Source organism: Canis aureus, chromosome 16 (genome assembly GCF_053574225.1).
Source record: "Canis aureus isolate CA01 chromosome 16, VMU_Caureus_v.1.0, whole genome shotgun sequence".
Classification (NCBI taxonomy): domain Eukaryota; kingdom Metazoa; phylum Chordata; class Mammalia; order Carnivora; family Canidae; genus Canis; species Canis aureus.
The window spans coordinates 67,311,659-67,383,747 of record NC_135626.1 but is presented as its reverse complement, the minus strand read 5'-3'; positions in this window follow the sequence as shown (position 1 = coordinate 67,383,747).

The following is a 72,089-nucleotide window of genomic DNA, read 5'->3' as shown; positions in this document are numbered from 1 at the left end:
GCAGGCTTCAATGCTTGTGTCTCTAGGTGCAATAGAGCGGTATACATGGAAACTCCTGACTTACAAATTAGCTACATTCTCATGGCCATAAGAACGCAGCTAGTGGAAAGGTGCATTCGAGGCATGCTGCTGAGGATCAGAGTCACCAGTTCCAGGTGAGGGACAGGTGGGGCCAGAGTCACTGGTACAGAAGAGGCCAAAGTGAGGACCAGAGTTTTCAGGTCCAGGTGAGTCCCTGTGTGGAATAGAGGAACCATGTCCCGATGATGCCCAGGTAGGGACCAGAGTCACCAGGTCCAGATGAGGCCCAGGTGGGGAGCATATTCACTAGGTTCAGGTGAGGCCCAGTTGAGGACCACAGTCACCAGGTCTCGTTGAGGCCTAGAGGGATACCAGAATCACCTGGTCCAGGTGACATCCAGATGGGGACCAGAGTCACCAGGTCAGGGTGAGGCCCAGAGGGGTTCAAGAGTCATCATGTCAAGGCGAGGCTCAGGTGTGGAACAGAGTAACCAGGTCCCAATGATGCCAAGGTGAGGACCAGAGTCACCAGATCTGGGTGACGCCTAGATAGGATCAGAGTCACCAGTTCCAGGTGAGGTCAAGAAGGAGTCCACAGCAATCAGGTCCAGGTGCGGAACAAGGTCACCAGGACTGGGTGAGGCCCAGATGGGGACTAGATTCACCAGGTCCAGGTGAGGCCCAGGTGGTGACCAGAGTCACCGGGTCCGGGTGAGGACCAGGTAAGGACCAGATTCACCAGGTCCAAGAGGCCCACGTGGGGACCTGAATCACCAGGTATGGGTGAGGCCCAGGTGGCAACCCCACTCACCAGGTCCAGGTGAAGCCAACCTGCAGGCCATAGTCACCAGATCCAGGTGAGGCCCTGGTGGGGACCAGAGTCCCCAGATAAATGTGAGGCTAGAAGGACACCACAGTCACCAGGTCCAGGTGTGGTTCATGTGGGAACGAGAGTCACCAGGTCCAGGTGAAACCCAGGTGGGGACCACAGTCACCAGGTCCAGATTGAGGCCTAGGTGGGGGGCCCAGAGTCATCAGGGCCAGGTGAGGCCAAAGTGTGGAGCAAAGTTATCAGGTCCAGGTGAGTCCCAGGTGGGAACCAGTCACCTCGTCCAGGTGAGGCCCACAAGTGTAGTGCCTCCAAGCTCAATCCCTCGATTTCCTAGTAGTTCTTGTCTTAGACTGGTACTACATACTAAGTTCCATACTAGCTAATAGAACCCTGCATCCAACGGCAACTTACATTCGAGAGTTGGGCTCACACGCAGTCCTTCACAGTTCCACACTGCCTGCAGAATGTCTTTCCAACGTCTTCACCGGAGGTGCTTGTCAAAAGCTTGTGAGACGCAAGTGGAATAATGCAGGCCTGGAAGGTGTCTCCAGGTGGAGTAGAGTGGTATTCTTGGAACCTCCTGAGTTAGAATACTGCTGCGTTCTCAGGGCCAGAAGAATGCAGCTAGTTGAAAGCTGGCTTCTAGACATGCTTCCTTGTGAGAGTTGAGGTGAGGGCAGGACCCTCCCGCAACCTAACTGCCTGTAGACATAGGTCCTAACATCCTTATGTTAGGTGCTGGAAGAGGTTGTGAAAAGCATGTAGACGTTTCAGGCTTGTAGTCACGTGTAACTGAGTTCAATACAGCAATTTCCAACAGCCTTGTTCAATTAAAGTGTAGCTAGGTTCTAACTCCCATAAAAGAGTGGCTAGCAGACATCTGCCTGCAAAGCATACACGCTTCTGAGAGTTGAGCTTATGGGCTGTACCTCCCACAATCTGACGGCCTGTACGGATCGCTTCCACAGCATTCCCTTCTATGCGGGACAGTAGCGGAGTGAGAACCAAGTGTCTGCATTGTCAATTTCGCGACTACCGGACACCTGCCTCCAAGTGATGCACACTCCTTTGAATGAGCTTATGGCTTGTTCCTCCCACGTGCTGACCGCCTGTACCTTTCACTTCGAAAGGATGTCGTTCGATACGGGACACAAGTTTTGTGAGAGGCAAGTGTCTCCCAGCCCAATCCAACGACTTCTGAGTAATTCCTCCCTCAGAAGGTAGCTACATACTAATTCCAAACCTGAGTACCTAGTTGAAAGCTGTCTCTCTGGGGAACTTCCTTCTGCAAGATGAGCTGACACGCGGTCCTTCCCAGTTCCACACTGCCTACAGATGGAGTTACGAACATCCTCACTAGACATGTTTGTCAGAAGCTCATGGGACGCTAGGGGCAAGCTGCAGGCTTCAACGGTTGTGTCTCCAGGTGCAGTAGAGTTTTATTCATGGAACGACCTGACTTCCAATGCTGTAAAGTGTGGGTTAGGTTACGGGTTAGGGTTAGGGTTAGGGTCCTGTTTAAGCTTAGGGTTAGGGTTAGGGTTCAGGTTAGGTTAGGGGTAGGTTCAGGGTTAGGGGTAGGCTACGGGTTAGGGTTAGAGTTAGGTTATGGGTTAGGTTATGGGTTAGGGTACGGGTTAGGTTATGGATTAGGGTATGGGTTAGGGTTAGGGTTAGGGTACGGGTTAGGGTTAGGTTTAGGGTACGGCTTAGGGTTCGGTTTAGGTTTATGGTTAGGGTTAGGGTACGGGTTAGGGTTAAAGTTAGGGTACTGTTTAGGGTTAGGGTTAGGTTACGGGTTAGGGTTAGGGATAGGGTAAGGGTTAAGGTTAGGATTAGGTTAGGGTTAGGGTTAGGATTAGGGATTGGGTTTCATTAGGTTTAGGGTTGGGGTAAGGTTAGGGTTAGGGTACGGGTTAGAGTTTGGGTTAGGGTACGGGTGAGGGTTAGGGTAAGCGTTAGGGTAAGCGTTAGGGCACGGGTTAGGATTAGGGTACGGTTTAAGGTTAGGTTTAGGGTTAGGTTTAGGGTTAGGGTATGGGATAGGGTTAGGTTTAGGGTACTGTTTAGTGTTAGGGTTAGGGTTAGGGTTAGGTTACAGGTTAGGGTTACGGTTAGGGTTAGAGTACGGGTTAGGGTTAGAGTTAGAGTTCGGGTTATATTTAGGGTTAGGGTTAGGCTACGTGTTAGGGTTAGTGTTAGGTTTATGATTAGGGTTCGGTTTAGGCTTAGGTTTAGGGTGCAGATTAGGGTTAGAGTACGGGTTAGGGTTAGGGTTTGGGTACGGTTTAGAGATATGGTATGGATTATGGTATGGGTTAAGGTATGGGTTAGGGTACTGGTAACAGTTAGGGTTTGGGTTAGGTTTAGGGTACGGGTTAGGGTTAGGTTTAGGGTTAGGGTTAGGGTACAGGATAGGGTTAGGTTTAGGGTTAGTGTTAGGGTTTGGGTTAGGGTACGGGTTAGGGTTAGGTTTAGGGTACTGTTTAGGGTTAGGGTTAGGGTTAGGTTATGGTTTAGGGTTAGTGTAGGTTACGGGTTAGGGTTAGTGTTAGGGTTAGGTTTCGGTTAGGGTTAGGGGTAGGGTTAGGGTTTAGGGTTAGGGTTAGGGTACTGTTTAGGGTTAGGTATAGTGTTAGGTTTAGTTTATGGGTTAGGGTTAGGGTTAGGTTATGGGTTAGGGTTCGGGTTAGGATATGGGATACGTTTAGGGGTAGGGTTAGGGAATGGGTTAGGGTTAGGGTTGGGGTTAGGCTTAGGTTATGGGTTCAGGTTAGGGTTAGGGGTGGGGTATGGGTTTGTTTATGGGTTAGGGTACGGGTACGGTTATGGGTTAGTGTACAGGTTAGTGTTAGGGTTTGGGTTAGGGAACAGGATAGGTTTAGGGTTTGGGTATGGGTTAGGGTACAGGTTAGGTTACGGTTTAGGGTTAGGGTACGGGTTAGAGTTAGGGTTCAGGTTAGGGTTGGGGTTAGGGTTAGGTTTAGGGTAGGGTTAGGTTTAGGGTTACGGTACGGGTTAGCGTACGCATTAGGGTTAGGGTTAGGGTACGGGTTAGGATTAGGGTACGGGAGAGTTAGTGTTAGAGTTAGGGTACGGGTTTGGGTTAGAGTTAGGGTTAGGGTACGGCTTAGGGTTAGGTTTAGTGTTAGGGTTAGGTTAAGGTACACGTTAGGGTTAGGGTACTGTTTAGGGTTAGGTTTAGTTTACGGGTTAGGGTTAGGGTTAAGGTTAGTTTACGTGTTAGGGATAGGGTTTGGGTGAGGTTTAGGGTTAGGTTAGGGTTAGGGTTAGGTTTAGAGATAGGGTTAGGGTTATGATTAGTGCTAGGGTTAGGTTAGGGGTAGTTTTAGTGTGAGGGTACGGGTTATGGTTAGGGTTAGGGTAGGGTACGGTTTAGGGTTAGGGTACGGGTTAGAGTTAGTGTACAGGTTAGGGTTAGTGTTAGGGTTAGGGGTTAGGGTTAGGGTTATAGTTATGGTTAAGGATTAGGGTTTAGGATTAGGGTTAGGGGTTAGGGGTTCGGGTTCGGGTTAGGGTTAAGGGTTAGGGGTTAGGGTTAGGGGTTAGGGTTATGGTTAGGGTTAGGAGTTAGGGTTAGGTTTTGGGTTAGGGTTAGGGTTATGGTTAGGGTACGGCTTAGGGTTAGGTTTAGGGTTAGTGTTAGGGTTAAGGTACACGTTTGGGTTAGGGTTAGGGTACTTTTTAGGGTTAGGGTTAGGTTTAGTTTATGGGTTAGTGTTAGGATCAGGGTTAGGTTTAGTTTACGTGTCAGGGATACGGTTAGGGTGAGGGTTAGGTTTAGGTTAGGGTTAGGGTTAGGGTTTGGTTTAGAGATAGGGTTAGGGTTATGATTAGAGTTAGGGTTAGGTTTAGGGGTAGTTTTAGTGTTAGGGTACGGGTTATGGTTAGGGTTAGGGTAGGGTACGGTATAGGGTTAGGGTACGGGTTAGGGTTAGTTTTAGGGTTAGTATTAGGGTACGGGTTAGGGTTAGTGTTAGGGTACCATTTAGGGTTAGTGTACGGGTTAGCGTTAGGGTTGGGGTTAGCGTAAGGGTTAGGGCACGGGTTAGGATTAGGGTTAGGGTATTGTTTGGGTTAGGGTCAGGGTTAGATTTAGGTTATGTGTTAGGGTACGGGTTAGGGTTAGGATACGGGTTAGGGTTAATGTACGGGTTATGGTTGGGGTTAAGGTATGGTTTAGGGTTAGGGTATGGGTTAGGGTTAGAGTACGGGTTACGGTTAGGATTAGGTTACGGGTTAGGGTAAGGGTTAGGGTTAGGTTTAGGGTTAAGTGTTGAGGTTAAGGGTTACGGATAGCGTTAGGGGTCATGGTTAGGGGTTAGGGTTAGGGTACTGGTTAGGGTACGGGTTAGGGTTAGGGTTAGGTTACGGGTTAGTGTATGGGTTAGGTTTCAGGTTAGGTTTAGGGTTAAGGTTAGGGTTAGTGTTAGGGTTAGGTTTATGGTTAAGGTTAGGGTGAGGGGTTAGGGTTAGTGTTAGGGTTAGGGGTTAGGGTTAGGGTTAGGGTACGGGTTACGGTTAGAGTACGGGTTACGGTTAGGGTTAGGGTACGGGTTAGGGTTAGGGTATGGTTTAGGATTAGGGTACAGTTTAGGGTACGGGTTAGGGTTAGGGTACAGGTTATGGTTAGTGTAAGGGTTAGGGGTAGGATTACTGTACAGGATAGGGTTAGGGTACGGGTTAGGGTTAGGTTTAGGGTACGGGTTAGAGTTAGGGTATAGGTTAGGGTTAGGTTTAGGTTACGGGTGAGTGTTAGGGTTAGGGTACGGGTTAGTGTATGGGTTAGGTTTCAGGTTAGGTTTAGGGTTAGTTTTAGAGTTAGGGGTTAGGGTTAGTGTTAGGTTTAGGGTTAGGGTTAGGGTTAAGTGTTAGGTTTAAGGGTTAGGGATAGTGTTAGGGTTAGGGTTAGGGGTTAGGGGTACGGTTAGGGTTAAGGGTTAGTGTTAAGGGTTAGAGTTAGGGGTTAGGGTTAGTGTTAGTGTTAGGGTTAAGGTTAGGGCTTAATGTTAGGGTTAGGGTTAGGGTTTGGGTTAGTGTTAGGATTAGGGTTAGAGTTAGGGTTTAGGGTTAGGGTTAAGGCTTAGGGTTAGGTTTAGGGTTAGTGGTTAGGGGTTCAGTTTAGGGGTAGGGGTAGGGGTTAAGGTTTGGGTTAGGGGTTAGGGTTAGGTTTTGGTTTGGGGTTAGGGTTAGGTTTTGTTTTAGGGTTAGGTTTATGGGTTAGGGTTTAGGGTTAGGGTTAGGTGTTAGGGTTAGGGTTAGAGGTTAGAGGTTAGGGTTATGGTTATGGTTAGGTATGTGTTAGGGTTAGGGTTAGGATATGGCTTAGGGTACAGGTTAGGGTATGGGTTAGTGTTAGAGTACTGGTTAGGGTTAGGGTTAGGGGACAGGTTAGTGTACGGGTTAGGGTAAGTGTTAGGGTACGGGTTAGGGTTGGGGTACAGTTTAGTGTTAGGGTACCTGTTAGGGTTAGGGTACTGATTAGGGTTACGGTACAGCTTAAGTTAGGGTTAGTGTTCGGGTTAGGGTTAGGGTTTAGGGTTTAGGGTTAGGGTTAGTATTACGATTAGGGTTAAGGGTTTGGGTTAAGGGTTAGGGTTAGGATAGGTTTAGTGTTAGGGGTTAGGGGTTAGGGTTAGGGATTTGATTCGAATCAATTCTTTTTTTTTATTTTTTTAAAGATTTTTTTATTTATTTATGATAGACATAGAGAGAGGCAGAGACACAGGAGGAAGGAGAAGCAGGCTCCATGCAGAAGCCCGATGTGGGACTCGATCCCAGGTCTCCAGGATCATGCCCCGGGCTGCAGGCAGCGCTAAACCGCTGCGCCACCGGGGCTGCCCTCGATTGTTTTTGATTCGATTCGATTGGATTCATTTCTTTTCAATTCGATTCTTTTCGATTCGATTATTTTAGATTCGATTCGATTATTTTCGATTAAATTCGATTATATTCGATTCAAATCGATTAGATTATTTTCGATTCGATTGGATTATTTTAGATTTGATTAGATTATTTTTGATTCAATTCGATTGGATTATTTTTTATTCGATTTGATGCAAATCGATTCTTTTCGATTTAATTCGATTTGATGCAATTAATTTCAATTCGATTTGATTATTTTCGATTCGATTCGATTTGATTCGATTCAAATAATGTTTATTAATTTTTATTTATTATTTATGATAGTCACAGAGAGAGAGAGGCGCAGAGACACAGGCAGAGGGAGAGGCAGGCTCCATGCACCGGGAGCCCGATGTGGGATTTGATCCCGGGTCTCCAGGATCGCGCCCTGGGCCAAAGGCAGGCGCCAAACCGCTGTGCCACCCAGGGATCCCCGATTCGAATAATTTCAATTCGATTCAATAATTTTTGATTCATTTCAATTCAATTTGATTATTTTCGATTCAATTTGATTGGATTCGTTTTGATTATTTTCGATTCGATCCAATTATTTTTGATTCGATCGATTCTTTTCGATTCGATTCGATTATTTTCGATTCAATTCGATCGATTCGGTTTGATTATTTTCAACTCAATTCAATCAACTCGGCTCAATTATTTTCGATTTGATTCGATTATTTTCGATTCGATAAGATTACTTTTGATTCGATTATTTTCGATTCGATTTCATTATTTTCAATTCAATTCAATTAGATTATTTTCGATTCGATTCAATGCGAATCGATTATTTTCGATTAGATTCGATTCAATTATTTTCGATTTGATTTGATTCGATTATTTTCAATTCGATTCAATTTGATTATTTTCATTTTGATTCGGTTCAATTCAATTCTATTATTTTCGATTCGATTCGTTTCGTATTGATTCGAATCGTTTTGATTCAATTTGATTATTTTCGATTTGAATCGATTCTTTTCGATGCGATTCTTTTCGATTCGGTTTGATATTTTCGATTCGAATCAACTCGATTCTTTTTGATTCGAGTACGTAAGATTCGATTCGATTCTTTTCGATTCGATTCGATTCGATATGATTCTTTTCGGTTCTATTCGATTCGATTCTGTTCGATTCAATTCGATATGATTCGATTCTTTTCGATTCCATTCGATACGATTCGATTTTATTCTTTTCATTTTGATTCAATTCATTTCGATGCTATTCAATTCGATTCGTTTCGAATCGATTCGATTCTTTTCGATTCAATTCGATACTTTTCGATTCGATTTGATTCGTTTTGATTCGATTCGATTCTTTTCGATTCAATTCGATTAGATTCTTTTCGATTCGATTTGATTCGCTTTGATTCGATATGATTTGATTTGATTCTTTTCGATTTGATTCGATTCAATTCGATTCTTTTCAATTCGATACGATTCTTTTTGTTTCGATTCGATTCTTTTCGATTTGATTAGATTCTTTTCAATTTGATTCAATTTGATTCTTTTCGATTTGATTCTTTTCGCTTCGATTCGATTCTACTTGATTCATTTCGAATCGATTCGATTCTTTTTGATTCGATCTATTTGATTCTTTTCGATTCAGTTCGATTCGATTCGATTCTTTTCGATTTGAATCTTTTCCACTCTGATTCGATTCGTTTTGATTTTTTTCAATTCGTTTCAATTCGAATCTATTCGATTCTTTTCGATTCAATTCGATTCAATTCGATTCTTTTAGATTCAATTCGATTCGATTCAATTCCATTCAATTCAATTCTTTTTGATGCGAATCAATTCGATTCGATTCTATTTGATTCGATCTATTCGATTATTTTCGATTCGGTTAGATTCGATTCAATTCTTTTCGATTCGATTCGATTCTTTTCCATTCGATCTGATTAGATTCGTTTTGAATTTTTTCGATTCGATTTGATTCGAATCTATTCGATTCTTTTCGATTCAATTCAATTCTTTTCGATTCAATTCAATTTGATTCAATTGCATTCGATTCGATTCTTTTTGGTTCGATTCGATTCTTTTCAATTCAATTCTTTTCGATTCGATTCTTTTCGATGCTATTCGATTCTATTCTTTTCGATACGATTCGATTCTTTTCGATTCGATTCGATTCGATTTGATTTGATTCTTTTCAATTCAATTAGATATGATTTGATTCTTTTCAATTCAATTCAATACCATTCGATTCTTTTCGATTCAATTTGATTCTTTTCTATTCGATTCGATTTGATTGTTTACGATTTGATTCGATACAATTGGATTCTTTTCGTTTCGATTTGATTCTTTTGATTCGATTCTTTTTGATTTGATTCGATTCTTTGGATTCGATTCGATACTGTTCGATTCGATTCAATTCTTTTGGATTCTATTTGATTCATTTCGATTCTTGATGCGATTCGAATCTTTTCACTTTGCTTCAATTCGATTCTACTCTATTCATTTCAAATCGATTCGATTCTTTTTGATTTGATCTATTCAATTATTTTCTATTCGGTTCGATTCGATTCAATTCTTTTCAATTTGATTCGATTCTTTTCCATTCGATCTTATTAGATTCGTTTCGCAATTTTTCAATTCAATTCAATTCGAATCTATTTGATTCTTTTCGATTCAATTCGATTCAAATTCCTTTCTTTTCAAATTGATTTGATTCGATTCGATTCTTTTTGATTCCATTCGAATCGATTTTTTCGATTCAATTCTTTTAGATTCGACTCTTTTCGATTCAATTCATTTGGATTCGATTCTTTTCGATTCAATTAGATTCTTTTCGATTCGATTCAGTTCTTTTCGATTCAATTTGATTCGATTCGATTCTTTTCGATTCAATTTGAGTCGATTCTTTTTGATTCGAATCGATACTTTTCTACTCTTTTCGATTTGATACGATTCGATTATTTTCGATTCGATACCATTTGATTCGTTCTTTTTTTGAATCAATTCGATTCTTTTCGATTCGACTCTTCGATTCGATTCATTTGGATTCGATTCTTTTCGATTCGATTCAATTAGATTCTTTTCGATTCGATTCTTCTTGATTCGATTCGATTAGATTTTTTTCGTTTCGATTCGATAGTTTTCTATTCCTTTCTTTTCTATTCGATTCGATTAGATTCTTTTCGATTTGATTCAATTCGATTCGAATCTTTCTATTCGAGTCTTTTTGATTTGAATTCCTTTCTTTTCGAATCGATTCAATTCGATTCTTTTCGATTCGATTCAATTCTTTTTGATTTGATTCGATTTGATTCGATTATTTTCACTTCGATTCGATTCTTTTGATTCGGTGCGATTCGATTCGATTTTTTTCGATTCAATTCGATTAGATTCTTTTCGATTTGAGTCTTTTCGATTCGAATTTCTTTCTTTTCAAATCGATTTAATTCGATTCTTTTTGATTCGATTAGATTCTTTTTGATTCGATTCGATTCTTTTTGATTTGATTCTTTTCAGGTCGATTCGATTCGGTTTTTTTTGAATCAATTCGATTCTTTTCGATTCTACTCTTCGATTCAATTCTTTTGGATTCATACTTTTGGATTCGATTCGATTCTTTTCGATTCGATTCTTTCCGATTAGATTTGATTCTTTTCGATTCAATTCGATTCGATTCTTTACAATTCGATTCGATTCTTTTCAATTCGATTCTTTTCAATTCGATTCGATTCAATTCGATTCGTTTTTTTCTAAACGATTCGATTCTTTTTGATTCCATTCCTTTCAACTCGATTCATTTGGATTCGATTCTTTTCGATTCAATTCGATTCGATTCTTTTTGATTCGATTCGATTCGATTCTTTTTGATTCGTCTCTTTTCGATTCTATTCGAATCTTTTCGATTCGATTAGATTCTTTTCGATTCAATTTGATTCGATCCGAAACTCTTCAATTCTTTTCAATTCAATTCGATTGTTTTTGATTCGAATTGATTCAATTCTTTTCGATTCGATTTGATTGTTTTCGATTCGATTCGATTTTTTTCTATTCGATTCTTTTTTATTTGATTTGTTTCGATTATTTTCGATTCGATTTGATGCTTTTTGATTCGTTTTGGATCGATTCGATCCTTTTTGATTCGATTCGATTCGATACGATTCTTTTCGTTTTGATATGATAGTTTTCGATTCGTTTCTTTTTGATTCTATTCGATTCGATTCTTTTTGTTTTGATTCGATTTGATTCGAATCTTTTGATTCGAGTCTTTTCGATTCGAATTCCTTTCTTTTAGAATCGATTCGATTCAATTCTTTTCGATTCGATTGAATTCGATTCGATTCTTTTCACTTCCTTTCGATTTGATTCTTTTGATTCGGTGCAATTCGAGTCTATTCTTTTTGATTCGATTTGATTCGATTCTTTTTTATTCGATTCGATTCCTTTCAATTTGATTCGATTCTTTTTATTCTTTTCAATACAATTTGATTCGTTTTTTTCAAATTGATTGTTTTTGATCGACTCTTTTCGATTCGATTCATTTGGATTCGATTTGTTTCGTTTGGATTCGATTCGATTCCTTTCGATTCGATTCTTTTCGATTTGATTCGATTCTTTTAAAATCGATTCAATTCAATTCGATTCTTTTCGATTCGTCGATTCGATCCTTTTCGATTCGATTCTTTTCGATCCGATTCCATTCTTTTCGATTCAATTCGATTCTTTTCGATTTGATTCTTTTCGACTCAATTCGATTATTTTCTTTCGATTCGATTCAATTCGAATCTATTCGATTCAATTCTTTTCGATTCGATTATTTTCGATTCGATTAGATTATTTTTTATTCATTTTGAATTGATTCGATCCTTTTTGTTTCGATTCGATTTGATTTTTTTCATTCGATACGATTTTTTTCGTTTCGATATGATAGTTTTCAATTCGTTTCTTTTCGATTCTATTCGATTCGATTCTTTTAGTTTCGATTCAATTTGATTCGAATCTTTCGATTCGAGCCTTTTCGATTCAAATTCCTTTCTTTTAGAATCGATTCGATTCAATTCTTTTCAGTTCCATTCCATTCAATTCTTTTTTTTGAAACAATTTGATTCTTTTTGATGCCACTCTTTTCGATTAGATTCATTTGGATTCGATTCTTTTCGATTCGATTAGATTTGATTCTTTTCGATTCAAGTCGAGTCAATTCTTTTTGATTCCATTCGAATCTTTTCGGTTCGATTAGATTCTTTTTGATTTAATTCGATTCGATTCGAAACTCTTCGATTGAATTCTTCTCGATTCAATTCTTTTTGATTCGATTCTTTTCGATTCGATTCATTTCTTTTCAATTTCATTTTTTTCTATTCGATTCTTTTTTATTTGATTTAATTATTTTCGATTCGATTCGATTTTTTTGGTTTCAAAACGATAGTTTTCGAATCGTTCTTTTCGATTCTATTCAATGCGATTCTTTTTGTTTCGATTCGATTTGATTCAAATCTTTCAATTCGAGTCTTTTCGATTCAATTTCCTTTCTTTTAGTATCGATTCGATTCGATTCGATTCTTTTCGATTCAATTCGATTTGATTCGATTCGATTCTTTTCACTTCCATTCAATTCGATTCTTTGGATTCGGTGTGATTCGATTCGATTTTTTTGGATCTGATTCGATTCGATTCGATTCAATTCGATTCTTTTCGATTCGATTCGATTCAGTTCGATTCTTTTCGATTCGATTTGATTCTTTTCGATTCAATTCAATTCGTTTCTTTAGATTTGATTTGATTTGATTTTTTTCGATTCGATTCTTTTCGATTCTATTCTATTCTTTCGATTTGATTCTTTTTGATTCGAATAGATTCTTTTCAATTCGATTTGATTCGATTCGATTCAATTCTTTTTGATTCGATTCAGTTTGATTTGAATCTATTCTATTCGATTATTTTCAATTCGATTCTTTTCGATTTGGTTCGATTCAGTTCTTTTCGATTCATTTTGATTTGATTATTTTTGATTCGATTCTTTTCGATTCGATTTGAATCTATTCTATTCGATTCTTTTCAATTCGATTCTTTTCGATTTGATTCGATTCAGTTCTCTTCGATTTGATTCGATTTGACTCTTTTCGATTCAATTCTTTCTGATTCAATTCGATTCTTTTTGATTCAATTCGATTTGATTCTTTTCGATTCAATTCAAATCGATTCGATTCATTTGGATTCAATTATTTTTGATTCGATTTGATTTCTTTTCGATTCAATTCGATTCGATTCTTTTCAATTCGATTCATTTCTATTCAATTTGATTCGATTCGATCCTTTTCGATTCGATTCAATTCTTTTCGATTCGATTCTTTTCCATTCAATTCTTTCCGATTCGATTCTTTTCCATTCGATTCGATATTTTCGATTCGATTCAATTCTTTTTTATTAGATTTTTTACGATTCTTTTCGATTCGATTCAATTCTTTTCTATTTGATTTGATTCTTTCCATTCGATATGATTCGATTCGATCCTTTTCGATTTGATTCGATTCTTTTCGATTCAATTCGATTTGATCTTTTCCGATTCGATTCGATTCTCTTAGATTTGATTCGATTCGATTCAATTATTTTCGATTCAATTCAATTCCATTATTTTCGATTGTAGTCTATTCGAATCGATTATTTTCAATTAGATTCGATTATTTTCTATTCGATTCGTTTCGATTCGAATATTTTTGATTCGATTCGTTTCGATTCGATTCGATTCGATTATATTCGAGTTGATTCGATTCGATTATTTTTGGTTCTATTCGTTTCGATTCGAATCGTTTCAATTCGATTCGACTCGATTATTTTTTATTCGATTCGAGTCTATTATTTTCGATTCGACTCGTTTCGATTCGTTTATTTTCGACTTGATTCGTATCGATTCGATTCGATTCGAGTATTTTCGATTAAATTCGTTTCGATTTGAATCGATTCAATTATTTTTGATTCGATTCATTTCGATTCGTTTTGATTCGATTATTTTCTATTCGATTCGTTTCAATTCGATTCGATTCGATTATTTTCAATTCGAATCGATTATTTTCGATTTGATTCGATTCGATTATTTTTTTAAAGATATATGTTTTTTTAATTTATTTATGATAGTCACAGAGAGAGAGAGAGAGAGGCAGAGACATAGGCAGAGGGAGAAGCAGGCTCCATGCACCAGGAGCCCGATGTGGGACTCAATACGGGTCTCCAGGATCGCGCCCTGGGCCAAAGGCAGGCGTCAAACCGCTGCGCCACCCAGGGATCCCTGATTCGATTATTTTTGATTCGATCATTTCGATTCTATTCGTTTTGATTCAATTCAATTCGATTATTTTAGATTTGTTTTGATTCGATTCGATTTGATTTTTTATTCAATTCATTTCGATTCGATTATTTTCGATTCGAATCATTTCGATTCGATTTGATTATTTTTTATTCGTTTCGATTCCATTCGATTATTTTTTATTCAAATTGTTTCGATTCTATTCAATTCGATTATTTTCGATTCAATTCCTTTCGATTTGGTTATTTTCGATTCGATTCGATTCCATTCGATTACTTTTGATTCAATTCGTTTCGAGTCGATTCGATTCGATTATTTTCCGTTCTATTCATTTCGATTAGATTCGATTAGATTATTTTCGATTCAATTCGTTTCGATTCGATTATTTTTGATTCGATTCGTTTTGATTCGATTTGATTCGATTATTTTCGAGTTGATTCGATTCGATTATTTTCAGTTCTATTCGTTTCGATTAGATTTGATTCGATTATTTTCGATTCAATTCATTTCAATTCGTTTATTTTCGATTCGAATCGTTTCGATGTGATTCGATTCGAGTATTTTCGATTCAATTCGTGTCGATTCAATTTGATTCAATTATTTTTGATTCGATTCATTTCGATTCGATTCAATTTTTTTCGATTCGATTCTGTTCGATTTGATTAGATTCTTTTCGATCGACACGTTTTGATTCATTTCGATCAATTCATTTCGATTGATTCGATTCGATCCTTTTCGATTCGATCCTTTTCAATCCGATGCTTTTCGATTCGATTCGATTCTTTTCGATTCGATTCTTTTCCATTCAATTCGATTCTTTTCAATTCGATTGGATTTGATTCTTTTCAATATGATTCGATTTTTTCGATTCGATTCTTCTTTATTTGATTTGTATCGATTCTTTTCGAATAGATTTGATTCGATTCTTTTCGATTCGATTCGATTCTTTTCAATTCGATTCAATTCGATTCGATCTTTTCTGATTCAATTCGATTCTTTTCGATTCGATTCGATTCTTTTTTTATTCGATTCGATTCGATTCTTTTCGAGTCGATTCGAATCAATTCGGTTTTTTTTCGAATCGATTCGATTCTTTCGATTCGACTCTTCGATTCGATTATTTTGGATTCAATTCTTTTTGATTCGATCCTTTTTGATTCGATTCGATTCTTTTTGATTCGATTCGATTTCATTTTTTTGTTTCAATTCGTCTTTTTTGATTCGTTTCTTTTTGATTCGATTCAATTCGATTTTTTTCAAATCGGTACGATTTTTTCGTTTTGATATGATAGTTTTCAATTCGTTTCTTTTCGATTCTATTCAATTCGATTCTTTTTGTTTCAATTCGATTTGATTTGAATCTTTCAATTCGAGTCTTTTCGATTCGAGTTCCTTTCTTTTAGAATCGATACTTTTCTATTCTTTTCAATTCGATTCGATTATGTTTGATTCGATTCCATTTGATTCGTTCGTTTTTCGAATCTATTCTTTTTGATTCGACTCTTTTTGATTCGATTCATTTGGATTCAATTCTTTTCAATTCGATTCGATTCTTTTTTTTCGAATCGATTCGATTTTTTCGATTTGACAATTTTCTTTTTTTAATTTTTTTTTAATTTTTATTTATTTATGATAGTCACAGAGAGAGAGAGAGGCGCAGAGACACAGGCAGAGGGAGAAGCAGGCTCCATGCACCGGGAGCCCAATGTGGGATTCGATCCCGGGTCTCCAGGATCGCGCCCTGGGCCAAAGGCAGGCGCCAAACCGCTGCGCCACCCAGGGATCCCCTGACTCTTTTCGATTCGATTCATTTGGATTGGATTATTTTCGATTCGATCCTTTTCGATTTGATTCGATTCTTTTTTTTAAATTTTTTTAAATTTTATTTATTTATGATATGCACACAGTGAGAGAGAGAGAGAGGCAGAGACATAGGCAGAGGGAGAAGCAGGCTCCATGCACCTGGAGCCCGACGTGGGATTTGATCCCTGGTCTCCAGAATCGCGCCCTGAGCCAAAGGCAGGCACTAAACCGCTGCGCCACCCAGGGATCCCAATTCGATTTGATTCTTTTCGATTCAATTCGATTCAATTCTTTTCGATTCGATCCGATTCTTTTCTATTCGATTTGATTCGATTCGATCCTTTTCGATTCGATTCGATTCTTTTCGATTTGATTTGATTTTTTCCTATTCAATACAATTCGATTCGATCCTTTTCGATTTGATTCGATTCTTTTCAATTCGATTCGATTCGATTCTTTTTTTTAATTTTTTTATTCGATTCTTACATTCAATTTGATTAGATCTTTTTGATTCGATTTGATTCTCTTTGATTCGATTCGATTTGATTTTTTTCGTTTCCATTCGATAGTTTTCTATTCATTTCTTTTCTATTCGATTCGATTTGATTTGATTCTTTTCGATTCAATTCGATTCGATTCGAATCTTTCCATTCGAGTGTTTTTTATTTGAATTCCTTTCTTTTCGAATCGATTCAATTCGATTCTTTTGATTCGATTCAATTATTTTCACTTCCATTCGATTAGATTCTTTTGATTCGGTGCGATTCGATTCGATTTTTTTCGATTCAATTCGATTCTTTTCGATTCAAGTCTCTTCGATTCGAATTTCTTTCTTTTTGAATCAATTTGATTCTATTCTTTTCGATTTGATTTGATTCGATTCTTTTTGATTCGATTCGATTCTTTTCGATTTGATCTGATTCTTTTCAATTCAATTCGATTTGATTCTTTTCAATTCCAGTCTCTTCGATTCGAATTTCTTTCTTTTCGAATCGATTTGATTCCATTCTTTTCAATTTGATTCGATTCAATTTGATTCTTTTCGATTCGATTCGATTCTTTTTGAGTCGATTCGATTCGAATCAATTCGGTTTTTTTCAAATCGATTCGATTTTTTCGATTTGACTCTTCGATTCGATTCTTTTTGATTTGATTCAATTCTTTTGATTCGATCCTTTTCGATTCAGTTCGATACTTTTTGGTTCGATTCGATTCTTTTCTATTCTTTTCAATTCAATTCGATTCGATTATTTTCGATTCGATTCAGTTCGATTCGTTTTTTTGAATCGATTCATTCTTTTTGATTCCACTCCTTTCGACTCGATTTGATTCGATTCTTTTTGATTCGATTAGATTCTATTCTTTTCGATTCAATTCAATTCTTTTTGATTCGTTTCTTTTCGATTCTATTCGAATCTTTTCGATTCGATTAGATTCTTTTCGATTCAATTCGATTCGATTCAAAACTCTTCGATTCAATTTTTTTGATTCGATTCGATTCGATTGTTTTCAATTCGATTCAATTCAATTCTTTTCAATTCGATTCAATTCTTTTCGATTCCTTTTGTTTTTTTCAATTCGATTTTTTATTTGATTTGTTTCGATTCTTTTCTATTCGATTCGATTCTTTTCAATTCGATTCGATTCTATTTGATTCATTTCGAATCGATTCGATCCTTTTCGATTCTATTCGATTCGATTTTTTTCGATTCGATTCGATTTTTTTCATTTCGATATGATAGTTTTTGATTCGTTTCTTTTCGATTCTATTCGATCTGATTCTTTTTGTTTCGGTTCGATTTGATTCGAATCTTTTGATTCGAGTCTTTTCAATTCGAATTCCTTTCTTTTAGAATTGATTCGATTCGATTCTTTTCGATTTGATTTGATTCGATTCTTTTCACGTCCATTTGATTTAATTCTTTAGATACGGTGCGTTTTGATTCTATTTTTTTGATTCGATTCGATTCTTTTCGATTAGATTCGATTCAGTTTTTTCGATTCGATTTGATTCTTTTCGATTCGATTCGATTCTTTCCGATTCGATTCGATTCTTTTCAATTCAATTTGATTCGATTCTTTTCAATTTGATTTGATACGATTCTTTTCGAATCGATTCTTTTCAATTCTTTTCTCTTCCATTCAATTCGATTCTTTGGATTCGGTGCGATTCGATTCAATTTTTTTCTTTTTTTAAAAAATATTTATTTATTTATTTATTTATTTATTTATTTATTATGATAGTCACAGAGAGAGAGAGAGAGGCAGAGACACAGGCAGAAGGAGAAGCAGGCCCCACGCACCGGGAGCCCGATGTGGGATTCGATCCCGAGTCTCCAGGATCACGCCCTGGGCCAAAGGCAGGCGCCAAACCACTGTGCCACCCCGATTCAATTTTTTTCGATTAGATTCGATTCTTTTCGATTCGAGTCTTTTCGATTCGAATTGCTTTCTTTTCGAATCGATTTGATTCGATTCTTTTTGATTCCATTCGAGTCAATTTTTTTCAATTCAATTCTTTTAGATTCTTTTTAATTCGATTTTTTCGATTTGATTTGATTCTTTTTGATTTGATTCGATTCTTTTTATTCATTTCGAATCAATTCGATCCTTTTCCTTTTTTTTTTAATACACTTTTTTTTAAATTTTTATTTATTTATGATAGTCATACAGAGAGAGAGAGAGAGAGGCAGAGACACAGGCAGAGGGAGAAGCAGGCTCCATGCACCGGGAGCCCGATGTGGGATTCGATCCCGGGTCTCCAGGATCGCGCCCTGGGCCAAAGGCAGGCGCTAAACCGCTGCGCCACCCAGGGATCCCGATTCGATCCTTTTCGATTCGATTCGATACGATCGTTTTCGTTTCGATGATAGTTTTCGATTCCTTTCTTTTCGATTCTATTCGATTCGATTCTTTTTGTATCGATTCAATTCTTTACACTTCCTGTTGATTCGATTCTTTTGATTTGGTGCGATTCGATTTTTTCGATTAGAGTCGATTCGATTCTTTTTGATTCAAGGTTCTTCGATTCGAATTTCTTTCTTTTCGAATCGATTTGTTTCAATTCGATTCTTTTCGATTCGATTCGATTCTTTTCGATTTGATTTGATTCTTTTCGATTCAATTCGATTCGATTCTTTTCGATTCGATTCAATTCTTTTCGATTTTATTTGATTCTTTTCTATTCGATACAATTCGATTAGATCCTTTTTGATTGGATTCGATTCTTTTCGATTCGATTCGATTCTTATATTCGATTTGATTCGATCTTTTTCAATTCGATTCGATTCTCTTCGATTTTATTCGATTCAATTTTTTTCATTTCCATTCGATAGTTTTCTATTCGTTTCTTCTCTATTCGATTCTATTCTTTTTGATTCGATTCAATTCGATTCGAATCTTTCTATTCGAATGTTTTTGATTTGAATTCCTTTCTTTTCGAATCAATTCGATTCGATTCTTTTTGATTCGATTCGATTCGATTCTTTTTGATTCGATTCGATTTGATTTGATTATTTTCACTTCCATTCGATTAGATTCTTTTGATTCGGTGCAATTCGATTCGATTTTTATCGATTCGATTCGATTCGAGTCTTTTCTATTCGAATGTCTTTTCAAATCGATTCGATTCGATTCTTTTCGATTCTTTTTTTTTTTTTAAAGATTTTATTTATTTATTCATGATAGTCACAGAGAGAGAGAGAGAGGCAGAGACACAGGCAGAGGGAGAAGCAGGCTCCATGCACCGGGAGCCCGACGTGGGATTCGATCCCGGGTCTCCAGGATCGCGCCCTGGGCCAAAGGCAGGCGCCAAACCGCTGCGCCACCCAGGGATCCCCTTTTTCGATTCTTTTTGATTCAATTCGATTATTTTCGAGTCTCTTCGATTCGGTTTTTTCGAATCGATTCGATTCTTTTTGATTAGACTCTTCGATTCGGTTATTTTGGATTCGATTCTTTTCGATTCGATTCGATTCTATTCGCTTTAATTCGATCCGATTCTTTTCGATTCGATTTGATTCTTTACGATTCGATTCGATTCGGTTCTTTTCTATTTTTTTCTATTATTTTCTATTCGATTCGATTATTTTCTATTCGATTCGATTCAATTCGATTCGTTTTTTTTCTAAATGATTTGGTTCTTTTCGATTCCACTCCTTTCGACTTGATTCATTTGGATTCGATTCTTTTCGATTTGATTAGATTCGATTCTTTTTTATTTGATTCGATTTGATTCTTTTTAATTCGTTAATTTTTTATTCCATTCAAATCTTTTCGGTTCGATCAGATTCTTTTCGTTTCAATTTGATTCGATTCGAAACTCTTCGATTCAATTCTTTTTGATTCGATTCGATTGGATTCGATTTGATTGTTTTAGATTTGATTCGATTCAATTCTTTTCGATTCGATTCGATTCTTTTCAATTCGATTTTTTTTCTATTCGATATGTTTCAATTATTTTCAATTTGATTCGATTCGATTCTTTTCGATTCGATTCGATTCTTTTTGATTCATTTCGAATTGATTCGATCCATTTCGATTCGATTCGTTCGATTTTTTTGATTCGATACGATTTTTTTCTTTTCGATATATTTTTCGATTACTTTCTTTTCGATTCTATTTGATTCGATTCTTTTTTTTCAATACGATTTGATTCGAATCTTTCGATTCGAGTCATTTCGATTTGAATTCCTTTCTTTTAGAATCGATTCAATTCTTTTTGATTCGATTCAATTCGATTCGTTTTTTTGAAAAAATTCGATTCTTTTCGATTCCACTCTTTTCGATTAGATTCATTTGGATCCGATTCTTTTCGATTCGATTAGATTCGACTCTTTTCGATTCAATTAGATTCAATTCTTTTTGATTTGTTTCTTTTTGATTCCATTCGAATCTTTTCGGTTCAATTATATTCTTTTCGATTCAATTCGATTCGATTCGAAACCCTTCGATTGAATTCTTTTCGATTCGATTCTTTTTGATTCAATTCGATTCGATTAGATTCTTTTCGATTTGATTCAATTCAGTTCTTTTCGATTCGATTGTTTTCTATTGGATTCCTTTTTGTTTGATTTGATTCAATTATTTTCGATTCGATTCTATTCGATTCTTTTCAATTCGATGTTATTCGATACATTTCGATTCGATTTGATTTGATTTTTTTCTTTTCGATACAATAGTTTCGGTTTTGTTCCTTTCGATTCTATTCGATGCGATTATTTTGTTTCGATTCGATTTGCATGTGGAAGTGTCAGGCCTGTACTCACGATTATCTGAGTTGAATACAGCGATTTCAAATGGCCTTCTTCAAAGAGTGTAGCTAGTTTCTAACTCCCATGTACGAGTGGGTAGCAGACATCTGCCTCCCATGCATACACACTTTTGAGACTTGAGCTTATGGCCTGTACTTCCCACATCCTGCCTGCAGGTACACTTCGCTGCTAACAGGCCTAGGCTCGATGCATGACGGAAGTGTTGTGAGAGGTAAGTGGAAAGTCCCGGCACGCAAGACTAGTGCCTCCAAGCTCAATCCAGCGATTTCCTAGTAATTTCTGTCTTAGGTGCTACATACTAAGTTCCATACGTGAGAAGCTAGCTGAAACCCATGTCCAAAAGCATCTCTCTTCCGAGAGTTGAGCTCACACCCAGTCCCTCACAGTTCTACACTGCCTGCAGAATGAGTTTTGAACATCTTCACCAGAGACGTTTGTCAGAAGCTTGTGAGACGCAAGTGGAATAATGCAGGCCTGGAAGGTGTCTCCAGGTGCAGTAGAGTGGTATTCTTCGAACCTCCTGAGTTAGAAAACTGCTATGTTCTGATGGCCATTAGAACGCAGCTAGTTGAAAGCTGGCTTCTAGGCATGCTCTCTTGTGAGAGCTGAGCTCAAGGCAGGACCCTCCCGCATCCTGCCTGCCCATCGGCATAGCTGCTAACATCCTTACGTGAAGTGCTGGAAGAGATTGGATAAATGCGAGTGGAAGTGTCACGACTGTACTCACGTGTATCTGAGTTCAATACAGCGATTGCCAACGTCCTTGTTCAATTAGAGTGTAGCTCGTGTATATCTCGCCTCGATAAGTGTCTAGCAGACATCGGCTTGCAAAGCATACACACTTCTGAGAGTTGGGCTTATGGCCTGTACCTCCCCCATCCTGACTGCGTGTACGAACAGCTTCCACAGCATTTCGTTGTATGGGGGAGAGTAGCGAAGTGAGAAACAAGTGTCTGCCTTGTCAATTCCGTGACTAGCAGACAGCTGCCTCCAAGGCATGGACTCTCCTTTGGATTGATCTTAGGACTTGAACCTCCCACATGCTGACCACCTGTACGCTTCACTTCCAAAGGATATCGTTCGATGCGGGACGGAAGTTTTGCAAGAGGCAAATGTGTCTTAGTTCAATCCAGCAACTTCTGAGGAATTCCTCCCTCAGATGGGAGCTACATACTAACTTCCAAACCTGAGTACCTAGCTGAAAGCTCTCTCTCTGGGGAACTTCCCTCTCGGAGATGAGTTGAAACGTGGTCCTTCCCAGTTCCACACTGCCTACAGATACAGTTACAAACATCTTCACTAGACATGTTTGTCAGAAGCTAATGGGATACAAAGGGAAGCTGCAGATTTCAAGGTTGTGTCTCCAGGTGCAGTAAAGCGGTATTCATGGAACATCCTGAATTCAATGCTGCCACGTTCTCATGGCCATCAGAACGCAGTTAGTAGAAAGCTGGCTTCGAGGCATGCCTCCTTTTGAAAGCTGAGCTCAAGGCAGGACCCTCCCGCATTCTGACTGCCTGTAGTTGAAGCTGCTAACATTCTTATTTTATGTTGGGAGAGGTTGGAGAAATGCAAGTGGAAGTGTCAGGACTGTACTCACGTGTATCTGAGTTCAATACAGTGATTGCCAACGTCCTTGTATAATTAGAGTGTAGCTCGTGTATATCTCGCCTCGATAAGTGTCTAGCAGACATCGGCCTGCAAAGCATACACACTTCTGAGAGTTGAATTTATGCCTTGTACCTCGCACATGCTGACTGCAGGTACACTTTGCTCCTATCAGGCTCCTGTCAGATTCATGACAGAAGTTTGTCAGAGGTTAGTGGAAGGTGCCGGCCCACACAACTAGTGTCTCCAAGCCCAATCCAGAGATATGTGAGGAACTGCTCTCTTAGATTGGTGCTACTTACTAAGTTCCATACATGAGAAGCTAGTTGAACACAGTGTCCAAAGGGTACTCTCTTCTGAGACTTGAGCTCACCTCCAATCCCTCACAGTTCCACTCGGCCTTCAGATGGAATTTCGAACATCCTCACTAGACATGTTTGTCAGAAGCTCATAGAACACAAGGAGCTATCTGCAGGCTTCAATGCTTGTCTCTCAAGGTGAAGTAGAGCGGTATACATGGAACATCCTGACTTACAGTGGTGCTACGTTCTCAAGGCCATAACAATGCAGCTAGTAGAAAGCTGGCTTCGAGGCATGCTTCCTTTTGAGAGCTGAGCTCAGGGAAGGACCCTCCCTCATCCTGCCTGACTGTAGACGTAGCTGCTAACATCCTTGTGTTAGGTGCTGGGAGAGGTTGTGACAAAAGCATGTGGAAGCGTCAGGCCTGAACTCACGTGTATCTGAGTTGAATATAGCAATATCCAACGGTCTTCTTCGATCAGAGTATAGCTATGTTCTAAATCCCATGTATGAGGGGTTAGCAGAAATCTGCCTCCCAGGCATACACACTACTGAGAGTTGAGCTTATGATCTGTACCTCGACATCCTGCCTTCAGGTACACTTCACTTCTAAAAGGCCTAGTCTCGATGCGTTATGGAAGTGTTGTGAGAGGTAAGTGGAATGTCCCAGCACACTAGACTAGTGACACCAAGGTCAATCCAGGGATTTCGTAGTAATTCCTGTGTTAGACTGGTGCTACATGTTAAGTTCCATAGGTGAGAAGGTAGCTGAACGCCTTGTCCAAAAGCAAATTAGTTTTGAGAGTTGAGCTCACCCTCCTTCCTTCACGGTCTGATACTGCCTGCAGAATGAGTATCAAACATCTTCACCATAGAGTTTTGTCAGAAGGTTGTGAGACGCAAGTGGAACAATGCAGACCTGGAAGTTTTCTCCAGGTGCAGTAGAGTGGTAATCTTGGAACCTCCTGAATTAGAATACTGCTACATTCTCACTGCCATAAGAATGCAGCTAGTTGAAAGCTGACTTCTAGGCATGCTTCCTTGTAAGAGCTGAGGTCAGGGCAGGACCGTCCCGCATCCTGACTGCATGTAGACATAGGTCCTAGCATCTTTATGTTAGGTGCTGGAAGAGGTTGTGTGACAAGCATGTGGAAGTGACAGGCCTGTACTCACGTGTATCTGAGTTCAATACAGCGATTTCCAACGTCCTTGTTCAAGTAGAGTATACCTCGGTTCAAGCTCCCATCAATAAGTGTCTAACAGACATCTGCCTGTAAAGCATACACACTTCTGAGAGTTGAACTTATGCCCTGTACCTCCCACATGCTGACTGCAGGTACACTTCGCTCCTATCAGGCCTAGGCTTGAATCGTGACTGAAGGATTGTGAGAGGTTAGTGGAAGGCGCCAGCCCACACGACTAGTGTCTCCAAGCCCCATCCAGAGATATGTGAGGAACTGCTCTCTAGGGTTGGTGCTACACACTAATTCCATACATGAGAAGCTAGTGGAATGCAGTGTCCAAAGGGTACTTTCTTCTGAGACTTGAGCTCACCCCCAATCCCTCACAGTTCCACACGGCCTTCAGATGAAATTTCGAACATCCTCACTAGATGTGTTGTTCAGAAGCTCATAGGACAAAAGGAGCTAGCTGCAGGCTTCAATGCTTGTGTCTCTAGGTGCAGTAGAGCGGTATACATGGAACGTCCTGACTTACAATGTAGCTACATTCTCACAGCCATAAGAACGCAGCTAGTGGAAAGGTGCATTCGAGGCATGCTGCTGAGGATCAGAGCCACCTGTTCCAATTGAGGCCCAGTGGGGAATAGAGGAGCCATGTCCCGATGATGTCCAGGTAGGGACCAGAGTCACCAGGTCCAGATGAGGCCCAGGTGGGGGGAGCATATTCACTAGGTCCATGTGAGGCCCAGTTGAGGACCAGAGTCACCAGGTCTCGTTGAGGCCTAGAGGGGTACCAGAATCACCTGGTCCAGGTGACATCCAGATGGGGACCAGAGTCACCAGGTCAAGGTGAGGCCCAGAGGGATTCCAGAGTCATCATGTCCAGGTGAGGCTCAGGTGTGGAACAGAGTAACCGGGTACCAATGATGCCGAGGTGAGGACCAGAGTCACCAGATCTCGGAGAGGCCCAGATAGGATCAGAGTCACCAGTTCCATGTGAGGCCAAGAAGGAGTCCACAGCAATCAGGTCCAGGTGGGGAACAAAGTCACCAGGATAGGGTGAGGCCCAGTTGGGGACCACATTCACCAGGTCCAGGTGAGGCTCAGGTGATGACCAGAGTCACCGGGTCCGGGTGAGGACCAGGTAAGGACCAGATTCACCAGGTCCAAGAAGCCCACGTGGGGACCTGACTCACCAGGTATGGGTGAGGCCCAGGTGGCAACTCCACTCACCAGGACCAGGTGAGGCCAACCTGCAGGCCATAGTCACCAGATCCAGGTGAGGCCCTGGTGGGAACTGGAGTCACCAGGTAAATATGAGGCTAGAAGGACACCACAGTCACCAGGTCCAGGTGTGGTTCATGTGGGAACGAGAGTCACCAGGTCCAGGTGAGACCCAGGTGGGGACCACAGTCACCAGGTCCAGATTGAGACCTAGGTGGGGGGCCCAAAGTCATCAGTGCCAGGTGAGGCCAAAGTGTGGAGCAAAGTTATCAGGTCCAGGTGAGTCCCTGGTGGGGAACAGAGTAACCATGTCCCATTGATGCCCAGGTGGGACCAGAGTCACAAGCTCCAGACGAGGCCTAAGTGAGGAGTAGATCACCAGGTCCTGTTGGGGCCCACTTGAGGACCAGAGTACCCAGCTCCAGGTGAGGCCCAGCGGAGGACCAGAGGAGGACCAGAGTCACCCGGTCCCGGTGATATCCAGGTGGGGACCAGAGTCACCACGTCAGGGTGAGGCCAAGAGGGGGACGAGAGTCACTAGGTCCAGATGAGGCCCCGATGTGGAACTGAGTAACCAGGTCCTATGATGTCCATGTGAGGAGCAGATTCACCAGGTCCAGGTGAGTTCCCTGTGGGAACCAGTCACCTCTTCCAGGTGAGGCCCCTGTGGGACCACAGTCACCAGGTCAGGGTGAGGTCCAGATGGTGACCAGAGTCACCAGGTCCACGGGAGGCCCAGGGATAGAAGAGAGTAACCAGGTCCCAATGATGCCCAGGTAAGGACCAGAGTCACCAGGTACAGGCGAGGCCCAAATATGGATCAGGGTCGTGTTGTTCCAGGTGAGGCCAAAGGAGACCACAGGAACGAGGTCCTGGAGAGCCCCATATGTGAACCAGAACCACCAGATCCAGGTGAGGCCCAGGTGGCAACAAGATTCACCAAGTCCAGGTGAGACCCAGGTCGTGACCTGAGTCACCAGGTCCAGGTGAGGTCCAGGTAAGGACCAGATTCACCAGGTACAAGTGAAGCCCAGGGGGAGACCAGAGTCACCAAGAAAGGGTGATGTCCAGAGGGGGAACCCGAGTAACCAGTTAAGTTTGAGGCCCAGAGTTGGACCAGAGTTCCCCGGTCAAAGTGAGGCCCAGGTGTGGAATAGAGTATCCAGGTCCCAATAATGCCTAGGTGAGGACCAGAGTCACTAGGCCCATGCAGGGCCCAGATGTGGATCAGAATCACCAGGTCCTGGTGAAGCATAGAAGGAGACCACAGTCACCAGTATCAGGTGGGTCCCATGTGGGAACCAGAGCCACTCTATCCAGCTGAGTCCCAGGTCCATGTGAGGCCCACGTGAGGACCAGATTCATGAGGTCGAATTGAGGCATAACTGGGGACAAGGGTCACCAGGTCTGGGTGAGGCCTAGGTGGGGAAAGATTCACCAGGTGTGAGTTAGGTCACAGTGGGGACGAGAGTCACCAGGTCCAGGTGAGGCCAAACTGAGGACCCGAGTTACCAGATCCAGGTGAGGTCCATGTTGGAAAGAGAGTCACCAGGTCCAGGAGAGGTCCAGGTGGGGACCAGAGTCACCAGATAGAGATGAGGGCCTGGTGAGGACCAGATCTACCAGGTATATGTGAGGCCCAGGTGGGGATCAGAGGCAACAGGTCCATGTGAGACCGGCTGGGGATCATGGTCAACAGGTGTACGTGAGGCCCAGGTGTGGAACACAGTAACCAGGTCCAGGTGAGTCCCAGGTGGTGACAACAGTCGCCAGGTCCAGGTGAGGCCCAGGTGGGGACCAGGATCACCAGGTACAGGGGAGGCCCTTGAAAGAACCAGAGTCAACAGTTCGAGGTGAGGCGCAGGTGGCAACCAGAGTCAGCAGGTCCAAGTCAGGCCAAAGTGGGGTTCACAGTCACCAGGTCAGGGTGAGACCCAGAGGGGGACCAGAGTCACCCGGTCCAGGTGAGGTCCAGTTGTGGAACACAGTAACCGGGTCCCAATTATGCCCAGTGGAGGATCATGGTCAACAGGGCCAGGTGAGGCCCAGATGGGGACCAGAGTCACCAGGTCCAAGTGAGGCCCAGGTGGGGACCACAGTCACCAGATCCAGGGTAGTCTCAGGTGCAGAGCAGAATCACCAGGTCCAGATGAGGTGCAGGTGGCAACCACACTCACCATGTCCCTGTGAGGCCCTGGTGGGGACCAGAGTCACCAGGGACATTAGAAGCTAGAAACACTGCAGCCACCTGGTCCACATGAGGTCCATGTGGTAATGAGAGTCACCAGTTACAGGTGAGGCCGAGGTGGGGATCAGACTCACCCGGTCCAGGTGAGACCCAGGTGGGAACCAGAGTCACCATCCAGGTGTGGCCCAGGTGAAGACCAGAGTTAACAGGTCCAGGTGGGTCCCTGTAGGGAACAGTGTAACCATGTCCTGATGCTACCCAGGTGGGTACCAGAGACACCAGGTCCAGATGAGGCCCAGCTGGGGACCAGTGACATGAGGTCCAGGTGAGGTCCCGGTGGGAACCACAGTCACCAGGTCAGGTGAAGCCATGCTGAGGATCAGAATCACCAGTTCCAGGTGAGGCCTAGGTGGGGCCAGAGTCACCTGGTACAGAAGAGGCCAAAGTGAGGACCAGAGTTACCAGGTCCAGGTGAGTCCCAGTGGGGAATAGAGTAACCTTGTCCTGATGATTCCCAGGTAGTGACCAGATTCACCAGGTCCAGATGAGGCCCACGTGGGGAGCATATTCACTAGGTCCAGGTGAGCCCCAGTTGAAGGCCAGTCATCAGGTCTGGTTTAGGCCTAGAGGGGTACCAGAATCACCTGGTCCAGGTGACATCCAGATGGGGACCAGAGTCATCAGGTCAGGGTGAGGCCCATAGGGGTTCCAGTCATCATGTCCAGGTGAGGCTCAGGTGTGGAACAGAGTAACCAGGTCCCAATGATGCCCAGGTGAGGACCAGAGTCACCAGATCTGGGTGAGGCGCAGATAGGATCAGAGTCACCAGTTTCAGGTGAGGCCAAGAAGGAGTCCACAGCAATCAGGTCCAGGTGGGGAACAAAGTCACTAGGACTGGGTGAGGCCCAGATGGGGACCAGATTCACCAGGTCCAGGTGAGACCCATGTGGGGACCTGAGTCACCAGGTATGGGTGAGGCACAGGTGTCAACCCCACTCACCAGGTCCAGGTGAGGCCAACCTGCAGGCCAGAGACACCAGATCCAGGTGAGGCCCTGGTGGGGACCTGAGTCACCAGGTAAATATGAGGCTAGAAGGACACCACAGTCACCAGGTCCAGGTGTGGTTCATGTGGGAACGAGAGTCACCAGGTCCAGTTGAGATCCAGGTGGGGACCACAGTCACCAGGTCCTGATTGAGGCCTATGTGGGGGGCACAGTGTCATCAGGGCCAGGTGAGGCCAATGTGTGGATCAAAGTTATCGGGTCCAGGTGAGTCCCTGGTGGGGAACAGAGTAACCATGTCCCATTGATGCCCAGGTGGGAATAGAGTCACAAAGTCTAGATGAGGCCTAAGTGAGGAGTAGATTCACCAGGTCCTGTTGAGGCCCAGTTGAGGACCAGAGTCCCCAGCTCCTGGTGAGTTCCAGAGGGGGACCAGAGTCACCCGGTCCAGGTGATATCCAGGTGGGGACCAGAGTCACCACGTCAGGGTGAGGCCCAGAGGGGGACAAGAGTCACTAGATCCAGGTGAGGCCCTGATGTGGAACTGAGTAACCAGGTCCCATGATGCCCATGTGAGGACCAGATTCACCAGGTCCAGGTGAAGTCCCTGTGGGAACCTGTCATCTCATCGAGGTGAGGCCCAGGTGGGACCGCAGTCACCGGGTCAGGGTGAGTTCCAGAGAGTAACCAGAGTCACCAGGTCCAGGTGAGGCCCCGGTATAGAAGAGAGTAACCAGATCCCAATGATGCCCAGGTTAGGACCAGAGTCACCAGGTCCAGGTAAGGCCCAGGTATAGAAGAGAGTAACCAGGTCCCAGTGATGCCCAGGTAAGGACCAGAGTCACTAGGTCCAGGTGAGGCCCAAATATGGATCAAAGTCGTTTTGTTCCAGGTGAGGCCAGAAGGCGACCACAGGAACCAGGTCCAGGAGAACCCCATATGGGAACCAGAGTCTCCAGATCCACGTGAGGTCCAGGTGGGGACCACAGTCACAAGGTCCATGTGAGGCCCAGGTAGCAACAATATTCACCAAGTCTGAGGAGGGGCAAGATGGCTGAATAGTAGGGTCCCCAAATCACCTGTCTCCACCAAATTACCTAGAAAACCTTCAAATCATCATGAAAATCTACGAATTCGGCCTGAGATTTAAAGAGAGACCAGCTGGAACGCTACAGTGAGAAGAGTTCATGCTTCTATCAAGGTAGGAAGACGGGGGAAAAGAAATAAAGAAACAAAAGGCCTCTGAGGGGGAGGGGCCGCGAGGAGCCGGGCTGAGGCCGGGCGAGTGTCCCCAGGACAGGAGAGCCCCGTCCCGGAGGAGCAGGAGCTGCACCAACCTTCCTGGTTAGAAAGGCGCCCGCAGGGAATTAGAGCAGGACCCCAGGAGGTCGGGGATGCCCTCGGGCTCCCTGGGACATTAACAGACACCTGCCCCCACAGGAGAGTGTGCCAAGCTCCCTAAGGGCTGCAGCGCACACAACGGGACCCGGAGCAGCTCAGAGGGGCTCAGGCAGCGGACACAGCCCAGGATCCAGCCTCCCCAGGACAGGCAGAGTCCGGGAGGGCCCTGGACAGGAAGGACGCTCCTGCCCCGAGCTGAGCAGCTCTCCAGGCCCTGCAGGCGGAGTGCTTCAGAGTTCCTGTGGGGGCTGAATCCAGGTTTCCAGAACTGGCCTCGCCACTAGGGTTGTTCCTCCAGGGGCCTCACGGGGTAAACAACCCCCACTGAGCCCTGCACCAGGCAGGGGGCAGAGCAGCTCCCCCAAGTGCTAACACCAGAAAATCACAACAGGCCCCTTCCCCAGAAGTACTGCTAGAAGGACAAGTTCCAGGGGAAGTCAAGGGACTTAAAGTATACAGAATCAGAAGATACTCCTCCATGTTTTTTTTATTTCTGATTGCTTCGCCCTCCCCTATTCCCCCCTTTCTTTTTCTTTCTCTTTTTTTTAAAAATTTTTTATTTATCTATGATAGTCACACACACACACAGAGAGAGAGAGGCAGAGACACAGGCAGAGGGAGAAGCAGGCTCCATGCACCAGAAGCCCGACGTGGGATTCGATCCAGGGTCTCCAGAATCGCGTCCTGGGCCAAAGGCAGGCGCTAAACCACTGCGCCACCCAGGGATCCCTCTTTCTTTCTCTTTTTATTCTCTATTTCCTTCTTTCTTCCTCTATTCTTTTTCATTTTTCTCTTTTCTTTCCTTCTTTCTCTCCTCTCTTTTTCTCCTTTTCCCAATACAATTTCTTTTTGGCCACTCTGCACTCAGGAAAATGACTAGAAGGAAAACCTCACCTCAAAAGAAAGAATCAGAAACAGTCGTCTCTCCCACAGAGTTACAAAATCTGGATAACAATTTAATGTCAGAAAGCAAATTCAGAAGCACTATTATACAGCTACTGGTGGCTCTAGAAAAAAGCATAAAGGACTCAAGAGACGTCATGACTGCAGAATTTTGATCCAATCAGGCCGAAATTAAAAATCAATTGAATGAGATTAAATCCAAACTAGAAGTCCTAATGATGAGGGTTAACGAGGTAGAAGAACGAGTGAGTGACATAGAAGACAAGTTGATGGTAAAGAGGGAAACTGAGGAAAAAGGAGACACACAATTAAAAGACCAGGAAGACAGATTAAGGGAAATAAACGACAGCCTGAGGAAGAAAAACCTACGTGTAATTGGGGTTCTCGAGGGCGCCAAAATGGACAGAGGGCCAGAATATGTATTTGAACAAATCATAGCTGAAAACTTTCCTAATCTGGAAAGGGAAACAGGCATTCAGATCCAGAAAATAGAGAGATACCCCCCTAAAATCAATAAAAACCGTTCAACACCTCGACATGTAATAGTGAAGCTTGCGAATGCCAAAGATAAAGAGAAGATCCTTAAAGCAGCAAGAGACAAGAAATCCCTGACTTTTATGGGGAGGAGTATTAGGGTAACAGCAGACCTCTCCACAGAGACCTGGCAGGCCAGAAAGGGCTGGCAGGATATATTTAGGGTCCTCAATGAGAAGAACATGTAACCAAGAATACTTTATCCAGCAAGGCTCTCATTCAAAATAGAAGGAGAGATAAAGAGCTTCCAAGACAGGCAGGAACTGAAAGAATATGTGACCTCCAAACCAGCTCTGCAAGAAATTTTAAGGGGGACTCTTAAAATTCCCCTTTAAGAAGAAATTCAGTAGAACAATCCACAAAAACAAGGGCTGAATAGATATCATGATGACACTAAACTCATATCTGTGGATAGTAACTCTGAACGTGAATGGGCTTAATGACCCCATCAAAAGGCGCAGGTTCAGACTGGATAAAAAATCAGGACCCATCTATTTGCTGTCTACAAGAGACTCATTTTAGACAGAAGGACACCTACAGCCTGAAAATAAAAGGTTGGAGAACCATTTACCATTCAAATGGTCCTCAAAAGAAAGAAGGGGTAGCCATCCTTATATCAGATAAACTAAAATTTACCCCGAAGACTGTAGTGAGAGATGAAAAGGGACACTATCTCATACTTAAAGTATCTATCCAACAAGAGGACTTAACAATCCTGAATATATATGCCCCTAATGTGGGAGCTGCCAAATATTTAAACCAATTAATAACCAAAGTGAAGAAATACTTAGATAATAATACACTCATACTTGGTGACTTCAATCTAGCTCTATCTACCCTCGATAGGTCTTCTAAGCACAACATCTCCAAAGAAACAAGAGCTTTAAATGATACACTGGACCAGATGGATTTCACAGATATCTACAGAACTTTACATCCAAACTCAACTGAATACACATTCTTCTCAAGTGCACATGGAACTTTCTCCAAAATAGACCACATACTGGGTCACAAATCGGGTCTGAATCGATACCAAAAGATTGGGATCGTCCCTTGCATATTCTCAGAACATAATGCCTTGAAATTAGAACTAAATCACAAGAAGTATGGAAAGACCTCAAACATGTGGAGGTTAAGGACCATCCTGCTAAAAGATGAAAGGGTCAACCAGAAAATTAAGGAAGAATTAAAAAGATTCATGGAAACTAATGAGAATGAAGATACAACCATCCAAAATCTTTGGGATGCAGCAAAAGCAGTCCTAAGGGGGAAATACATCGCAATACAAGCATCCATTCAAAAACAGGAAAGAACTCAAGTACAAAAGCTAACCTTACACATAAAGGAGCTAGAGAAAAAACAGCAAATATATCCTACACCCAAGAGAAGAAGGGAGTTAATAAAGATTTGAGCAGAACTCAAGCAAATCGAGACCAGAAGAACTGTGGAATAGATCAACAGAAGTAGGAGTTGGTTCTTTGAAAGAATTAATAAGATAAATAAACCATTAGCCAACCTTATTAAATAGAAGAGAGAGAAGACTCAATAAAATCATAAGTGAGAAAGGAGAGATCACTACCAAGGAAATACAAACGATTTTAAAAACATATTATGAACAGCTATATGCCAATAAATTAGGCAATCTAGAAGAAATGGACGCATTCCTGGAAAGCCACAAACTACCAAAACTGGAACAGGAAGCAATAGAACCTGAACAGGCCAATAACCACGGAGGAAATTGAAGCAGTCATCAAAAACCTCCCAAGACACAGGAGTCCAGGGCCAGATGGCTTCCCAGGGGAATTCTATCAAACATTTAAAGAAGAAATCATACCTATTCTACTAAAGATGTTTGGAAAGATAGAAAGAGATGGAGTACTTCCAAATTCGTTTTATGATGCCAGCATCACCTAAATTCCAAAACCAGACAAAGACCCCACCAAAAAGGAGAATTACAGACCAATATCCCTGATGAACATGGATGCAAAAATTCTCAACAAGATACTAGCCAATAGTATCCAACAGCACATTAAGAAAATTATTCACCACGACCAAGTAAGATTTATCCCCGGGACACAAGGCTGGTTCAACACTCATAAAACAATCAAAGTGATTCATCATATCAGCAAGAGAAAAACCAAGAACCATATGATCCTTTCATTAGATGCAGAGAAAGCATTTGACAAAATAGAGCATCCATTCCTGATCAAAACTCTTCAGAGTGTAGGGATAGAGGGAACTTTCCTTGACATCTTAAAAGCCATCTACGAAAAGCCCACAGCAAATATCATTCTCAATGGGGAAGCACTGGGAGCCTTTCCCCTAAGATCAGGAACAAGACAGGGATATCCACTCTCACCACTGTTATTCAACATAGTATTGTAAGTCCTAGCCTCAGCAATCAGACAACAAAAAGACATTAAAGGCATTCAAATTGGCAAAGAAGAAGTCAAACTCTCCCTCTTCACCGATGACATGATACTCTACATAGAACCCCCCCCCAAAAAAAGAAAACCCAAAAGCCTCCACCCCAAGATTGCTAGAACTCATACAGCAATTTGGTAGCATGACAGGATACAAAATCAATGCCCAGAAATCAATGGCATTTCTATACACTAACAATGAGGCTGAAGAAAGAGAAATTAAGGAGTCAATCCCATTTACAATTGCACCCAAAAGCATAAGATACCTAGGAATAAATCTCACCAAAGAGGTAAAAGATCTATACCCTAAAAACTATAGAACACTTCTGAAAGAAATTGAGGAACACACAAAGAGATGGAAAAATATTCTATGCTCATGGATTGGCAGAATTAATATTGTGAAAATGTCAATGTTACCCAGGGCAATATACACGTTTAATGCAATCTCTATCAAAATACCATGGACTTTCTTCAGAGAGTTACAACAAATTATTTTAAGATTGGTGTGGAATCAGAAAAGACCCCGAATAGCCAGGGGAATTTTAAAAAAGAAAACCATATCTGGGGGCATCACAATGCCAGATTTCAGCTTGTACTACAAAGCTGTGGTCATCAAGACAGTGTGGTACTGGCACAAAAACACACATAGATCAATGGAACAGAATAGAGAACCCAGAAGTGGACCCTGAACTTTATGGTCAACTAATATTCGATAAAGGAGGAAAGACTATCCTTTGGAAGAAAGACAGTCTCTTCAATAAATGGTGCTGGGAAAATTGGACATCCATATGCAGAAGATTGAATCTAGACCACTCTCTTTCACCATACACAAAGATAAACTCAAAATGGATGAAAGATCTAAATGTGAGACAAGAGTCCATCAAAATCCTAGAGGAGAACACAGGCAACACCCTTTATGAACTTGGCCACAGTAACTTCTTGCAAGATACATCCACGAAGGCAAAAGAAACAAAAGGAAAAATGAACTATTGGGACTTCATCAAGATAAGAAGCTATTGCACAGCAAAGGATACAGTCAAAAAACTAAAAGACAACCTACAGAATGGGAGAAGATATTTGCAAATGACGTATTAGATAAAGGGCTAGTTTCCAAGATATATAAAGAACTTCTTAAACTCAACACCAAAGAAACAAACAATCCAATCATGAAATGGGCAAAAGACATGAACAGAAATCTCACAGAGGAAGACATAGACATGGCCAACATGCACATGAGAAAATGTTCTGCATCACTTGCCGTCAGCGAAATACAAATCAAAACCACAATGAGATACCACCTCACACCAGTGAGAATGGGGAAAATTAACAAGGAAGGAAACCACAAGTGTTGGAGAGGCTGCGGAGAAAAGGGAACCCTCTTACACTGTTGGTGGGAATGTGAACTGGTGCAGCCACTCTGGAAAACTGTGTGGAGGTTCCTCAAAGAGTTAAAAATAGTCCTGTCCTACGACCCAGTAATTGCACTTTTGGAGATTTACCCCAACGATTCAGATGCAATGAACATGGGACACCTGCACCCCGCTGTTTATAGCAGCAATGTCCACAATAGCCAAACTGTGGAAGGAGCCTCGGTGTCCATTGAAAGATGAATGGATAAAGAAGATGTGGTTTATATATACAATGGAATATTACTCAGCCATTAGAAACGACAAATACCCACTATTTGCTTCAACGTGGATGGAACTGGAGGGTATTATGCTGAGTGAAGTAAGTCAATCGGAGAAGGACAAACAGTGTATGTTCTCACTCATTTGGGGAATATAAATAAAAGTGAAAGGGAATATAAGGGAAGGGAGAAGAAATGTGTGGGAAATATCAGAAAGGGAGACAGAACATAAAGACTCTTAATCCGGGGAAACAAACTAGGGGTGGTGGAAGGGGAGGAGGGCGGGGGGTGTGGGTGAGTGGGTGACGGGCACTGAGGGGGATACTTGACGGGATGAGAACTGGGTGTTATTCTATATGTTGGTAAATTGAACACCAATAAAAATTATTTTATTAAAAAAAAAAGATTCAACATGTCCAAGTGAGACCCAGGTGGTGACCAGAGTCACCAGGTCCAGGTGAGGTCCAGGTAATGACCAGATTCACCAGGTCCAAGTGAAACATAGGGAGGGACCAGAGTCACCAGGTAAGGGTGAGGCCCGGAAGGGGACGAGAGTCACTAGGTCCAGGTGAGGCCCCAAAGTGGAAGTGAGTAACCAGGTCCCATGATGCCCATGTGTGGACCAGATTCACCAGGTCCAGGTGAGGTCCCTGTGGGAACCAGTCACCTTGCTGAGGTGAGGCCCAGGTGGGAGCACAGTCACCAGGTCAGGGTGAGGTCCAGAGGGTGACCAGAGTCACCAGGTCCAGGTGAGGCCCAGGTATAGAAGACAGTAACCAGGTCCCAATGACACCCAGGTAAGTATCAGAGTCACCAGGTCCAGGTGAGGCCCAAATATGGATCAGAGTCGTTTTGTTCCAGGTGAGGCCAGAAGGAGACCACAGGAACCAGGTCCTAGAGAGCCCATATCGGAACCAGAGCCACCAGATCCATGTGAGGTCCCGGGGGGGGACCACAGTCACAAGGTTCAGGTGAGGCCCAGGTGGCAACAAGATTCACCAAATCCAGTTGAGACCCAGGTGGTGACCAGAGTCACCAGGTCCAGGTGAGGACCAGGTAAGGACCAGATTCACCAGGTCCAAGTGAAGCCCTCGGGGGGACCAGAGTCACCAGGTAAGGGTGAGGCCCAGAGGGGGAACCAGAGTAACCAGTTTAGTTTGAGGCCCAGAGTGGGACCAGAGGTCCCCGGTCAAAGTGAGGCCCAGGTGTGGAATAGAGTATCCAGGTCCCAATGATGCCTAGGTGGGGACCAGAGTCACTAGGGCCATGCAAGGCCCAGATGGGGATCAGAATCACCACGTCCTGGTAAGGCCTAGAAGGAGACCACAGTCACCAGTATCAGCTTAGCCCCATGTGGGAACCAGAGCAAGTGTATCCAGCTGAGTCCCAGGTCCATGTGAGGCCCACGTGACGACCAGATTCATCAGGTCGAATTGAGGCATAGCTGGGGACAAGAGTCACCAGGTCTGGGTGAAGCCTAGGTGGGGACAAGATTCACCAGGTCTGAGTTAGGTCAAAGTGGGGATGAGAGTCACCAGGTCCAGGTGAGGTCCATGTTGGAAAGAGAGTCACCAGGTCCAGGAGAGGTCCAGGTGGGGACCAGAGTCACCATATCCAGGTGAAGCCCAGGTGGGGACCAGAGTCACCAGGTCCAGATGAGGCCCAGGTGAGGACCAGAGTTACCAGGTACACATAAGGCCCAGGTGGGGACCAGAGGCAACAGGTCCATGTGAGGCCAGCTGGGGACCATGGTCAACAGGTGTACATGAGGCGCAGGTGTGGAACACAGTAACCAGGTCCAGGTGAATCCCAGGTGGTGACAACAGTCACCACATCCAGGTGAGGCCCAGGTGGGGACCAGGATCACCAGGTACAGGGGAGGCCCTTGAAAGAACCAGAGTCAACAGTTCGAGGTGAGGCGCAGGTGGCAACCAGAGTCAGGAGGACCACGTCAGGCCAAAGTGGGGTTCACAGTCACCAGGCCAGGGTGAGACCCAGAGGGGGACCAGAGTCACCTGGTCCAGGTGAGGTCCAGTTGTGGAACACAGTAACTGGGTCCCAATTATGCCCAGTGGAGGACCATGGTCAACAGGGCCAGGTGAGGCCCAGATGGGGATCAGAGTCACCAGGTCCAAGTGAGGCCCAGGTGGGGACCACAGTCACCAGATCCAGGGTAGACTCAGGTGCAGACCAGAATCACCAGGTCCAGGTGAGTCCCAGTGGGGAATAGAGTAACCATGTCCTGATGATGCCCAGGTAGGGACCAGAGTCACTAGGTCCAGATAAGGCCCAGTTGGGGAGAATATTCACTAGTTCCAGCGGAGGCCCAGTTGAGGACCAGAGTCACCAGGTCTGGTTGAGGCCTAGAGGGGTACCAGAATCACCTGGTCCAGGTGACAACCAGATGGGGACCAGATTCACCAGGTCAGGGTGAGGCCCAGGTTCAAGAGTCATCATGTCCAGGTGAGGCTTAGGTGTGGACAGAGTAACCAGGTCCCAATGATGCCCAGGTGAGGACCAGAGTCACCAGATCTGGGTGAGGCCCAGGTAGGATCAGAGTCACCAGTTGCAGGTGAGGCCAAGAAGGAGTCCACAGCAATTAGGTCCAGGTGGGGAACAAAGTCACCAGGACTGGGTGAGGCCAAGATGGGGACCAGATTCACCAGGTCCGAGAGGCCTATGTGGTGACTAGAGTACCAGGTCTGGGTGAGGACCAGGTAAGGACCAGATTCACCAGGTCCAAGTGAGTCCCACGTGGGGACCTGAGTCACCAGGTATGGGTGAGGCGCAGGTGGCAACCCCACTCACCAGGTCCAGGTGAGGCCAACCTGCAGGCCAGGGCACTAGATCCAGGTGAGGCCCTGGTGGGGACCGGAGTCACCAGGTAAATATGAGGCTAGAAGGACACCACAGACACCAGGTCCAGGTGTGGTTCATGTGGGAACGAGAGTCACCAGGTCCAGGTGAGACCCAGGTGGGGACCACAGTCACCAGGTCCAGATTGAGGCCTAAGTGGGGGGCCCAGAGTCATCAGGGCCAGGTGAGGCCAAAGTGTGGAGCAAAGTTATTGGGTCCAGGTGAGTCCCAGGTGGGGAACAGAGTAACCATGTCCCATTGATGCCTAGGTGGGACCAGAGTCACAAGGTCCAGACGAGGCCTAAGTGAGGAGTAGATTCACCAGGTCCTGTTGAGGCCCAGTTGAGGACCAGAGTCCCCAGCTCCGGGTGAGGCCCAGATGGGGACCAGACTCTCTCCGTCCAGGTGATATACAGGTGGGAACCAGGGTCACCACGTCAGGATGAGGCCCAGAGCGGTACGAGAGTCACCAGGTCCAGGTGAGGCCCAGGTATAGAAGAGAGAAACCAGGTCCCAGTGATGCCCAGGTAAGGACGAGTGTCACCAGGTCCAGGTGAGGCCCAAATATGGACCATAGTCATATTATTAAAGGTGAGGCCAGAAGGAGACCACAGGAACCAGGTCCAGGAGAGCCCCATATGGGAACCAAGGCCACCAAATCCAGGTGAGGTCCAGGTGGGGACCACAGTCACAAGGTCCAGGTGAGGCCCAGGTGGCAACAAGATTCACCAAGTCCAGGTGAGACCCAGGTGGTGACCAGAGTCACCAGGTCCAGGTGAGGACCAGGTAAGGACCAGATTCACCAGGTCCAAATGAAGCCCATGGGGGGACCAGAGTCACCAGGTAAGGGTGAGGCCCAGAGGGGGAACCAGAGTAACCAGTTTAGATTGAGGCCCAGAGTGGGACCAGAGGTCCCCGGTCAAAGTGAGGCCCAGGTGTGGAATAGAGTATCCATGTCGCAATGATGCCTAGGTGGGGACCAGAGTCACTAGGGCCAAGCAAGGCCCAGAGGGGATCAGAATCACCAGGTCCTGGTGAGGCATAGAAGGAGACCACAGTCACCAGAATCAGGTGAGCCCCATGTGGGAACCAGAGCCACTCTATCCAGCTGAGTCCCAGGTCCATGTGAGGCTCACGTGAGGACCAGATTCATCAGGTCGAATTGAGGCATAGCGGGGGACAAGAGTCACCAGGTCTGGGTGAGGCCTAGGTGGGGACAAGATTCACCAGGTCTGAGTTAGGTCAAAGTGGGGACGATAGTCACCAAGTCCAGTGAGGCCAATCTGAGGACCAGTTACCAGATCCAGGTGAGGTCCATGTTGGAAAGAGAGTCACCAGGTCCAGGAGAGGTCCAGGTGGGTGCCAGAGTCACCAGATCCAGGTGGAGCCCAGGTGGGGACCAGAGTCACCAGGTCCAGATGAGGCCCAGGTGAGGACCAGAGTTACCAGGTACACGTGAGGTCCAGGTGGGGAACAGAGGCAACAGGTCCATGTGAGGCCTGCTGGGGACCATGATCAACAGTTCTATGTAAGGCCCAGTTGTGGAACACAGTAACCAGGTCCAGGTGAGTCCCAGGTGGTGACAACAGTCACCAGCTCCAGGTGAGACCCAGATGGGACCCAGGATCACCAGGTACAGGGGAGGCCCTTGAAAGAACCAGAGTCAACAGTTCGAGGTGAGGCACAATGGCAACCAGAGTCAGCAGGTCCAAGTCAGGCCAAAGTGGGGTTCACAGTCACTAGGGAAGGGTGAGACCCAGAGGGGGACCAGAGTCACCTGGTCCAGGTGAGGTCCAGTTGTGGAACACAGTAACCGGGTCCCAATTATGCCCAGTGGAGGACCATGGTCAACAGGGCCAGGTGAGGCCCAGATGGGGATCAGAATAACCAGATCCAAGTGAAGCCCATGTGGGGACCACACTCACCGGATCCAGAGTAGACTCAGGTGTAGACCAGAATCACCAGGTCCATATGAGTCCCAGGTGGGGAGCATGATCACTACATCCAGGTGAGGCCCAGTTGAGTACCAGAGTTTCCAGGACTGGTTGAGGCCTAGGGGGGTACCAGAATCACCTGGTTAGGTGACATCCACATGGGGACCAGAGTCATCAGGTCAGGGTGAGGCCCAGAGAGGTTCCAGATCATCATGTCCAGGTGAGGCTCAGGTGTGGAACAGAGTAACCAGGTCCCAATGATGCCCAGGTGAGGACCAGAGTCACCAGATCTGGGTGAGGCCCAGATACGATCAGAGTCACCAGTTGCAGGTGAGGCCAAGAAGGAGTCCACAGCAATCATGTACAGGTGGAGAACAAAGTCACCAGGACTGGGTGAGGCCAAGATGGGGACCAGATCACCAGGTTCAGGTGAGGCCCAGGTGGTGACCAAAATCACCAGGTCCGGGCGAGGACCAGGTAAGGACCAGATTCACCAGGTGCATGTGAGGCCCACGTGGGGACTTGAGTCACCAGGCATGGGTGAGGGGCAGGTGGCAACCCCACTCACCAGGTCCAGGTGAGGCCAACCTTCAGGCCAGAGTCACCAGATCCAGGGGAGGCCCTGGTGGGGACCGGAGTCCCCAGCTAAATGTGAGGCTAGAAGGACACCACAGTCACCAGGTCCAGGTGTGGTTCATGTGGGAACGAGAGTCACCAGGTCCAGGTGAGATCCAGGTGGGGACCACAGTCACCAGGTCCAGATTGAGGCCTAGGTGGGGGGCCCAGAGTCATCAGGGCCAGGTGAGGCCAAAGTGTGGAGCAAAGTTATCAGGTCCAGGTGAGTCCCAGGTGGGAACCAGTCACCTCGTCCAGGTGAGGCCCACAAGTGTAGTGCCTCCAAGCTCAATCCCTCGATTTCCTAGTAGTTCCTGTCTTAGACTGGTGCTACTTAATAAGTTCCATACTAGCTAATAGAACCCTGCATCCAACAGCAACTTACATTAGAGAGTTGGGCTCACACCCAGTCCTTCACAGTTCCACACTGCCTGCAGAATGTCCTTCCAACGTCTTCACCAGAGATGCTTGTCAGAAGCTTGTGAGACGCAAGTGGAATAATGCAGGCCTGGAAGGTGTCTTCAGGTGGAATAGAGTGGTATTCTTGGAACCTCCTGAGTTAGAATACTGCTGCGTTCTCAGGGCCAGAAGAATGCAGCTAGTTGAACGCTGGCTTCTAGACATGCTTCCTTGTGAGAGTTGAGGTGAGGGCAGGACCCTCCCGCAACCTGACTGCCTGTAGACATAAGTCCTAACATCTTTATGTTAGGTGCTGGAAGAGGTTGTGAAAAGCATGTAGACGTTTCAGGCTTGTAGTCACGTGTAACTGAGTTTAATCCAGCGATTTCCAACAGCTTTGTTCAATTAAAGTGTAGCTAGGTTCTAACTCCCATAAAAGAGTGGCTAGCAGACAGCTGCCTGCAAAGCATACACGCTTCTCAGAGTTGAGCTTATGGCCTGTACCTCCCACATGCTGACCGGCTGTATGCTTCACTTCCAAAGGATTTCATTCGATACGGGATGCAAGTTTTGCGAGAGGCAAGTGTCTCTTAGTTCAATCCAGTGACTTCCTAGGAATTCCTCCCTCAGATGGGAGCTACATACTAACTTCCAAACCTGAGTACCTAGCTGATATCTCTCTCTCTGGGGAATTTCCTTCTGTGAGATGAGCTGACACGTGGTCCTTCCCAGTTCAACACTGCCTGCAGATGCAGTTACGAACGTACTCACTAGACATGTTTTCGGAAGCTCATGGGTCGCAAGGGCCAGCTGCAGGCTTCAATGGTTGTGTCTCCAGGTGCATTAGAGCGGTATTCATTGTAAGTGTACAGCCTTACAATGCTGCTACGTTCACAAGGCCATAAGAACGAGCTAGTAGATAGGTGGCTTCTAGGCATGCTTCCTTTTGAGAGCTAAGCTCAGGGCAGGACCCTCCCTCATCCTGCCTGCCCGTAGACGTAACTGCTAATATGCTTATGTTAGGTGCTGGGAGAGGGTGGCCAAATGCATGTGGAAGTCTCAGGCCTGTACTCACGATCATCTGAGTTGAATACAGCGATTTCAAACGGCCTTCTTCAAAGAGTGTAGCTAGTTTCTAACATGTATGAGTGGGTAGCAGACATCTGCCTCCCAGGCGTACACACTTTTGAGAGTTGAACTTATGGCCTGTACTTCTCACATCCTACATTTCGCTGCTAACAGGCCTAGGCTCAAGGCGTGACTGAAGGGATGTGAGAAGTAAGTGGAAAGTCCCGGCACACAAGACTAGTGCCTCCAAGCTCAATCCATAGATTTCCTAGTAATTCCTGTCTTAGAAAGGTGCTACCTACTTAGTTACATACATGAGAAGCTAGCTGAACACCGAGTCCAAAAGCATCTCTCTTCCGAGAGTTGAGCTCACACCCAGTCCCTCACAGTTCCACACTGCCCGCAGAATGAGTTTTGAACATCTTCACCAGAGACGTTTGTCAGAAGCTTGTCAGACAAAAGTGGAATAATGCAGGCCCAGGAGGTGTCTCTAGGTGCAGTAGAGTGTTCTTCGAACCTCCTGAGTTAGAAGACTGCTTTGGTCTCACGGCCATTAGAACGCAGCTAGTTGAAAGCTGGCTTCTAGGCATGCTCTCTAGTGAGAGCTGAGCTCAGGGCAGGACCCTCCCGCATCCTGCCTGCCCATAGTCATAGCTACTAACATCCTTAAGTGAGGTGCTGGGAGAGGTTGGAGAAATGAAAATGAAAGTGTCAGGACTGTACTCACGTGTTCTGAGTTCAATACAGGGATTGCCAACGTCCTTGTTCAATTAGAGTGCAACTCGGGTATACCTCGCCTCCATAAGTGTCTGGCAGACATCGACCTGCAAAGCATACACTTCTGAGAGTTGAGCTTATGGCCTGTACCTCCTCCATCCTGACTGCCTGTACGTTTCGCTTCTACAGCATTTCGTTGTATGCGGTAGAGTAGTGGAGTGAGAACCAAGTGTCTGCCTTGTCAATTTCGTGCCTAGCGGACAGCTGCCTCCAAGGCATGAACACTCCCATGGATTGAGCTTAGGACTTGAACCTCCAAATGCTGACCGCCTGTACGCTTTGCTTCCAAACGATTTCTTTCAATACGGGACGCAAGTTTTGTGAGAGTCAAATGTGTCTTAGTTCAATCCACAACTTCTGAGGAATTCCTCCCTCAGATGAGAGCTACATACTAATTTCCAAACCCGATTACCCAGCTGAAAGTTCTCTCTCTGGGGAACTTCCTTCTCGGAGGTGAGCTGAAACGAGGTCCTTCCAGTTCCTCAATGCCTGTAGATACAGTTACGAACATCCTCACTAAACATGTTTGTCAGAAGCTCATGGGACACAAGGGGCAAGCTGCAGGCTTCAAGGTTGTGTCTCCAGGTGCAGTAAAGTGGTATTCATGGAATATCCAGAATTACAATGATGCCACTTTCCCATGGCATCAGAACGCAGTTAGTAGAAAGCTGGCTTCGAGGCATGCCTCGTTTTGAAAGCTGAGCTCAGAGCAGGACCCTCCCGCATCCTGCCTGCTCGTAGTCGTAGCTGCTAACATCCTTATGTTAGGTGCTGGGAGAGGTTGGAGAAATGCAAGTGGAAGTGTCAGGACTATACTCACGTGCATCTGACTTCAATACAGCGATTGCCACGTCCTTGTTCAATTAGAGTGTAGCTCAGGTATACCTCGCCTCGATAAGTGTCTAGCAGACATCGGCCTGCAAAGCATACACACTTCTGAGAGTTGAGCTTATGGCCTGTACCTCCCCCATCCTGACTGCCTGTATGTTCCGCTTCCACAGCATTTCGTTGTATGCGGGAGAGTAGCAGAGTGAGAACCAAGTGTCTGCCTTGTCAATTTTGCACCTAGTGGACAGCTGCCTCCAAGGCATGCACACTCCTTTGGATTGAGCTTAGGACTTGAAACCTCCACATGCTGACCGCCTGTATGCTTCGCTTCCAAATGATCTCGTTCGATACGGGACGCAAGTTTTGAGAGGCAAATGTGTCTTAGTTCAATCCAGCAACCTCTGAGGAAGTCCTCCCTCAGATGGGAGCTCCATACTAACTTCCAAACCTGAGTACCTAGCTGAAAGCTCTCTCTGGGGAACTTTCCTCTCGGAGATGAGCTGAAACGTGGTCCTTCCCAGTTCCACACTGCCTGCAGATACAGTTACGAACATCCTCACTAGACATGTTTTTCAAAGCTCGTGGGATGCAAGAGGCAACCTGCAGGCTTCAAGGTTGTGTCTCCAGGTGCAGTAAAGCGGTATTCATGGAACATCCTGAATTACAATGCTGCTACGTTCTCATGGCCATCAGAATGCAGTTAGTAGAAAGCTGGCTTCGAATCATGCCTCCTTTGAAAAGCTGAGCTCAGGGCAGGAACCTCCCACATCCTGCTTGCCCGTAGTCATAGCTGCTAATATCCTTATGTTAGGTGCTGGGAGACAGCGGCGAAATGCATGAGGAAGTGTCAGGCCTGTACTCACGATTATCTGAGTTGAATACAGCGACTTCAAATGGCATTCTTCAAAGAGTGTAGCTAGTTTCTAACTCCCATGTACGAGTGGGTAGCAGACATTTGCCTCCCAGGCGTACACACTTTTGAGACTTGAGCTTATGGCCTGTACTTCCCACATCCTGCCTGCAGGTACACTTCGCTGCTAACAGGCAGGCTCGAGGCGAGACTGAAGGGAAGTGAGAAGTAACTGGAAAGTCCCGGCACATAAGACTAGTGTCTCCAAGCTCAATCCAGCGATTTCCTAGTAATTCCTGTCTTAGAAAGGTGCTACCTACTTAGTTCCATACGTGAGAAGCTAGCTGTACCCTGGGTGCAAAAGCATCTCTCTTCCGAGAGTTGAGCTCACACCCAGTCCCTCACAGTTCCACACTGCCTGCAGAATGAGTTTTGAACAACTTCACCAGAGACGTTTGTCAGAAGCTTGTGAGACGCAAGTGGAATAATGCAGGCCTGGAAGGTGTCTCCAGGTGCAGTAGAGTGGTATTCTTCGAACCTCCTGAGTTAGAAGACTGCTATTGTCTCACAGCCATTAGGACGTAGCTAGTTGAAAGCTGGCTTCTAGGCATGCTCTCTTGTGAGAGCTGAGCTCAGGGCAGGACCCTCCCACATCCTGCCTGCCCATAGTCATAGCTGCTAACATCCTTAAGTGAAGTGCTGGGAGAGGTTGGAGAAATGCAAATGGAAGTGTCAGGACTGTACTCACGTGTATTAAGTTCAATACAGGGATTGCTAACGTCCTTGTTCAATTAGAGTGTAGCTCGGGTATACCTCGCCTCGATAAGTGTCTAGCAGACATCGGACTGCAAAGTATACACACTTCTGAGAGTTGAGCTTATGGCCTGTACCTCCCCCATCCTGACTGCCTGTACGTTTCGCTTCCACAGCATTTCGTTGTATGCCGAAGAGTAGGGGCGAGAAAAGCAAGTATCTGCCTTGTCAATTTCGGGCCTAGCGGACAGCTGCCTCCAAGTCATGCACACTCCTTTTGATTGAGCTTAGGACTTGAACATCCCACATGCAGACCGCCTGTACGCTTCGCTTGAAAAGGATTTCGTTCGATACGGGACGCGTTTTGCGAGAGGCAAATGTGTCTCCGGGCCTCGTCTCCGGGCCTCTGTGGTCTGACAACTTGGTGGCAGCGAGTGGTCTTTGTAAGGTCTGGGAATGGGATGTGGCACTGATTGTCAGGTGCACATCTGCCTGGTAGGTGCACCTGCGCGGATCAGAGACGGGGTGGGCATCAGCACCTCTGGCCTCCAGCGGGCAGTGCTGTGCTGCTCCCTAAGACTGGGGCTGATGGGGGGAGCCCGGTGGGGACGCTGGGTCCTATGGCTCTGGTGCTGAGGATTCCACCCCGTAGTCTGCACGCTCATCACAGAAGAGCCACCAAGCCCCCGGGTCTCTGCCGCTTCTCTCAGAACCCTGCTTTCACTCTGCCCGTGTCCAAGTTTCTTTTGGTTTTGTTTTTATCTCAGACTGTTGTGCCCATGATTGCGAATATGAGAAACCACCAAGAAGCCGATTCCAATGCAAACACACGAGGGATTATTTACAAGCTTGATCTTGTGTCCAAGTATACCCAATACAGCAGAGCAGGGACTTGGACCCCGAGGTGGGTTTTAGCTTAGTTTTAAGGGCTGGTCTGGGGACCTCCAGAAGGGCTGGAGCAATTCCTCTATTCTGTTTACATTTTGATATGGGGCCTTCATGGGCATTGATCCCTGTTCTCATTCTAATAGGGGCTTCCTGCCCTTGGCCTGGGCTCAGTTTTGATTCAATTGTGGAGCTTTCTAGGACATTAAGCTGTTAACAGCAAAGGTTCCACACCTGGAAGGGGGACGTCACACTGTCCCTATTTGCTGAAGACGCAGTACTAGAAACAGGGAACTGGGGAACTTCCCTCTGAGATGAGCTCAAACGTGGTCCTCCCCAGTTCCACACTGCCTGCAGATATGGTTATAACATCCTCACTAGACATGTTGTCAGAAGCTCATGGGACGCAAGGGGCCAGCTGCAGGCTGCAAGGTTGTGTCTCCAGGTTCAGTAAAGCGGTGTTCATGGAACATCCTGAATTACAATGCTACCACGTTCTCATAGCCATCAGAACGCAGTTAGTAGAAAGCTGGCTTCGAAGCATGCCTCCTTTTGAAAGCTGAGCTCAGGGCAGGACCCTCCCGCATCCTGCATGCCCGTAGTCGTTGCTGCTAACTTCCTTATGTTAGGTGCTGGCAGAGGTTTGAGAAATGCAAGTGGAAGTGTCAGGACTGTACTGACGTGTATCTGAGTTCAATTCAGCGATTGCCAACATACTGAACAATACGTTCCACCAAAACCTGTTAGAACTAAGGAGTGAGTTCAGTAAAGTCACGGGACAAAAACTGACCCTACAGATCAGAATAGCCTTGGTGTGTCCTGACAATGAGCACTCAGGAAGGAAAAGAAGGACATGACGCCATTCTCAGGAGCATCAAGGACAATAAATAATGAGACTGAACCAAAGGAGCACAAGACTTGTGCACTGAGCCATACCAGGCTCTGGGAGGCCGGCCTGGGCTCGTGGGGTGGGAGCCTCATCTTGTGAAAATGTGCGCAGTTCCTGTAGCCACCCTCAGTTTCAATGTCATTCCTATCAAAATCATGGTGGCAGATCTTAGAAATAGGAAAAAAAAATTGCATAACATCCAACCCCCACAACAAATGACCCCGGACAGCAAATCAGTATTGGAGAAGCATGACAGAGTGGGACCCAGCACTTTCCTATTTCAAAAGATGTCACAGAGACACAGGATAAAGCAGTGTGGTTCTTGGGCCCCCGGCTGGCTCCGTCGGTTAAGCATCTGACTTCTGACCTCACCTCCGGTCCTGATCTCAGGGGTCGTGAGTTCTAGCCCTGTGCTGGGCCATGGACGAGGCGTGGAGCCTACTTAGACAAGCCAGACCCATGGGGGGGGGGTCCCGGCATAAGCTGAATGAGCAAAACAGAGAGTCCAGAAGGAAATGTGCTCTGATACAACTGATTTTTTTAACTTAATTTAAACCCAATTAATTAACGTATAGTGTATTATACTTTCAGAGGAAGAATTCAGGGATTCACCAGTTGGAGATAACAGTTGTGCTCGTGACATCACATGACCTCCTTCATGCCGGTCCCCTGTTATCCGCCCCCTCCAGCTACCCTCAGTTTGTTTCCTATCATTAAGAGTCTGTATTTCCTGTATCTGTTTTCATCTTTTTTGTTTTTACTTCCCTTCACAGTTGTTCATCTGTTTACTTCTTTAATTCCACCTATGAATGAAACCACACGGTCATTCTCTTTCCCGAGTGACTTACTTCACTTAACATGATCCCTTTAGTTCTATCCACATCATTGCAAATGGCAAGATTTCCTTCTCTTTGATAGCTGAGTTCCATTCCTCTCTCTATGACCATTATCTATCTCCCATCCTCTTTATCCATCATCTGGCAGAGGGCAACGAGGCTCCTCCCACAGTGTGGCTACTGTGGACCCGGCTGCTGTGGACATTGGGGTGCAGGTGTCCCAAGTCTCACTGCATCTGTATCTTCGGAGTGAGCTCCAGGCCGTTCACCTGCTGGTCGCAAGGTGGCTCTATTTGTAACTTCCTGAGGGGCCTCCACACTGTTTCCAGGGCGGCTGCACCAACCCACGGTCCCGCCCACAGTGGAAGAGGGTTGAGTGAGTTTTGCAGGATGTGGTAAAAGTCTGGTCCACATTTCCTTTCACGTCCTGTGGGCTCCAATCCCTTGTCCTTAAGTATTTCTGGGGAAGCCAGGTGTTGGGCTCCTTCTCAGTGAGATGTTTCCAAAGCTAACAGGCCCCAGCTGGAGCCTGAAAGGAGGCAGGTGCGGCCCCTAGAACACCTGCTGCCTCCTGCACAGTCTCCTGTAGCGCCTGAGCATCCCGCAGGGGGCGCCCGAGCCCAGGCCCCGCCCATCGCACGCGCATGTGCAGTAGGCCTCCTCTGCCTGCACTAACAGGAGCCAGCCTGTACTGGGGAGGCCTGTGGAAGACATGGGAACGCGTCTATGCTGATGAGCTGCAGGCTCCTCAGGACCCGCGGGGAGGCTTCAGGAAGAAGTGGGCCCACATTCATGCTGACAGGAACCCTGAGCACCTCAGGACCCGCGGGGAGGTTTCAGGAAATTGTGGGCCCGCATCCATGCTGACAGGCGCCCCTGAGCAGCCTCACGACCCGCGGGGAAACTTCAGGAAGATATGGGCCCCCACCCACGCTGACAGGAGCCTCTGAGCTGCCTCAGGACCTGTGGGGAGGCTTCAGGAAGATGTGGCGATGCGTTCACTCTGGCAGGAGCTCCCGGGCCCCTCAGGACATAAGTTGAGGCTTCTGGAAGCTGGGGGCCGCATTCATGGTTACAGGAACCCTGGCCTCCTAAGAACCCTCGGCGACGCTTTGGGAGGACTTGGGGCCACATGGACACAACAGGACGCTGACTTCCTCAGGACCCCTGGTGTAGACTTGGGGAAATATGTGGATGCGTCCATGTGGACAGAAGACCCCAGCCTTGTTAGAGCCTGTGGTGAGGTTAAGAAAAATATGGGTGCCGCATCCACAGTGACAGGAGTCTCCAGCCTCCTCAGGACCCACTGTGAAGTTTTGGGAAGATTTGGGGCCACATCCATGCTGACAGGAGCCCCCAGCCTCCTCAGGTCTTATGGTGAGGCTTGAGGAAAATGTGGGGCCACGTCAATGCTGACAGGAACCCTGTCTTCCTCAGGACCTGCACTTTGGCTTCGGGACATAAGGGGCTGCGTGTATGCTGACAGGAGCCCACAGCCTCCTCAGGACCCGCGGTGAGTTTTCTGGGGGACGTGGGGTCATGTCCAGGGTGACAGGAGCCCCCGGCCTCCTGAGGACCTGCTGTGAGGCTTCCAGAGGATGTGAGGCATAGTCAACAGTGACAGGAGACCCAGTGTCCTCAGGACCCGCTGACTATGCCTCAGGAACACGTGGGGCCACGTCCGCACTCACAGGAGCCTGGCTTCCTCAGGACCCCTTGGAGGAATCTGGAGGAGCCTTTGGGGGCCACATCCACATCAGAAAGGACTCCTCAGAACCACAGGGTAAGTGAAAGGGCAGAATGAATGGTAGGGTTAGGGGAGGGGAGGAAGTTGGTGGTTAGCCTTAGGTTAGATGTTAGGGGTTAGTGATTATGCTATGGTTTCAAATTGAGGTTAGGTGAGGCATAAGGGTATTGGTCAGTGTTAAGAGTTAGGATGGGGGTTAGGGTAAGGGACAGGATTTAGTGTTAGGGTTAGGGTTTAGGCTCTAGGGATTAGGGCAGGAGGTTAGGAGTTGGGGTTAGGGTTATGGTTAGAGTTAGGGTTGGGCTTAGGTTTGCAGTTAGGGTTAGGGGTTAGGGTGTGAGTTATGGTTAGGGGTTAGAGTTAGGGGTTAGAGTTAAGGGTTAGAGTTAAAGTTAGGGCTAGGTTTAGGGTTAGAGTGAGGGTTAGGATTAGGATGGGGTTAGGGCTAGGGTTAGGGTAGTGTTTGGTTAGGGGTTAGGGTTAGGGTCAGGTCAGGGTCAGGGTATGGTTTTGGAAAAGGGTAAGATATAGGGTTAGGGAGTGGGTTAGGGATTGGTTTTAGGGTACGGGTTAGGGTACAGTTTGTGGTATGAGATAGGATTAGTATTAGAGGGTTATGGTTAGGGTACAGGTTAAGGTTAGGAATAGGATTTGAATAACTTATTTTAAGGTTAGGGTTAGAGGTTAGGGTTTGGGTTAGATTGAAGGTAGGGGTCAGGGTTAAGGAAACCTAAGTTTAGGTGAACCTACGTTTAGGAGTTAGGGTGAGGGTTGGCAGAAAGATTCAATGAATGTGTTTTGGCCTTGGGGTTTGTGTTTGGTTTTCGATTAGTGATGGGTCTCGTTTAATGGTTAGGTTAACATTAGGATTAAGTGTAGGTTTAGGGTTATGTCTGTGTATGGTTAGAGTTTGGGTCTTGGCATGTGCCTGCACTGGGACTCCTAGCATCTTGGGCCATTTAGTTTTATGCACTCTGTTTAGGTTTTGGATTCAAAGATAGCCTGACTCCAGCAAGTCAGTGGCCTCCCCAGAGAATCAAAATCCAGGCTTCTGCTGGGGTGAGAATAGACATGGCAGGCTTCTCCCGAGCTGAGCTAAGGAAGGGATTTATGGCTCTAAAGACTCTTTATTTGGATTTTCAGTTGCCTTTCTGATTTTTTCTCTAGTGCGTACCTGTTTCATCAATACTACCTATTATTATTTTAAAGTTTTACTTGAATTCCTCTTTGTATACACAGAATGATATAGTTTCAGGTTTACCACATAGTGATTCAACTCTTGGATACAACGCCTGGTACTGGTCACAGATGCCCTCCACTATCCCCATCGCCTGATTCCCCATCCCCCTCACCTTCCTCTGGTATTTATTAGTTGATTCTCTGTGGTTGAGTGTGTTATTTTGTTTGCTTCTCTCATCCCCCCCTCTGCCCCTTTGCCAATCTGTCTGGTTTCTTAAAATTCACATGTGAATGCAATTGTATGGTATTTGGTATCTTCTTTCTCTGACTGACTGAGTTCATTGAGCATAAGTCCTTTCCACTTCTCCCACGTCATTGTAAATGGCTTCATTTCATCGCTTCTGATGACCGAGTGATGTCGCAGTGGGTATATTTACCACATCGTCTCTGCCCATTCATCAGTCGATGGACATCTGGGCTGTATCCACAGTTTGGCTGTTGTTGATAACGCTGCTAGAAACACTGGGCTGCGTGTCCCACTTGGAATATACTAAACGACTTTTGTATCTTCAGGGTAAATACCTAGCTCTAGAATTTTGGAATCGTAGGTTAGCTCTATTTTTAACTTATTTTTTTTTAATTTTTTTATGATAGTCACAGAGAGAGAGGCAGAGACACAGGCAGAGGGAGAAGCAGGCTCCGTGTACTGTGAGTCCGACGTGGGTTTCGATCCCGGGTCACCAGGATTGCGACATGGGCCAAAGGCAGGTGCCAAACCGCTGCACCACCCAGGGATCCCCTATTTTTAACGTCTCGAGGACCCCCCACAGTGTTTTCCACAGTGGCTGCACCTGTTCGCATGCCCACCAGGAGTGTAAGGGGGCTCCCTCTTCTCTATAGCCTCAACAACACCTGTTGTTTCTTCTGTTGTTAATTTTAGCCATTCTGACGGCTGTCAGGTGACGTCTTATTCTGGTTTTCATTTGCATTTCCCTGATGATGGGTGACGCTGAGTGTCTTTCGGTGTCTGGTTGCCATCTGGATGTCTTGACAGAGACAAAGTCCATTCATCTCTTCTGCCCATCTGCAGTTGGATAATTTGTGTTTAGGATGCTGAGATTTATATTTGCTTTACGTATTTTGCATACTGTTTATTGGATGTGTTGTTTACAAATATCTCCTCTCATTTTGTATGTTGCCTTTTAGCGTTGGTTGTTTCTTTCACTTTGCAGAAGCTTTTGAATTTGATGAAGTCCCAATAATATTTTTGCTTTTGTTTCCCTCAACTCAGAGGCATATCTAGAAAGAAGATCCAATGGCCAACGTCAAAGACGTTGCTGCCTATCTGTTCTTCTTTGTATATGGTTTCAGGTCTCACATTTAGGTCTTTCATCCATTTTGAATTTATTTTTTATATATATGGTGTAAGACAGTGGTCCAGTTTCATTCTTCTGCATGTGGCTGCCTGGTTTTCCCAACACCATTTGTTCTTATCCTGGGGTCAGGGTTAGGGTTTTCTGTCTATGTGCCATTGGATATTCCTTGCTGCCTTGTTGTCGATTAATGGATCATAGAGTTACAGGTTTGTATCTTGTTTCGGCATTCCATTCCATTCTATTCTATTGATCGAAGCATCTCCTGTTGGGAGATTCTTGATTGCTGATTCAATTTCGTTGCTGGTTTTCTGTCTGTTCAAGTTTCTTATTTCTTCCTTTTTCATTTTTGCTATGTTATATATTTCTAGGAATTGATCTATTTCTTCCAGGTTCTAGGTTGCTGGCATATAATTTTTCATAATGTTCTCTTATAAACGTTTCTATTTCTCTAGTGTTGGTTGTTATTTCTCTTTTCTCATTTGTGATTTTATTTGGGGACTTTCTCATCTTTTTATCTTTTTTCTTTTTTAAAGATTTTATTTATGTATTCATGCGAGACACAGAGAGGCAGGGGTATAGGCAAGGGGAAAATGAGGCTCCATGCAGGGAGCCTGATGTGGGACATGATTCCCCAGGACCTCAGGATCATGACGTGAGCCAAAGCAGATGTTCAACCACTGAGGCACCCAGATTCCTTGCTGATTCAATTCCTTTGCTAGTTATGGGTCTATTCACATTTTCTATTTCTTCCTCTTTCAGTTTTGCTCGTTTGCACATTTCTAGGGATCTCTCCAATTCTTCCTGGTCTCCCAGTTTGTTAGCGTATAATCTTTCATAGTATTCCCTTATAATTGTCTTATTTTCTGGTGTTGATTGTGATCTCTCTTCTCTCTTTTGTGATTTTATTTATTTAGTTCTTTTCTGTTTTCTTGTTGATAAGGCTGGCTAGGGCTTGATCCATTTATTTAGTTATTTTGAAGCACCAGTACTTAGTTTCATTATTCCATTCTATTGTTTTGTTGTTTCTGTATTGTTTATTTCTGCTCTCATCTTTATTTTTCCCTTCTTCTGTAGGCTTTAGGCTTTGTTTCCTATTCCTTTTCCAGCTCCTTTAGGTGTAGTGTTGGGTTGTGTATTGGAGACTTCTTGTTTCTTGAGGTAGGCCTGCATTGCTATCTACTTCCCTCTAAGGACTGTCTCTGCTACATCCTAGAGGTTTGAGAAACATGTTTTCATTTTAATTTTTTTAAATTTCCTAATTTCCTGGTTGCTCCATTCCTTCTCTAGTAGGATGATCATAATCTCCCCGAATTTTTGGTCTGTACAAATTTTTTCTTACTGTCGTCTTTGAGTTTCATAGCGTTGTGGTCCGAAAATGTACATGGTGTGATACCATCCTTCTTGTACCTGTTGTACCTTTTGAGGGCTGATTTGTGCCCCATGATATGATCTGTTCTGGAGAATGTCCCATGTGCACTTGAAAGGAATGTGTATTCTGCTTTAGGAAGAAATGTTCAGACTATATCTATTGAGTCCCTTTGATCCAGTGTGTCAAGGCTATTGTTCCCCTGTTCATTTCTTCATAGACGATCGGTCCATTGTCATAATTAGGTGTTAAAATCCCCTGTCATTGTTTTATTATCAGTGTGTTCCTGTACGTTTGTTGTTAATTGGTTTCTATATTTCGGTACTCCCATGTTGGCAGCATAAATATGTAGTTATTTGATCTTTTTTTTAAATCAAATTTATTTTTTATTGGTGTTCAATTGACCAACATACAGAATAACACGCAGTGCTCATCCTGTCAAGTGTCCCACTCAGTGCCGTCACCCATTCAGCCCCATCCCCCATTCTCCTCCCCTTCCAGCTCCCTTATTTCTTTTCCCAGATTTAGGAGTCTTTATGGTCCCTCTCCCTTTCTGATATTTCCCAAACGTTTCTTCTCCATTCCCTTATATTCCCTTTCACTGTTATTTATATTCCCCTAAGGAATGAGAACATACACTGTTTGTCCTTCTCCGATTGACTTACTTCACTCAGCATAATACCCTCCAGTTCCATCCACATTGAAGCAAATGATGGGTATTTGTCGTTTCTAATGGCTGAGTAATATTCCATTGTATACATAAACCACATCTTTATCCATTCATCTTTCAATGGACACCGATGCTCCTTCCACAGTTTGGCTATTGTGGACATTCTGCTATAAACATTGGGGTGCAGGTGTCCCGGCGTTTCATTGCATCTGAATCTTTGGGGGAAAACCCCAATAGTGCAATTGCTGAGTCGTTGGGCAGGTTTATTTTTAACTCTGAGGAACCTCCACACAGTTTTCCAGAGTGACTGCACCAGTTCACATTCCCACCAGCAGTGTAAGAGGGTTCCCTTTTCTCCGCATCCTCTCCAACATTTGTGGTTTCCTGCCTTGTTAATTTTCCCCATTCTCACTGGTGTGAGGTGGTAACTCATTGTGGTTTGGATTTGTATATCCCTAAGGGCAAGTGATGCAGAGCATTTTTTCATGTTCATGTTGGCCATGTCAATGTCTTCCTCTGTGAGATTTCTCTTCATGTCTTTTGCCCATTTCATGATTGGATTGTTTGTCTCTTTGGTGTTGATTTTAAGAAGTTCTTTATAGATCTTGGAAACTAGCCCTTATTCTGAAACGTCTTTTGCATATATCTTCTCCCACGCTGTAGTTGTCTTTTAGTTTTGTTGACTGTATCCTTTGCTGTGCAAAAGCTTCTTATCTTGATGAAGTCACAATAGTTCATTTTTGCTTTTGTTTCTTTTGCCTTCATGCATGTACCTTGCAAGAAGTTGCTGTGGCCAAGTTTAAAACGGGTGTTGCCTGTGTTCTCCTCTAGGATTTTGATGGACTCTTGTCTCACATTTAGATCTTTCATCCATTTTGAGTTTATCTTTGTTCATGGTGAAAGAGAGTGGTCTAGTTTCATTCTTTTGAAGGTGGATATCCAATTTTCCCAGCACCATCTATTGAAGAGACTGTCTTTCTTCCAATGGATAGTCTTTCCTCCTTTATCGAGTATTAGTTGACCGTAAATTTCAAGGTCCACTTCTGGGTTCTCTATTCTGTTCCATTGATCTATATGTGTGTTTTTGTGCCAGTACCACACTGTCTTGATGACCACAGTTTTGTAGTACAAGCTGAAATCTGGCATTGTGATGCCCCCAGATATGGTTTTCTTTTTTAAAATTCCCCTGGCTATTCGGGGTCTTTTCTGATTCCACACCAATCTTAAAATAATTTGTTCTAACTCTCTGAAGAAAGTCCATGGTATTTTGATAGGGATTGCATTAAACGTGTACATTGCCTGGGTACCATTGACATTTTCACAATATTAATTCTGCCAATCCATGAGCATGGAATATTTTTCCATCTCTTTGTGTGTTCCTCAATTTCTTTCAGAAGTTTTCTATAGTTTTTAGGGTATAGATCATTTACCTCCTTGGTTAGGTTTATTCCTAGGTATCTTATGATTTGGGTGCAAATGTAAATGAATTGACTCCTTAATTTCTCTTTCTTCAGCCTCACTGTTAGTGTATAGAAATGCCATTGATTTCTGGGCATTGATTTTGTATCCTGCCATGCTACCAAATTGCTGTATGAGTTCTAGCAATCTTGTGGGGGAGGGTTTTGGGTTTTCTAGGTAGAGTATCATGTCATCAGCGAAGTGGGAGAGTTTGACTTCTTCTTTTCCAATTTGAATGCCTTTAGTGTCTTTTTGTTGTCTGATTGCTGAGGCTAGGATTTCCTCTACTATGTTGAATAGCAGTGGTGAGAGTGGACATCCCTGTCTTGTTCCTGATCTTAGGGGAAAGGCTCCCAGTGCTTCTCCATTGAGAATGATATTTGCTGTGGGCTTTTCGTAGATGGCTTTTAAGATGTCGAGGAATGTTCCCTCTATCCCTATGCTCTGAAGTGTTTTGATCAGGAATGGATGCTGTATTTTGTCAAATGCTTTCTCTGCATCTAATGAGAGGATCATATGTTTCTTGGTTTTTCTCTTGCTGATATGATGAATCACATTGATTGTTTTACGAGAGTTGAACCATCCCTGTGTCCAGGGGATAAATCCTACTTGGTCATGGTGACTAATATTCTTAATGTATTGTTGGATCCTATTGGCTAGTATCTTGTTGAGAATTTTTGCATCCCTGTTCATCAGGGATATTGGTCTGTATCCTCTTTTTGGTGGGGTCTTTGTCTGGTTTTGGAGTTAATGTGATGCTGGCTTCATGGAACGAATTTGGAAGTACTCCATCTCTTTCTTTCTTTCCAAACAGCTTTAGTAGGATAGGTATGGTTTCTTCTTTAAACGTTTGATAGAATTCCCCTGGGAAGCCATCTGGCCCAGGACTTTTGTGACTTGGGAGGTTTTTGATGACTGCTTCAATTTCCTGACTGGTTATTGTCCTGTTTAGGTTTTCTATTTCTTCCTGTTCCAGTTTTGGTTGTTTGTGTCTTTCCAGGAATGCGTCCATTTCTTCTAGATTGCCTAATTTATTTCTGTATAGCTGTTCATAATATGTTTTTAAAATCGTTTGTATTTCCTTGTGTTGGTAGTGATCTCTTCTTTCTCATTCATGATTTTATTAATTTGAGGCTTTTCTCTCTTCTTTTTAATAAGACTGGCTAAAGGTTTATGTATGTTATTAATTCTTTCAAAGAACCAACTCCTGGTTTTGTTGATCTGTTCCGCATTTCTTGTGGTCTCAATTTCCTTGAGGTCTGCTCAAATTTTAATTAAATCTCTTATTCTGTTGGGTGTAGGATCTAGCTGCTGTTTTTTTCTCTAGCTCCTTTATGAGTAAGGTTAGCTTTTGTATTTGAGTTCTTTCCAGTTTTTGAATGGATGCTTGTATTGTGATGTATTTCCCCCTTAGGACTGCTTTTGCTGCATGCCAAAGATTTTGAACTTTTGTATCTTCATTCTCATTAGTTTCCATGAATCTTTTGAATTCTTCCTCAATTTCCTGGTTGACCCTTTCATCTTTTAGCAGGATGGTCCTTAACCTTCCCGTGTTTGAAGTCCTTCCAAACTTCTTGTGATTTAGTTCTAATTTCAAGGCATTATGGTCTGAGAATATGCAAGGGATGATCTGAATCTTTTGGTATCGGTTCAGACGTGATTTGTGATCCAGTATGTGGTCTATTCTGGAGAAAGTTCCATGTGCACTTGAGAAGAATGTTTATTCAGTTCAGTTTGGATGTAAAGTTCTGTAGATATCTGTGAAATCTATCTGCTCCAGTGTATCATTTAAAGCTCTCATTTCCTTGGAGATGTTGTGCTTAGAAGACCTATCGGGGGTAGAAAGACCTAGTTTGAAGTCACCAAGTATAAGATAATTATTATCTATGTATTTCTTCACTTTCATTTTTAATTGGTTTAAATATTTGGCAGCTCCGATATTAGGGGAATATATATTGAGGATTGTTATGTCCTTTGTTGGATAGATCCTTTAAGTATGATTTAGTGTCCATCTTCATCTCTCTCTATAGTCTTCGGGGTAAATTTTAGTTTATCTGATATAAGGATGGCTACCCCTGCTTTCTTTTGAGGACCATTTGAATGGTAAATGGTTCTCCAACATTTTATTTTCAGATTGTAGGTGTCCTTCTGTCTAATATGAGTCTCTTGTAGACAGCAAATAGTTGGGTCCTGCTTTTTTATCCAGTCTGAAACCCTGCGCCTTTGAAGGGGTCATTAAGCCCATTCACGTTCAGAGTTACTATCCACAGATATGAGTTTAGTGTCATCATGATATCTACTCAGTCCTTGTTTTTGTGGATTGTTCCACTGAATTTCTTCTTAAAGGGGAATTTTAAGAGTCCCCCTTAAAATTTCTTGCAGAGCTGGTTTGGAGGTCACATATTCTTTCAGTTCCTGCCTGTCTTGGAAGCTCTTTATCTCTCCTTCCATTTTGAATGAGAGCCTTGCTGGATAAAGTATTCTTGGTTGCATGTTCTTCTCATGGAGGACCCTGAATATATCCTGCCAGCCCTTTCTGGGCTGCCAGGTCGCTGTGGAGAGGTCTGCTCTTCCCCATAAAGGTCAGGATTCCTTGTCTCTTGCTGCTTTAAGGATCTTCTCTTTATCTTTGGAATTTGCAGGCTTCACTATTAAATGTCGAGGTGTTGGACGGTTTTTATTGATTTTAGGGGGGGATCTGAATGCCTGTTTCCCTTCCCAGATAAGGAAAGTTTTCAGCTATGATTTGTTCAAATACATATTCTGGCCCTCTGTCCCTTTCGGCGCCCTCTGGACCCCCAATTACACATAGGTTTTTCTTCCTCAGACTGTCGTTTATTTCCCTTAATCTGTCTTCCTGGTCTTTTAATTGTCTCTTTTTGCTGAGTTTCCCTCTTTGCCATCAACTTGTCTTCTATGTCACTCACTTGTTCTTCCACCTCGTTAACCCTCGTCGTTAGGACTTCTAGTTTGGATTGCATCTCATTCAATTGATTTTTACTTTCTGCCTGATTGTATCTAAATTCTGCAGTAATGAAGTCTCTTGAGTCCTTTATGCTTTTTTCTAGGGCCACCAGTAGCTGTATAATAGTGCTTCTGAATTGGTTTTTTGACATTGAATTGTAATCCAGATTTGTAACTCTGTGGGAGAGAGGACTGTTTCTTTCTTTTGAGGTGAGATTTTCCTTCTAGTCATTTTGCTCAGTGCAGAGTGGCCAAAAACAAGTATTGGGAAAAGGAGAAAAAGAGAGGAGAGAAAGAAGGAAAGAGAATAGAAAAAGAAAAAAGGAAAAAGGAAGAAAAAAGCAAAAAAGAGAATAAAAGGAGAAAGAAAAAGAAAGAAAGGGGGGGAAGGGTGGGGGAAGCAATCAGAATTTTAAAAAAATGGGGGAGTATCTTCTGATTCTGTATACTTTAAGTCCCTTGACTTCCCCTGGAACTTGTCCTTCTAGCTGGTCTTCTGGGTGGGAGGGGCCTGTTTTCACGTGTTAGCCCTTGGGGGAGCTCATCTCCCCCTGCCTGGTGAAGCGCTCAGTTAGGGTTATATACCCCTTGACGCCCAAGGAGGAACAACCTCAATGGCAGCGGCCAGGTCTGAACACCTGTATTCAGCCCCCACAGTAACTCTGGAGCAGTCCATCTGCAGGGCCTGGAGGCTCTGGTGCAGGGGTGCTGATCTGCTCAGCTCTGGGCAGGAGCATCCTTGCTGTCCTGGGCTCGCCGGGCCTCTGCCTGTCCCGGGGGAGGCCGAATCCTGGGCTGTGTCCCGGCCCCCTGTGCTCCGGGACCTGCGCTGTTGAATTCTCACTCCCAGTCGGGTAGGCACCTCTCCACGGAGCCGCCGACGCCCCTCTGAGCTGCTCCTGGAGCCCACAGCCCCCTCCACACAGAGCCTCTTCCTCTGCCCTAGGCACCGCCACCTAGCTGCTCCCAGGGACCCGCAGCCCCCTCCGCACAGAGCCGCTACCCAAGCCCCTCAGAGCTGCTCCTGCTTCAATACATGTGCCCTGCAGCCTGTAGGGAGCTCGGTGCACTCTCCTGGGAGTGCAGGTGCCTGTTTGTGTCCCATGGAGCCCAAGGGTGTCCCCGCCCTCCTGGGGTCTTGTTCTGAATCCCTGCAGGCGCCATTCCCCCCTGGAAGAATGGTGCAGCTCCTGCTTCTCTGGGACAGAGCTCTCCTGACCGGGGGGCACTCGCCCTGGCCTTAGCCCAGCTCCTCGTGGGGCCCCTCCCGCTTGGATGCCTTTTGTTTCATTATTTCCTTTTCCCCGTCTTCCTACCTTGATAGAAGCGTCAACTTTTCTCACTGTAGCATTCTATCTGGTCTCTGTTTAAATCTCAGGCTGAATTCCTAGATTTTCAGGATGATTTGAAGTTTATCTAGGTAATTTGGTCAGGACAGGTGACTTGGGGACCCTACTCTTTCGCCATCTTGCCCCTCCTCCTGTATGTTGCTTTTTAGCTTTGGTTGTTTCCTTCACTTTGCAGAAGCTTTTCAATTTGATGAAATCCCAATAGTATTTTTGCTTCTGTTTCCCTCACCTCAGAGGCATATCCTGAAAGAAGATCCAATGGCCAATGTCAAAGACTTTGCTGCCTATCTTTTCTTCTTTGTATGGTTTCAGGTCTCACATTTAGGTCTTTCATCCATTTTGAATTTATTTTTTATATATATGGTGTAAGAAAGTGGTCCAGTTTCATTCTTCTGCATGTGGCTGCCTGTTTTTCCCAACACCATTTGTTCTTATCCTGGGGTCAGGTTTAGGGTTTCTTGAAGAGACTGTCTTTGTGCCATTGGATATTCCTTCCTGCCTTGTTGTCCATTAATGGATCATAGAGTTACAGGTTTGTATCTTGTTTTGGCTTTCCATTCTGTTCTATTGATCTAAGCATCTCCTTTTGGGAGATCCCTGATTGCTGATTCAATTTCTCTGCTGGTTATCGGTCTGTTCAAGTTTCTTATTTCTTCATTTTTCATTTTTGCTATGTTATATATTTCTAGGAATTGATCTATTTCTTCCAGGTTCTAGGTTGCTGGCATATACTTTTTCATCATATTATCTTATTATCGTTTGTATTTCTGTAGTGTTGGTTGTTATTTCTCTTTTCTCATTCGTGATTTTATTTGGGTCTTCTCATCTTTTTATGTTTTTCTTTTTTTAAAGATTTTATTTATGTATTCATGAGGGACACAGAGAGGCAGAGGTATAGGCAGAGGGAAAATGAGGCTCCATGCGGGGAGCCTGATGTGGGACTTGATCCACCAGGATTCTGGGATCATGACCTGAGCCAAAGTACATGCTCAACCACTGAGGCACCCACTGCCTTGCTGATTCAATTCCTTTGCTAGTTATGGGTCTGTTCACATTTTCTATTTCTTCCTATTTCAGTTTTGCTCGTGCACATTTCTAGGGATTTGTCCATTTCTTCCCGGTCTCCCAGTTTGTTAGCATATAATCTTTCATAGTATTCCCTTATAATTGTCTTATTTTTCTGGTGTTGATTGTGATCACTCTTCTCTCTTTTGTGATTTTATTTATTTAGGTGTTTTCACTTTTCTCATTCCTAAGGCTGGATAGGTTTTGATCCATTTTATTAATTATTTTGAAGAAATAGCTCTTAGTTTCATTATTCCATTCTAATGTTTTTTTATTTCTGTATTGTTTATTTCTGCTCTCATCTTTATTTTTTCCCTTCTTCTGTAGGCTGTAGGCTTTGTTTGCTATTCTTTTTCCAGCTCCTTTAGGTGTAGGGTTAGGTTGTGTATTGGAGACTTCTTGTTTCTTGAGGTAGGCCTGTATTGCTATGTACTTTCCTCTTTGGACTGCCTTTTCTACATCCCAGAGGTTTGGAGAAACATGTTTTCATTTCCATTTGTTTTAAATTTCCTCTTTAATTTCCTGGTTGCTCCATTCATTCTCTAGTAGGATGTTCATAATCTCCACGTATTTTTGGTCTGTCCAAATTTTTTCTTACTGTTGACTTCGAGTTTCATAGCGTCGTGGTCTGAAAAGGTACAGGGTGTGATATCAACCTTCTTGTACCTGTTGTACCTGTTGAGGGCTGATTTGTGGCCCATGATATGATCTGTTCTGGAGAATGTCCCATGTGCACTTGAAAGGAATGTGTATTCTGCTTTAGGAAGAAATGTTCAGACTATATCTGTTGAGTCCCTGTGGTCCAGTGTGTCTAGGCTATTGTTCCCCTGTATATTTTCTGCATAGACGATCAGTCCATTGTCATTACTGGGTAGGTGTTAAAATCCCCTGTCATTGTATCATTATCAGTGAGTTTCTGTACGTTTATTGGTAATTGGTTTCCATATTTAGGTACTGACATGTTGGCAGCATAAATATTTAGTTGTTTGATCCTGATTGAGAGTCTTTTTATTTATGAAATAATGCCCTCCTTCATCTCTTCTTACAGTATTTTTTCTTTCTTTTTGAGATTTAAATATTTTATTTATTTATTCATGAGAGATACACAGAGGAGCAGAGGCAGAAACATAGGCAGAGGGAGAGACAGGCTCCCCAAAGGGAGGCTGATGTGGGACTCGATCCTGGGATCCCAGGATCACTCCCTGAGCTGAAGGCAGATGCTCAACTACTGAGTCACCAGGTGTCCCCCAGTGTTTGGTTTCAAATCTAGTTTGTCTAATATAAGTATTGGTCCTCCAGCTTTCTTTTCATAACCATTAGCGTGATAGATGATTTTCCATCCCCTGACTTTCAAACTGCTGGTGTCTATAGGTCTAATGTGAGCATCTAGTAGGCAGCATACTGATGGATCTTGTTTTTTTAATAACAATTTTATTTTTGAGAACATGAGAGAGTAGAGAGAGAGAGAGAGAGAGGCAGAAAATTAGGCAGAGAGAGAAGCATGCTCCCCACCAGGAGCACAATATGGGACTCGATCCCAGACTCCAGGATCACACCCTGAGTCAAAGGCAGAGGCTCAACCCCTGAGCCACCCAGGCATCCTGGATACTGTTTTTAAGCCACTCTGATACCCTATATCTTTTGATTGGAGCATTTAGTATCAGTATTCAGAGTGCTTATTCAAAGATATGAACTTGTGCCTTGTTGTTAGTGGTAGAGTTGGTGTTTCTGGTGACGTTCTCTGGTCCTTTCTAGTCTTTGTTGCTTTTGGTATCTTTTTTTCCCCCACTAGAAGAGTCCCTCTTAAAATTCCTTACTGGACTGGTTTAGTGGTCATGAACTCCTTTATACTTTGCCTGTCAGGGAAAATCTTTCTCTCCTTCCCTCCTGAATGACACACTTCCTGAAGAAAGAATTCATATAAATTGGACTCCAATAAAAAGAAATTTAAAAACATAAAATAAATTATTGCTCGTATGACTGACGAAAATGGCATTTAGGAGGAAAACCAGAAGCTGAAAGGAAGGAGGACAGATTTCATCATCCTTAGCCTTCACAGGGACCTGGTGTCCTTTCCTAAGGCCCCCCCCCTCCGTAGGATGCTTCCTGCCCCTCTGTGCTCCTTTTTGGAACCCAGCAGGCACATCTCCGTGCCTCCAGCACCTCTGCAGTCGTGGTTTATAGCGTCTTCCATGTATCCTATTGGGGACCACGGCGTCATGTATGTAACCATCCATATGCTGTTAGCATTGGGGTGATTCTGACTTTTGTTCGTTGGGGGTGCGTGTGTGTCTATCATATGAATCTATCACATGTAGCTATCGGATCCTCTGGCTGGGTAGCCCAAACACCAAAATGGTTGGTAGAACATCATTTCTTGTGCTGGCGCTGGGTGGCTAGCTGGGCTTTCCTGGCTGATCCGGGGCTCGCTCCTGCTGTGAATTTCAGCTGGATGTTCAGCTGAGGTGGAAGGTTGGCTCGGCCAAATTACCATGTCCGACAGTGGGTCTCGCCGAGCGCCGGCTGCTTCCATTCTCGCCGATGCCTCTCCAGCAGGGAGTCAGACCTCAGGGCAACCCTGGGGAGAGCTCCTGAGGAGTCGGGTACCAGTGGCGGGGAGCCCTGGGGCTGCCTGTGTGTGGAGGTCAAGGTAGGGAAGGGCTGGGGTTCCTCAGTTCCCTGTGCTGCCTGGCTTTCAGGCCGAACCCCATGCTCACCCAGCCCCTACTCACTAGGGCAAGAAGGGTGCCCTCCACACGCTCGTGTGAGAGATCCAGCACCACAAGGTGTGCATGCTGAGTCCACCTGGTGAGCATTGCCCAGGTGGGTGAGCTGCAAGTTGGGACACAGGAAATTTAATAAAAATCCCCTACCCCTGGACAAGCAGCGCAGGACTGATTCCATTTTGTGCTACACCCGCCACCTCCCCTATGACCCCCACATGACCTGCTTATGGCTTAAGGCGCTGCCCCACCCGAGTCAAACCGCTGGGCACACCCTAATCGGAAATCGGCTCATAACAATGTAACCCTGCTTTGTGCCCCCCAAAACTGTGAGCCAATTCTGACCAAAGTAATAGGCCAGCTCAAGTGGATACTATAGGGTAAGGTGTAATTCAATCAGCCACTTGCGTGTGGATGAACATGACTGTGCAAATTTCTGCATATCCCACGGTCCACTGCCCCTATAAAGCTGCTATGCCTCTTAGTCTCAGGGTCCAAGTCTCTGCTCCCCTGTGTCGGGTGCACTTGGACCCAAGCTACAGCTTGTAGAGAAACCCTCGGGAGTTTGCATCGGTGTCAGCTCATTGGTGGTTTCTCAGATTCGCAGTCTTGGGCACAACACAAGGGCCTGCTGTCCTGATATCCCTTCCACGGCCACTCTGAGCACCTCACAGGCCTTCAGTGCCCCAGGCACACTGGCATGGGGATGCAGGGAGGGGAGTACCTGCCCCGGAATTGGGCCAGCCTTGGCCCCCTGGACAGAGGGAGCACAGACCTCCCAGGTCGCTTTTCACAGACCCTGGTGACCTGAGGCTCCCTGGCTGTCACTCTTGTCCCAGGCCCTCCTGGCCCATGGGGCACAGGCTGAGTCCCAGTATAGTGTGTGGGGTCCTGACGCTGGCATCTGGCCGCCCCTGGAAGGCACATGGGGACGTCAGCTGTGCCTAGCAGTGCCCATGCAGGGGCTGTTGGGGCCTGGGTGGTGCCCCCTCGTCCTCTCTGTGGGTCTCTCCACGCCCCGTACACAGAGTTCTGGGAGACACAGAAACGGGCTGGCTGTGCATTTTCACACCACAATACTTTATTGACATTCTACAGCAAACGGGCTCAGAGCCAAGGGTGCATGCCTTCCCCTGGAAAGGGAGACCATTCTGTCCTTTAGGGGAAGGCAAGAATCACATGGGTGGGAGGGCAAGTGCTGGAGTCCCCCACTGGGGAGCATGTGTGGACTCCGGGTGGGGGCGGGTGTCCTGAGGTTTCAGAATGAGAGACGGTTGTGAGGACAGCAGAGCTGACCTTGACTTGCAGCTCATGGGTTCCTGCGCTGGGTCCCCGCAGGGCAGTTGGAGCCCAGTCGTGGGGCCCCTGTGGCCCCAGCACCTGGAGGAGCCTGCCTCCTGGTGTGGGTGCGGTAGGGTCCACTGGCCTACCTCTGCTCTCCCCAACCTTGGGTGTCCTGGGATTCCCAGGGCTGCCCTAAGTCAGCGACCTGGATCTGTGGGGTACCCCCAGGGCTCAGGAGGCCACATCCAGCTGTGAGAAGGCTCACTCAGTGTAGGGCCAGAATCCAGGGCTGGACAGGGCCATGGGGGTCTGGATCCCATTAGTCTTTTTGTTGGGCCTGGGGCGGGGTCGCAAATCACCCCCACCTTCACAGACCCTGGGGCCAGGTCAGCCCAGACCCCCCTGGGTTATGGGCTGGTGTCCTGTGAAGGGTGTGCCTCCCTCCAGGAGGGACAGTGCATCCTATGCATCACTCACCTGCACACACCCTGTCGGGGGCTCCTTGTCTTCACTCCTCCCTGCAACCCCTAGGTACTCTATGGGACCCCCAGGCTTCTGATGGGAGCAGGATATTGAGAGATCCCCGGGGAGGCTGAGCATGTCCCACAGGGTGCACCTGCACCGGGTCCTTGCTGGGGGCTGATGGTGTGTGGGTGGATGGTGTGGGGGCAGGGGTATGATAGTGGTGGAGTGTGGGGGATGGTGTAGGGGGGGATGGTGTTGTGGTATAGAGTGGGTGGGGATTATGTGGGGCTGTGTGGGTTTGAGGGGGACGGTGTAGGTGGGATCCCATTGAGGTAGATGATGTAGGTGGATGGAGTGGCAGTGGGGGATGAGGGAGATGTCGTGGGGGGCCTGCGGACACAGGGCATCCCCTTCCTCTAAGATGCACAAGGAGACGTCTACACTTAAAGGCAACTCCAGTCTGGGGTTTGCTGTGACACCTGTCCCTGGGGCGGGGTGTGGTCAGTGCAGGACCCTGGCTGGACCAGGGGCATTATCTGGGGTTCATCATACTATGTGTGTTTTCAAATTGCAAAATGTCTCAAATTAAATGCATAGAACTTAGAAATATATAAATCACCGAGAGTGGGTGTCACTCTGACCCGTCCGACCCTCATGGGATCGATGTGTGTCCTGCTCCAGCCGTGGCCATGCCGCCTGGCACCCAGGTCCAGTTCCTGCCCCCAACGTCCCCCACCCCATCCCCTGCTACTCAGAGGACTGTCCCTCTCCCCTTTGGGGTTCAGCTCCCATGGCAAGCCCTGGAGACCCCATCCTAGTGGCCTCCTCATGTCCGAGGCCCTGGGGGTGGGGGCACAGAGGTCATCCCCAACACCCTACCATGGAGCGGTGTGTTGTTGGCTGCTGTTCTGCCCCCTGACTCAGAAGCCCCGTTTTCCCTACCCAGAATCCCCTGGTCCTCCACTGGGTCCTGATCCCCCCTGGCCCCTCAACCTCACCCTACCCCGTAGTAGTCCCAAAATATGATGTGACTGCTGAACGTCCTGTTGACGTCCAGGTCCACCTGCATGATGTCCCTGGAGGAGACCAGGTCCTCCTCTTTCATTTCCTGCGAGAAAACCTGGGAGGAGGAGCTGGCATCAGGGACACAGACCCCGACCTGTCACCAGGTGCTCTCCTGGGCAGGGAGCCCTGGGGCCACCATGGGAGTGTGTCCTGCCGAAACCTCCTTCCATCCCCTGGGAGGCCAGGGACGGGGGGAGTGTCCACCTTGCCCATGGAACTGTGTGAGGGCCTGTGCCCAGCTGTGGTGGGTGGGGAGGTGACTGAGGGTCAGCCTGGGTGGGAGGGGACAGGAGGTCAGTCCAGGTGGGGAGGGTTCATGCGGGTGTTGTGTCCAAGATTGCGAATCCGAGAAACCACTAAGGAGCCGACACTTATGCAAACACACGTGGGTTGTTTTACAAACTCAAGCAAGGGTCCAGGTATACCCCACACAGTGGAACAGGGACTTGGACCCGGAGGAGGGTTTTAGCTTAGTTTTAAGGGCTGGTCTTGGGGACCTCCAGAAGGGCTGGAGCAATTCCTCAAGTTCTGTTTACATTTTGATATGGGTCCTTCAAGGGCATTGAGCTCTCTTCTCATTCTAATTGGGGCTTCCAGCCCTTGGCTTAGGCTCAGTTTTTATTCTATTGTGGGGCTTTCTAAGACATTAAGCTGTCAACTTTTGTTTTATTCCAGTAACTGAAGTAATGTAAATTTCAGCTCTTCTTCACAGGAGCCTGGGATTGCTGGGCCTGTGCTAATACTGAACTTAAAGTAGAATGGCCGTAATGTTCTCGGCCTCCAGGCATCCCGTCCTGTCCTATCTAGCTCAAGCCCCCCTCCCTGGAGCTCCTAGGAGAGAAATTGCAAATGACCTCAGCCTTGCAGCCTGTGTTCGGCGACAGGCCCAGGGATTTCGGATCAGGAAGACCTGGGGCGCGGGCATCCCGGCAGTGCAGCAGGATTCCATGCTGCAGACTCTTATTCCCTAAGGCTATCTTGACAACTGACTTTGTACACAGAAAAGTTCTCCTTTGTCTTTAAAAGTGCAGGAGCCAGTTAAAGCATTTTTTCTCTGCCCATCTGATTGCTCAGATTCTAATCTGAGACGTATTTCCTGTTAATAAGGATAATTTACTATCCGTAGTACTATGTTTAAAATATTCTGACACAAGTAATTCAGAGGGATGAGGCTTTCTCATCTATTTCTTCACAGCTCAGTCATTCATCAGGAAATGAATCTTTATGGATTTGGAAATAATTGAGACATTAGTACCAATGGTCCTATTATTAAGTGACGGATTCTTCCCTGAGATTCTTCCCCTGTTTCAACTGACACTGAAACACTGTGAACTCTTTGGAAGACAAATGTCAAGGAAATAAATGTTATACATTGCTAATTTTAAATGCACTTGCAATATGGTGTCTATTATAATAGAAGTATTTTTATCTGATTTTTGCTATTTATTATCCTTTCCTGCTTTTCAGGTTGAAGAGGCATTATACGTGTTCATAAGTGTTTTTCTTTCCTTCTGATATAAAATTCTTACTATGTTCCCATGGAAGGAACTCCTTAAGAATAAGGCAAAAGTTAATTCAACGATTCTTAAAATGTCTTCACACTGGAGCCTGATTCATTTAAGTCAATTTTCAAATTAAATCTTATTTCTTAGAAAGAAAACAAAGTTTTATAGGGAAATTGAGAAGATAGTACAGAGAATTCTCATGCACTTGCACTCAATTTCTCCAATTATTGATATCTTATATCAGTACGGTACAAATATTAGCTAGTGAATCAATATTAAAATATTCACAATAACCAAAGACCATACTTTATTCAGATTTCCTTAGTTTTTGCTAAGTCACCATCCCTTATATCACACTCCATTTGTCCTCATGTGCTTTTAGTCTCCTCTGGATTGTGACAGTCTTTCAGCCTTTCCTTTTGTTGGTGAACTGGAACACTTTGAGAAGTGGAGTATTTTGTAAAATTTCCCTCAGTTGAGACATGTCTGTTGTTTATCTCATGATTGAACTGTTTTTGTGGATTATATACAGGGATATACTGCCATTTTTATTATATCATATGAAGGATAGATACTATCAACATGATTTATCATTCTTGGTATCGATCTGATCATCTTGCTGAGGTAGTGTTAGTCAGGTTTCTCTGTAGTAAAGTGATTCTTTATTGTTATTAATATTATTATTATTATATTATCATTATTAAGTTTTTCATAATATATTTTGTAGAAGGAAGTTACTATGTGTATTCCACACATAAGAGTGGGAAGCTATGCTCATGAACTTGAGTGTGGAATGTCTGCACAAATTGTTTGAAAATCTTCTACATGGGAGATTTCTCATCCCTCTGGGTTTGTTTGTTTGTTTCTTTTTCAAAGATTCTATTTATTTATTTGAGAGAGAGAGGAGTGAAAAACATGTGCTAGAGGGGCAGAGGGAGAGGGAGAAGCAGGTTCCCTGCTGAACAGGGAGCCTTCCTTGGGACCTGGATCATGATCTGACCCTAAGGCAGAAGCTTAACAGACTAGGACACCCAGGTGCCACTCTTTCTTTCTTTCTTTCTTTCTTTCTTTCTTTCTTTCTTTCTTTCTTTCTTTCTTTTTCTTTTTCTTAATAATAAATTTACTTTTTTATTGGTGTTCAATTTGCCAATATACAGAATAACACCCAGTGCTCATCGCGTCAAGTGCCCCCCTCAGTGCCCGTCACACATTCACCCCCACCCCCGCCCTCCTCACCTTACATCACCCCTAGTTCATTTCCCAGAGTTAGGAGTCTTTATGTTCTGTCTCCCTTTCTGATATTTCCCACACATTTCTTCTCCCTTCCCTTATATTCCCTTTCACTATTATCTATATTCCCCAAGTGAATGAGAACATACAATATTTGTCCTTCTCTGATTGACTTACTTCACTCAAGATAATACCCTCCAGTTCCATCCACATTGAAGGAAATGGTAGGTATTTGTTATTTCTAATGGCTGAGCAAGGCCCACCTTTTCTCTCTCTTCATCTTCTGAGTCTCCCATGATATGAATGTTATTGTTTTAATAAGTGGCTGAGTTCCGAAGTCTTCCTTTGTGGTCCATAACCTTCCTTGTTTTTAAGGCTTCTTCTTGGGACGGCATCTCAGTTATAGCATTTTGAGTACTACCTCATGTTTTTCTATGGAGGTGAATTTCTCCATCTCATTATTTTTTCCAGAAATAGAAAGAAGGAAGAAGGAAGAAAAAGAAAAACCAAGAAAAACAATAACAACTGCCCTCCCCAAAGAAAACCCACCAGATTATTTTGGCCTGGTTGTTAAAAGATTCTAAATCCCAAAATCAGAAACACAATTAAAGTACCATGAAACTAAAAATAAGAAATATATAAGGTACATACATAAAAATTAAAATAAGGCAATTTATAAAATAGAATCAAAGAAACTAAATGAAAATAAAGCACAAAGTACAAAGGAAGCTAGACCCTACTTTCCAAGCAGAGCTGAATCTCTGCAGACTCTGTGGTCCGACACCTTGGTGGCAGGGAGTGGTCTGTGCGGGGTCTGAGGATTGGCCATGGCGGTGATGTCAGGTGCACATCTGACTGCTGGGTCAGAGGCGGGTTGGGTGTCAGCCCTTCTGGCCTCCAGCGGGCAGTGCTGTGCTGCTCCCTGAGACTTGTCGCTAATGGGCGGGATGCGGGTGGGGAGGCTGTGTCCTCTGGCTCTGGGGCTGAGCATTCCACCCCCCAGTCTGCATGTCCTCCACAGAAGATTCCCCAAGCCCCCGGGTCTCCGCCGCTTCTCTCAGAACCCTGCTTTCACTCTGCCCGCATCCGAGCTCCTTTTGGTTTTGTTTTTTTATCTCAGACTGTTGTGCCCAAGATTGCGAATCTGAGAAACCACCGAGAAGCCGATTCCGATGCAAACACACGTGGGATTATTTACAAGCTGGATCTTGTGTCGAAGTATACCCAACACTTCGGAGCAGGGACCTGGTCCCCGAGGAGGGTTTTAGCTTAGTTTTAAGGGCTGGACTCGGGGACCTCCAGAAGGGCTGGAGCAATTCCTCAAGGTCTGTTTACATTTTGATATGGGGCCTTCAAGGGCATTTAGCTCTGTTCTCATTCTAATAATGGCTTCCTGCCCTTGGCCTGGGCTCAGTTTTGATTCAATTGTCTGGCTTTCTAGGACATTAAGCTGTAAACAGCAAAGGTTCCACACCTGTAAGGGGGACATCACACTGTCCCTATATGCTGAAGACATGTACTAGAAACAGGAAACCCGAGAGCCTCCACCAAAACGTGTTAGAACTAAGGAGTGAGTTCAGTAAAGTCATGGGACACAAACTGACCCTACAGAGCAGAGTAGCCTTGCTGTGTCCCGACAATGAGCACTCAGGAAGGAAATGAAGGACGTGACTCCCTTCTCAGGAGCATCAAGGAGAATAAATAATGAGACTGAACCAAAGGAGCACAAGACTTGTGCCCTGATCCAAACCATGCTCTGGGAGGCCGTCCTGGTCTTGTAGGGTAGGACTCTCATCTTGTGAAAATGTCCACAGTTCCTGAAGCCACCCTCAGTTTCAATGTCATTCCTATCAAAATCATGGTGGCAGAACTTGAAATAGGAAAAAAAACCCCATAACCTCCATTCCCCTCAACAAATGCCCCGAACAGCAAATCAGTATTGGAGAAGCATGACAGAGTGGGACCCAGCACTTTCCTATTTCAAATGATAACACAGAGACACAGGATAAAGCAGTGTGGTTCTCGGGCCCCCGGCTGGCTCCATCGGTTAAGCATCCGACTCCTGACCTCACCTATGGTCCTGATCTCAGGGGTCTTGAGTTCTAGCCCTGGGCTGGAACATGGACGAGGCGTGGAGCCTACTTAGAGAAACCAGACCCACAGGGGGATGGTCCCGGCATAAGCTGAATGAGCAAACAAGGATTCCAGAAGGAAATGTGCTATGATACAACTGATTTTTTTTAACTTAATTTAATTTAAACCCAATTAATTAACGTATAGTGTATTATACTTTCAGAGGAAGAATTCAGGGATTCACCAGTTGGAGATAACAGCAGTGCCCGTGACATCACGTGCCCTCCTTCATGCCGGTCCCCTGTTATCCCCCCCCCTCCAGGGACCCTCAGTTCCTTTCCTATCGTTAATAGACTGTATTTCCTGCATCTGTTTTCATC